At 45.7% G+C, this 71274-nt stretch overlaps 2 protein-coding genes across 2 annotated transcripts in view; both read left to right on the top strand.

Annotated features, from left to right (window-relative positions):
- The first annotated feature begins 2414 nt into the window (after positions 1–2414).
- ZNF592 (zinc finger protein 592) lies at positions 2415–32284 on the top strand. Its single transcript, XM_080914844.1, has 9 exons — positions 2415–2512; positions 15102–17343; positions 20983–21161; positions 25404–25580; positions 25857–26016; positions 26116–26403; positions 26619–26731; positions 27220–27355; positions 28546–32284. The coding sequence occupies exons 2-9, from the start codon at positions 15121–15123 to the stop codon at positions 29059–29061; spliced, it is 3792 nt and encodes a 1263-aa protein (XP_080770970.1). The 5' UTR covers positions 2415–2512; positions 15102–15120; the 3' UTR covers positions 29062–32284.
- A 10161-nt stretch (positions 32285–42445) lies between these two features.
- ALPK3 (alpha kinase 3) overlaps positions 42446–71274 on the top strand; it is a 47984-nt gene continuing 19155 nt past the window's right edge. The window contains 5 exon segments of the mRNA XM_080914384.1: positions 42446–42610; positions 48170–48208; positions 51878–51999; positions 62105–62222; positions 62789–64067. Of these exon segments, the coding sequence (XP_080770510.1) occupies positions 42468–42610; positions 48170–48208; positions 51878–51999; positions 62105–62222; positions 62789–64067 (1701 nt within the window). The 5' untranslated portion in view covers positions 42446–42467.

Consider the following 71274-nt stretch of genomic DNA (forward strand, 5'->3'; position numbering starts at 1 on the left):
CTCTCTCTCTCTCTCTCTTTCTCACATACACACAGACACACAGACACACTGAGTGAAATTAGAAATTAGATGAGGTAGTGGAGGATGGATGGTGGATAGATGGATGAGTGGATGAGAAGGCAAGCATAACATTTAGGAGACTGAGGCAAGAGGAATGGAGATCAGCCTGGACCATTAAAGAGAAACTGTCTTAAAGTAAAATATGAGAGCATCAGAGAAATCACTGATGAAAGATCTGATGGGGAGAACCGGCTGTGCACATGTCTGAGGAAGGAGTGATCAGCATGGAGAAAAAGCAAATGTAAACACCTTGCAGGTCAGAGTGCTTAAGACTACAGGAAGGTGTAAGTAAGACAGGGGCCCCTTAGAGACTGACACAATTGGTCTGAACTGGAGTCAGGAGTTCATCCAGGGTGAGAATTACTGATTAAAGGTTAGATAAGTCCTTTCTTTAGCACTGAATAGAGATCCACTGGTTAGTGTGAGCACACTGGATGGAGTGCCACTGGTTAGTATGAGCAGATGTGATGGAAGGCCTTAAGTCAGGGTCTTGTGATTTTGTCAGGGATTCTGGGAACCTTTCAGGTAACAAAAATTCTTTTTTTAAAAACTGATCTTATTGGATATATTTTATTTACATTTGAAAACAAAAATTCTTTTCACTTTGTATACTTGGTCTGATCTGATTGATTACCTCACCTTTGGACCTCTGTTTCTTTATTTGTAGAGTGACTTAAATGTAATGAGTTTCTGGAATCTCTGACAGGTTTTTGTGTTTCTGGTGTTGGGAAAAAAAAAAAAAAAAAACAAAAACAAACCCAAAACCCTCTAATCTAGAAAGATATACTAGAACAATGTTTTCTAGTCCTGCTTTTACAACACTAAGGTGTGTCATAATTATGACAAGAGCTATAGTCAATGTCTCAATACCAAACCAAAGGAAAATTTATGCCATGTTGGGAAGTGGGAAAATGACTATAAGCTTCAGAGCTTTTAGTCCAAGGGCATCTTGGTCTTGGAAACAGGGAGGAGGCTGAGAGCTGAGTGCTAGTTGTTCACTTACTGCTGAGTTTCTAGTAGGATGAGGGAAGAAGCTGTGATTGTGGTGACTTGGGAGAAACAGCCAGCCTGGGTCAGTAAAGCCTTGAGTCTGATAGCCCTTCTGCTGCAGTCAGATTGTTTATCCACACTAGAGACTCTCTGGTTAATAGGCCAGAGCCCCATGGCTGGAGGCACTAAGGCTCCCTTGTAGTGAATAACCAGGTACATTCAGAACATACCACTGACAATAGATCCAGCACCTACTTGTGCCTCTTCAGCTCTCAGCCTCTGGCTTCTGTCCCTATTTTGATGTTACACTTTCTTTAGTTCATGTTTTGTTTGTCTGAGACTGCATGTCTTTAATCCTAGCACTTGAGAGGTAGAGGTAGAGGGATCTCTTACCAGTTTGAGGCCAGCCTGGCTAAATTAGCAACTTCCAGGTCAGCCTGGAGGAAAGCAAAAACAAAACAAAACAAAAAAAAGAAATTAAAGAGACGTATCCTTTCACTTCCTCTTTTTCTCTCGTGGATTGACCTGATGTTATTTGTATTCTGATGTTAATTCTGCTTCCTCCAGAGGGGTTCTCTCCCCTCCCCCAAATGAGTATTCAACCACTTACTCAGGGGTTCTCTTGTGAACCTCTTCTCCATTTACCTATCAAAGAAAGGCTAAGAGCCTGTGATTGGGCAGTGGAGGAGAAAAGTGTAATGGGAGGTCTTAGGGATGGGGGCAGGTGGAGAGAGAAGATGGGAGGATAGAGGAAGTGGAGGAGGAAGATGGAACGAAACCGCGTGGCAAGGAGAAACTACAAGTAGCAAAGGGTCGTATAGCTGGGGAGTAAGTTTGTATAATGCTAGATCTGCCCAATGTAGATATACAGCTTATGCATATAATAACTAGATTGTGTGGTTTTTATACAGGCTTATTGGGGTTGAAAATTACTGTTACATTTTACCCCCTAGATAAATATGTCTTATTAAAAAGAAAACAATAAAACCAACAAGAGCAGCAAAACTCTTTAATAAGAAAACATGATTAAATTTGGTAGTGATTCAAGCTCTTAAATCTTTCAGGAAAGGTAATGGGATACAGGCAAGGACATAGGCAGCTACAGGCAGTTCTTGGTGGCAAGTAAGTTTTACACAAATTCCCCTAATGATTCTCACCACCATGCTAGGCTAGGAAGAGGGAAGCAAGTTTGGGGCTGGAAGTTTCATCTTTGTGGGACCACCTTTGAATTTAGAGGTTTTCCTCAGGCTTGTGTTTCTGCTGGGGTAGTTGTTACTAGTTTTCTTAAGTTCTTTCCTTTTTAACATTTATCTCCAAACCCATTTACAGAGCATTTTGTTTTTCTTCTTTCCATAGGTGGTGATTGGACTCTAGACCATGTGCGTAGGTAGTTTTCCCTTTCTCCGCAGCTCCACTTCCCCAGGAACGCTCACCACACCCTTGTTTTGAGAACCTCACTAAGGTATGATGTCTAGGTTGACCTGAGCTGGCCTTGAAGAGCTGAATTTGGCTACAAGAGCGGTTTTATTGTTTATGGTTTTGTTTGGTGGTAAATACTACAGCGTCTCCTATGTTAAATGTACAGTGTATTAAGTGACTTGCAGTCAGGCAGCCATCACCACTATCACCCAGCTCTGCTCCACCAGACAACGCTGCTGGTCCCTATGCTCTCGGCCACCCTCATTCTATTTCTCTCTGTGGGTTTGCCTGCTTTAGGGATGCCATGTAAATAGAATCACTCAATATTTGTCTTTCTGTATTGTCACTAATATCATGTCTTCAAGGTTTGTTCATATTGTGGTGTGCCTTAGTCTTGTCTTCCCCCACTCCTTTCCTCCCCCTTTCCTTTGTGCAGTGATATGAATAGAAACAAGACTGTCTTCATGCTAGGCAAGCATTCTCCCACTGAGTTAAGGCCCTAATGTCCATCCTTCTCAGTCGAATACCATCTATTTTTATATATTTGACATTTTTATTGACCAATTCATTCATTGATGGATGCTTGGGTTGCTCTACCATTGGAGATTGATTGTAAATGTGGCTTTGAATTAACACTAAATATTTTGAGACCTTGGAGGAAATTAATGTGTTTATTTTGAGGCAGGATCTTGCTGTCTAGCCTAAGCTAGCCTTGAACTTGACTTTCCTGCTTCAGCCTCTTGAATAATGAGGTTAAAAGTCTGCATTTTCATGCTTGGCTTATATGCTTAGAAATAGATTTCTGGGTCATTTGGTATATTTAAAAAATTTTTTTTTGAGGAATTTTCCATGGTGGCCATACCAGACCATTCATTCATTCATTCATTTATTCATTTATTCATTTAGTTTTTCAAGACAGTTTCTCTGCATAACCTGACTGTCCTGGAACTACCTCTGTAGATCAGGCTGGCCTCAAAGTCAGAGATCCTGCCTCTGCCTCCTAAGTGCTGGGATCAAAGGTGTGCACCACCACCCAGCAGAAATGCCATTTTATAGTCTTTATCTAGCAATGCACAAGGATTCCATTTTCATACATTCTCACCAAGAGTTGACCTGAGTTATTTTCTGTTTCTTATTATGCTACAATCTATCCTGATGGGTGTAATTTTCAGGCTTATCTAGTTTGACCCATGGAGTCTACTAGTCAAGGGACTATTTGCTTGAAACATAAGTGTTGTAGAAAATAATTTGATTAAAAACATCATTCAGTCAATGGCTAATCTTGTTTCATTTGTGCCCTTTCTGTTCTCATTCTCCTGTTTTTGAGGCAAATTCCATATGTCCTATTATTATATTTGTATGTGTTTCACTATATGTCTTTGAAAAAATAAGAAAGATAAGGGCTTTTCCCTCTTTTTGAGATAGGGTTTTACTATTTTACTAAAACTATTGGATTCAAGTAATCTAGCCTCAGTTTCCTTAGTAGCTGAGACCACAGGGTTCATGTCTAGGCATCCAGCTAACATAAGGACCCTTACTATTCCATTTTGTCTGATGATAGAAAGGTATGTAGTGATATACTATTGGACATATTTTCTGGTATATCCTTAGAGCAGTGGTTCTCAACCTTCCTAATACTGTGACCATTAAATATAGTTCCTCATGTTGTTGTGACCTCAACCATAAAATTTTTTTCATTGCTACTTCATAACTGTAATTTTGCTATTTTTATGAATCATAATATAAATATCTGATATACAGGATTTCACGTGTGAAAGGGGGTTCAACTCCCAAAGAGATTGGGACCCACAGGTTAAAACCCACTGCCTTAGAGCAAAAGGATCATTATAGTGAGCACACTGGTAAATACAGCCAACTGATGTTGGTGAGAAGCTCCCTTAGCTGGGGCGGATTTGGCTGATTTACTGCAGATGAAGGTTAGAGCAGAGGCTGAGTAGTAATAATGATAGACCATCTAGGTCTCTGGAGAGAAGAGATGACTGAGGGAGGGAAGGAGGGAGGGAAATCTATGATTGGTAGCACATGGAGCAGGGAGGGAATAAGGAAGGATGGGGAATGGAAGGGTACACTGAGTGCCTAGTTTTCTGGTCTGAATGGACAATGGTGTGAAGTGATATGCATTCAGTAGAGACACTTCTAATTTGGATTTTCATTGTCCTCTGGCAGTTTGCTGGGCAGTGTCAGTGAGCCACAGTTTCTGGTAGCTAGCCATGAGATCACATAGATGAACCACCCATATGGTACAATGCATTGTGTGGCCAATCTATGCTGCTTGGCGGTGCTGTTTTCCATCTTGTTTTCTGTTGCTGTAAGAGAAATACCATAGACAGAATCATGTATAGGCAGTAATTTATTTGGCTCATGGTTCTTGGGGCTGGGAATTCCAAAGTCAAAGAACCACATGACATCTCTTTTGGGAGCCTTTGTGCTATATAATATGAACTAGAAGTCATATATGTGAGACAAAGAACTGGCTGAACCTTATTTTCTATTAAAAACCATTCCTACCTTCATTTTTCCATTTATGAGAGCAGAACCCTTAAGGCCTAGTCTCCTCTCAAGAGCCCCACTCGAGACTATATGTATTCTCAGCCTTTAGGAGGTAGAAGCAAGAGGATTAGAAGTTCAAGGTAATTTTTGACTATATGAGAGCTTCTATCATTTCTGAACCCCAAAGGAAGAAAAATCAAGTCCTGCCCCTTAATACTATTACTTAAAACTATTACTATGGTCGTTACATTTCAATATGAGTTGTGAAGGAAACATTCAAACTGGATAAATAAGCTAGGAACCTTATATTTGTTTGTTTTTGAGACAGGGCTTCATGTAGTTCAAGCTGGACTTAAACTCCCAAGTATTTACTGCTTCCATCCCACGAGGAGTTATAGGCAGGCATCTCTACATCAGGCTTACATTAAAAACAAAGCAAGGGGCTGGAGAGATAGCTCAGCAGTTAAGAGCACTGACTGCTCTTCCAGAGGTCTTGAGCTCAATTCCCAAGCAACCATGTGGCAGCTCACAACCATCAGTAATGAGATCTGATGCCCTCTTCTGGTATATCTGAAGACAGTGACAGTGTACTGATAGTATAAAATTAAAACAATTTTTAATATTATTTAATTTGTTTGTACTTCCCATAGTGTGTGTATGAAGATGATGAGGAAAATTTTGGAGGAGTTGGTTCTTTTAACCATGGGTTCAGAGACTCAAGCTCAGGTTGTTAGGCTTGGCAGTCTTCACCCAAGAGACTGTCTTATCAACCCTTGGATTACATTTTTTATTTACATTTCCAACTTAAAATAAATGGGTTTCCTGTGGCATAATCCCATTGTAAGCTGAGGACCATCTGTGCGTGTGTCAGAAAGCAGCTGAGAAAAGCCCCTTCTTTCACTGGTGCCTACTCCTGTGCCATCCACAGTGATCCTCAAGGCTAGCTTGTTCCTGGAACATTTCAGCTTTGAGTCTTTGCAATTTTTGTTTGCTTATGGCTGATGAGATAAGCAAGGGACAGCTTCTGAACCACCAAACAGTGACACTAGAGATGGGGTCAGTGATCCGGTGGAATGGCTACTTTCTCCTCCCAGGAATGGAGATTTGGTTTCCATCAAGTTTGAGGTTTTTTGATTCCTGCTTAATTTTGAAGAGTTCTTACTACCAAGGCATGATGCTTTATAAAGTTCAGTGGGAGGGATTCCTTAAGGCAGTGTGTGAGCGAAGAGTACTGTCTCCTATTCTCTCAAGAGTCTGGATTCTGTTCTCACAAGTGGAGGCCCTGATAGTACTGAGATCTGTTTGCAAGTAAGGCAAGGTAAAATAAGTGCAGATTACAACGTATCAGATTTTATCTGCACCCCCAGGTTTATGACTTTGTTGCTTGCTTAGTTTCTGCTTCTCGGTTTCCTTTATAGTTTGTATAATTTTTACTCCCTCCACCTCTATTTTGTTTTGTTTTAAATTTTGATTATTTTTATATTATATGTATGGGTGTTTTGTCTGCATGTATGTATATCTTTATATCATATGTGTTGTCAGTAGACACCAGAATAAAGTGTTATATCCTCTGGAACTAGAGTTATAGACAGTTGTGAGTCTGGGTCAAATGGAAATCAAACCTGGGTCCTCTAGAAGAGAAGCCAATACTCTTAACCATTGAGCAGTCGCTTCAGTCCCTATTGTCTTTTTTTGTAACATAGCAGCTTTATTGTGGTAAAAGTCACATAGCATGCAGCACCTTTAAAATATATAAGTTAGTGGGGTTTTAGTCTTTTCATAGAGTTGTATCCCCTTATGATCAGGATCATCTTGTCTTCCTCTTGGGTACTAGCTCCTGGTCTTAGAGCTAGTCTTTCATCTCCATTGGCTTCTCACTGTTCTCACTCTCCGTTCTTTGGGATGATTCTAGGACTAGACCAGTAGGTGTTTTTCACTGATGAAATATTTAGGTTTAATCAGTTTCTGTAGGGATCTAGGATTCATAGACAAGGGGGACTCCAGGTAGATCCTTTCTTACCCACAAGGCCTATCATCTTACAGCCTTCTTTATGAGAGTTTCAGGGGCTAGGGTTGTAGAGAAGTGGTAAAGTGTGGTGGGTCACCTTCTAGTAAACACAGTAAGGTTTGTAAAAACAAGAAAATGGATATATGTTCTATATGTTCAGTGATCATAAGTGCTATGGAAAAAGGGCAGAATAAAGGGTTGGAGATTAGGGATGTATGGTGATCATGAAGAGCATCTACATAGATCAAAGATGGTTAGGACACAAGGAAGTGAGCCCAGAGACCTTGAACAAGAATCTTTCTTTTCTTGTCTTCATTGTCTTTTCATCTCAAATCTTGGTGAAGCCCAGACTGGCTTCCAACTCAGCCTCCTGAATTATGGAATTATTGGTATGCATCAAGTGGCCAAAGTTTTATAAATGAGAGAAAATAGGAAGTGTACAAGTTTTGAGGCAGGAGCATGGCCAGAATGTTTGTAGAATGGTAAGGAAATCTATAGGTGCTTTAGCAGACTTGGTATGAGAGAATCTTATGGGGAAAAACGTGCCAGTGAGATCCAGCAGGCTGTGCGGACTTCAAGAAAGACTGGATCGAAGTCAGATGAGACAAGATAGTGTTGGAGTAGGTTGAGAGAAGGGCCATCATCTGACTTACGTTTTCAAAGCAATATTTGGCTGTTATGTTGACCATGGCTATTATAGGCCAGGAAGAATCCAGGCCATGGTGGGAATCCAGGAAAGGTGATGCTGCTTGTAGTCAGAAATGGCCTGATTTGCCTGCATCTTAAAAGCATAGTGCATGGTATTTGCTTGTGGGTGGGAGGTATGAAGAAAAAAAATTGGCCTCAGCAGCTGCAAGGTTGGCAGTGTCATCTTCTGAGTAAGGATGTGTGTAAGAGAAAACCTAAAGTTTGCTGTTAGGTCTATTAGATGTTAGGTCTCTGTCAGACATCCAGTATAGTGCCAAGTCTAAAAGTGCCAATTAATAATTTAATGAGTTCCTACCAATGGCTTGTAAAGGCAGGAAAGCAAACCCATTACTGAACACAACAGTAATAATGGTAGAGAATTATGACATAAGAGGTAGTAAGTAAAGCAAAGAGAGCTAGGGTGACTTGTGTAAGAGCTCCATGTCCTCAGTGTGCCTTTAGTGTTGGTAAGAGCTCTAGAGTAGGTCCTGACCTTCATTCAGCTGTATGTCCCCTTAAACATAAGTCTGTGTAACCTGTGGATAAACTCCCCTGAGTCCTAGTTTTTTATGCATTAAGACTAGAACAATGTTCTAGAAACTAGGAAGCTTTGACCCAGACCTCTTGAGTCTGAATTGCTGTGCCTGGAGCCTGAGCATCTGTTTCAGTTGTGTGCATGTTGTTAATATTACTACTACTGTCATTGTCTTACATGTATTACATTTTATTTGTGTGTGTACGAGCACACATGCCGTGGTGCATGTGTGGAAGACATAGATCAACTTGTAGGAGTTGTTCCTTACCTTCCACTATGTGGGTTCTGATCCTTGAACTCTGGACCTTGAGCTTGGTGGTTGGTACCTTTACCTGCTCAGCTATTTTACTGGCCCTTGTTAAATTTATACTTAACAGGCAGAGCAGCAGCTGTTTACAGTGGCTTTAGAGGTCCTCTTCAATTCTTACGTCCTGTGTAATGCCCATGTCTGCCACAGAATTCTGTTTTGTCTGTGTCTATTGGAACACCCATTTCTTATCTACTAATCTAAGGTTGAGACTCCTTGGTTTTTTGTTTGTTTTTTGTTTTTAAAAATTGGTTGAGAAACAGGTGTCTCATGAATGAAACAGCCAGTCATTCAGAACATCTGTGATTTTGGCTCACTTAACCTATAAGCAAATCTAGATTATGTTCAGGAGAGTTATAACATGTATATGGAAGGATCTGTTTATCTACCTTAGGAGTCAGTACTTATATAGGAATTTATTAGATGCACATAAGAGCTGGGCAAATTTGAGTAGACCAGGCTAGCCTTGAACTCAAGAGATCCACCTGCCTCTGCCTTCTGAGTACTGGGATTAAAGACATGCTTCACCACAGCCTTGCTTAAATTTATTGTATTTATTTACTTTGTGTATGCATGCTTGAGCACTTAGTGTGCAGGTAGGGGTCAGAAGACAACTTGTGGGTATTGGTTCTGTGGGTCCTATCAGAGTTACCTTGGGGGACAAGGTTACATAGCTTCACTTAGGTGTGTCACTTGGGTATGTGCAACCAGGCATTGGGGGCCAGTAATTAGCATTACAGTACAAGCAAAAGACCAAGCCTCTATAAGAAATGCTTTTGTCTTTGTTTTTAATTTAACCTTTTGATGCAAAGGAAAGAAAAATTCTATGTGTTCAATGTCAAGTCTATTCTTAACTATTTAGAGCCTTTTTTTTTTCTTCTGGATTTAAATGTCTGTTTTAACACACACACACACACACACACACACACACACACACATAATGTATATATGGCTTTTTTGTGTGTATTGCTTGGGATTGAACCCAGGTCTTTATACATGCTAGGCATGTCCTCTTCTGTTCAGGTACTTAGCCCTGTGTATGTTTTACTTGTATAGAACTTGAATGTATTTTCTGACTATTGAGTCATCTTGTAGTTGGCTACACATTTTATTTTAAAAACAAAATACTGCTCTTTTCTGTTATTTGGATGAACAGACTTCCACTTTAGTTATATAGTTTTCTTGCTCCCAAATCTTTATTTCTCTAAATTGAAATGGTTACAATATCTGTCTTCCATTCTCTTGTTTTGTGTGTGTGCATGTACATGTTTGGCTGCAAGTGCCTTTACCCATTGAATCATTTTGGTGGCCCCTCACATGTGTTTTGTAGCTCTACTCTTATTTCTCAGGACCTTTTCCTGATCTGGTATGCCTTTGCCTACCCTCTCCCGCCCCCTTTCCCTTCCATGTCTGTTGGTACTGGAGATTGAATTAGGGCTTTGCACATGTTAGGCAAATGTTTTACCACTAAATAGCCCTTTTTCTGCTTTTTATTTTGAGATAACGCCTTACTAAGTTGCCTGGGCAATTGAACTTGCAATGAAAAACTGATGCTGTGTTTTAAGGGGCTATTTTAAACTGATAACTAGTTGTCTGGTTTCTATTTCTGTGATAAATACCATAACCAAAAGCAACTTGAAGAAAGGGTTTCTTTCATTGTATAGCTTATTAGTCTATCACAGAAGGAAGTCAGGGCAAGAGTTGATGCAGAGACCATAGAGGGATACTGCTTTCTGCCTTGCTTCTTATGGCTTGCTCAGCCTGCTTTCTTATGGCACCCAGGACATCAGCTCAGGGATGACGCCACCCACAGTGAGCCGGGCCCCCCTACATCAGTCATCAGTTGAGAAAATGCACCACAGGTTTGCCCATACACCAGGCTAGTGGGGGCATTTTTCTCAGTTGAGGTGCCCTTTTTTAATATTCAAGCTTGTGCCAAGTTGATGTAAAACTAATCAGTACATGAGATCTTTTTATTTATGAACAGCATTGTTTAAAGTCATTATTCTAAACATATAATGTGAGACCATGGTTCAAAATAATTTTAATGCTTTGGGTTTTTTCTTTTTTTATTGTTGTTTTCTAGGTTCATACTTTCTGAGATTTCAGTCTGATCAGTTTGCCTTGTGGCTTTGGGCCTGAGACAAAACAGCATAACATGATTGAGGAAACTTGTGGTAGAGTAACTGTCTGCTCTCATGGCCCCTGTGAAACAAAAAGAAGGGGCTGAGAACACAATATCCCTTTCAAAAGCATGCCTCTGGTCTGACTTCTTTCTCTTAAGCTGCATCAGCTTTCATTACAGCCATGGCTGGTAACCAAGCCTTCAAAACACCAATCCTTTGGAGATATTTAAGATCCAAAGTATAGCAGATAATCCATGGGTTGAGATGTATCATTCTAGGAAACCTATGAAAACATTAAACTTGATGCTAGAATTTGTCAGTGAGTTAGTATCTTTTTCTTTCTTTTTTAGTTACCTAGAAATGACAGTCACACCTATATGCACAGATAGATATATGGTGTACATTCAGTTAGAGTCTATGGTGTTCAGTTGCTGTTTTGGGGTAGGATTTTGTTAAAGGCCAGAAGTTTTACCTTCTAATTTTACTATAGTCATATAAAATTATGTATTATTTTTGCCTCTCAAAGAATTCTAATTGGACAGTTAGACTTGGTGAGACCCCATTCAAAATTAAGATGTTTTTTATTCCTTATTAAAGTATTTGGTAAAATTTCCTAGAAAAACTAGTAGATCCTAGAGGAAGTTGTAATTGTAGCTTTGCTTATGCATTGTTAAATAGCTCTTCTAACAGGTCATATAAATTATTACTTATGTGATTCTTACCACTTATTTTTACCACAACTCTACAATATGTGGAAATATCACTTTTTTATTTAAAGAAAAAAATTATTTTTGAGACATGGTTTCTCTATGTAGTCTTGGCTATCCTGGAACTCTGTAGACCATGCTGTCTTTGACTCAAAATCTGCCTGTCTCTGTTTCCAGAATTAAGGGATTAAGGGTGTACAACATCACTGCCCTGCTAAGAAAAAAAAAAATGTAAAGCAAGTTCTCATAGAGCTTGAATTCACATATAGCTGAGACTGGCCTTGAACCTCCTTCAGCCTCTACCTCCCAGAGTGCTGAGGTTGCAGGTATTTGCCACCACACCTATCTTTGTTTTGTTTTGTTTTGTTTTTCTTTAAAGATGAAGTCTCACTATGTAGCTCAGCCTAGCCTTCTGTCAATCCTCCTGCCTCAGCCTTCCCAAGAGGTGAGATTGCAGGTGTGCACCAGCATGCCTGCACCAGCTAACTGACTTTCTAGCAAATATATGTTATAACTGCTCATTCTCTGCAAACCAGTGACGAATTTCTGTGGGGGAACCGAGGTAGAAACTTAAGGGTTCTTTGGAAAGTCACTGTGTTGGATGGTGTTTTGCTGGAGCAAACATGAAAGACTAAGACAGACTTAAGAAAGCACTAAAGCAGACTGCTAAAAGGTTGTTCTACTAAAACTGTAAAAGGACATGTGATGAAAGATTCTTTGCTAACGACACACATATATTGATCCGCCTTACATAGTTGAGCTACATTTGTAGAAACACACCAACAAACTTCTGGTGGTGTGCTACAGTTTCTTACTGCTTCCTTGGTCTCAGGCTGATTGGCAGAGTCGAGGCAGCTGAGACAAGGCTCGTAGAGGACATGTGATGCTTGGAGGGAATATAAAAAGGATAGACAGTGATGTAGGCTGAGCTGCTTGGCTTGCTTACATAGCTGAACACTTGTTGCTCTCACATCTTCACTGATCTTTGCTTCCTCAGCGAAGGGAGGCACAGCCGGGAACTGTTCCCTCACTGCTGATGCTTGCTAACCCAACTCTACCAAACTGGACTGCTAATATTTCCATTAAGTGTTTATGAGTGGATCGAGCTGCTGCTACTGACCTATGAACTAAACTGCCAATTTTCAGACAACACAGATGGGAATTGCTCCAAAGAAGCATTTCTAAACAGGTTCACTCCCCCCATATCCTTTCTTTTCCACTAAGTTTAGTGGGTGGTGGGCTACAAGAGAAGTTAAAGTGTTTAAAAACCATCATTAAAAATAGCCATTAAAAAATTAAAGTTATGGAGAATCTTACTTATTCTGATGCAGTACCTCCTCATCAAACCCTGTCCTTTTCTGAAGGACACTGGGCTCCAGTAAATGTTTTAATATGCTTTCTCCTGCACTGCAGATGACCAATCTGTCCTTCCTTTCTTTGTCTTTCTCCCCTTAGGCATTGGAAGGCAGGAAGAAAGGGAGGGAGGGGGCATCTGAAGCAAAGGTCCTGAAGGCATTTATTCATATGCTGCCCTGCATGCACATCAGTTCACTTGGCTTTGGGATGCTGGTATCTGCCTGTTGTTTATGGACTCCAGCACCTAGTCCTGGAGACAAATATCTGTTCTGTTTAAAACTTTAATTTCATTCTAGTAAGGCAGTCTGCTGACCCTGTTTAAATAATTGCTATTTTACTTATCCATAACTGGATATTTTCTCAAGGGGAGGGAATATGCTTTTCTCATTTCCATGAGAACTCCTTGGCAGGAAGATATGCTTTGTGGAGGTTTGGAGTGTGGGTGGTTGTGATGTGAGAAAGCAAACCTGTAAACCTGTTGATATCAGGGGTGGTAAGAGATATATTTTCAACATGCCGCCTGCCTCCCTTGTGGTTCTAATCCTTCTCTTCTTTTTTTCCCTTTTAAATTTTATAAAAACATTTTATTAGTGCAACAGATATACACTAAATAACTAAAATAACTTGCTAGTAATTTCATTACCCTAAAGAGTTTTTTTCTTTCCGACAGATACTTAATATTATATATTGTTAGCATGTAATAATACTTTTGTATTAGTCTTTTTTTTAAAGTTATAAATAATTTGCTTCATTGCTGTATAGATTATCGACCATGTTTTTGTTGGCTAAATAGTCAAATATTTAACCATTCTCCCTAGGTATTAGTCTAGGCCTTGAGCCTAAGTAAGAAAGGATGACCTTGAGCTTCCAATCCTCCTGCTCCAGGCTCTGGAGTGCTAGGATTGTCAGTATTCTACGCATGTCTGTTTCACATGACCTCCCACTTGATGTGGTCCTGGAATCAGACTGACCAAGTCCTTCTGTAGATGCTAGCACCCAGATTGAAGGATCCTTCCCCTCAGTCTTGGGGTTAATTCTCTAAGACTATAGATGATATATTTTATCTCATGGTATTTTTTATTTTCATTGTCTTTATTGAGAAGGCTATAGAGATGGCTCAACAGTTAATGGCACTGTCCTTGCAAAAGATCTCAGTTGATTTCTATCATTCACATAGTAGCTCACAACCATTCATAATGGGATTTGTTTTCCTTACAACTTATTTTTTAAAAAAAAGAGATACATGTCCAGATTTTTAAAAGCATTTTGGCATAAAACTATATGAATATATTTTTGTCAGTACTTGATTTTTTTAAAGGTTTGATAGTATGCATTGAAATCTTACTAGTTACCATAAGCATAAAGTACATGTAAAACAAAACATAACATGGAAATAGTCAAAGTTTTCTTGGTGTGTATAGATTAAACATAATGATTTTTAAATACCAAAAATTGCACAAAGCTATATTCTTAGCTCTTGAGTTATTAATGGTTTAAGGTCTAGGTGTACCCCACTCTGAGTGGGTGCAAAACGGGATCTTATGTCCCCTTCTTACTTACAGAGGCACTAGGCTCATGCAGGGTGTGAAGATGTATATGTGAGCAAAACATTCATATACATAAAAATGTTTTAAGAGAGGTTTTAATAGAAGCAGCAGCAGTAGCTGGGTATGGTGGCCCACACTTTGATTCCATCATTTGAGAGGCAGAGGCAGGTGGATATTTGTGAGTTCAAGGCCAGCCTAGTTTACATACTGAGTTCCAGGACAGCCAGTGCTAGAGACAGACCCTGTCTCAAAAATCAGAAGAAATAGGAGAAGGAGGAAGAGGAGAGAAGGAAGAAGGAGAAGGAGAAGGAGGAAAGCACAGAGAGGAAGAGGAGGAGGGAGAAGAGAGAATGTATATGAATATGAGAATCCGTACATATATACTCAGTAAAGATCCTCAGAGACTCTTGGCAGCGGTTGCAGAGAACTCTAGGCACCATTCCCCCCCTGGTATTTGTGTGTATGAAATATATGGACCACATAGAAGGAAAACATATGCTAATAAGATATAGGTAGTGAGGGCAGAGATGATGGGGAGACCTGGGGGCATGGTCCTATTGGATAGAAGGGCATCTTATCCTCTCTTTCTTTTGGTTGTGGGGCCACCCAGGAATTAAGACCTTCCAAGCAAGCTTGTCACTACAAATAAGCTTCTCTTTTCAGTCTTTTCTACTTTTTAGTAGGCTAGAAACCTGAGGGTGAAACCCAGGTATGTGACTTCTTATAGTAGAAGGTAGGAGCCAGCAGCATTATGTATGCATTAAATAATGAGTGTTAAATACAGATGATGTAGGACAATTCAAAGAGGCCTTGGTGGTCATTGATTCTGTTCTTTGTTTTTCTTATAGCACTTGTCAGCATCCAGCCATGGGGGATATGAAAACCCCAGATTTTGATGATCTTCTGGCTGCCTTTGACATCCCAGATCCCACAAGTCTTGATGCAAAGGAAGCCATCCAAGCTCCTAGTGAGGAAAATGAGAGTCCCTTGAAGTCTTCAAGCATGTGTATGGATGAGAATGTGTCCTTGTCTCACTCAGGATCAGCCCCAGATGTGCCGGCCGTGAGTGTCATTGTCAAGAACACCAGCCGCCAAGAGTCATTTGAAGCAGAGAAAGACCACATTGCTCCTAGTCTCTTACATAATGGATTTCGGGGTTCAGACCTGCCCCCAGACTCCCACAACTGTGGGAAGTTTGATTCTACTTTTATAAATGGAGACAGCGCTAGGAGTTTCACGAGTAAGCTAGAGCCTTCCAAGTCCGAGCCATTACCCACCTTCAACCAGTTCAGCCCAATCTCTAGCCCAGAACCTGAGGATCCTGTCAAAGATAATGGATTTGGGATAAAGTCCAAGCACTCTGACAGTTATTTCCCACCTCCTCCTGGGACTGTGGGAGGCCCAGTCCTGGAAGCTCTGTCAAAGTTCCCAGTCCCAGAGCTACACATGTTTGATCACATTTGTAAGAAAGAACCCAAACCAGAGCCCTTGCCTTTAGAGAGCCAGCAGGAGCATGGACAGGGCGGGCAGAAGGTGGTGGAGCCTCACAAAGATCTGGATTCCAGTCGGTTCTTTGGGGAAGCTTTAGAGTTCAATAGTCACCCAAGCAACAGTATTGGAGAGCCCAAGAAGCTTGTTCCAGAGCTTAGTGCTTGCTCCTCTGTCCCCCCTAGGCAGCGTCTGAAGCCAGCCCATTCCAAGCTATCCTCTTGTGTTGCAGCATTGGTGGCCTTACAGGCCAAAAGGGTGGCCAGTGTCCCCAAGGAGGATCAGCCTGGTCACACAAAGGATTCCTCAGGGCCCACTAAAGAGGGTTCTAAAGGTAGCCCCAAAATGCCCAAGTCACCAAAGAGTCCCCGGAGCCCTCTAGAGGCCACTAGAAAAAGTATCAAGCCATCAGATAGCCCTCGGAGTATCTGCAGTGACAGCAGCAGCAAAGGGTCTCCTTCTGTGGCTGCCAGCTCCCCACCAGCAATTCCCAAAGTTAGAATCAAAACAATTAAGACATCATCAGGGGAAATCAAACGGACTGTTACAAGGATCCTGCCAGACCCTGATGATCCAAGTAAGTCCCCAGCTGAGTCACCTGCAGGGAGCACAATTGCTGAGGCTCCAAGTGAGGTGCCAGGGGATGAAGGCACAGTCATGCCTGTGGAAGAGCACTTTTCTGAGGCAGGCATAAATTCAGGGAGCCCCCAGAGTGACAGAAAAGGGGATGAGAATATGATAAAGACCAGTGACTCTTCATCTCCCTGCCGCATCTCTGGGGCCCGGGTCGCAAAAGGATCTGCCCTGAACTCACAGGCAAGCAAGAAGCAACAGAGCACAGCACTTCAGGCATCAACCCTGGCCCCTGCCAGTCTCTTGCCCAAAGCTGTGCACTTGGCCAACTTGAACTTGGTCCCCCACAGTGTTGCCGCATCTGTGACTGCCAAGTCCTCAGTACAGAGACGGAGCCAGCCTCAGGTCACGCAAATGACAGTGCCCCTGGTCCACCAGGTGAAAAAGGCCGCCCCTCTAATTGTGGAGGTCTTCAATAAGGTCCTTCACAGCTCTAACCCTGTGCCCCTCTATGCGCCAAATCTCAGCCCACCTGCAGACAGCAGAATCCATGTGCCGGCCAGTGGGTACTGCTGCCTGGAGTGTGGAGACGCGTTTGCCTTAGAGAAGAGCCTGAGCCAGCACTACAGCCGGCGGAGTGTCCACATTGAGGTGCTGTGCACACTGTGCTCTAAGACACTGCTCTTCTTCAACAAATGCAGCCTGCTTCGGCATGCCCGTGACCACAAGAGCAAGGGACTTGTTATGCAGTGTTCTCAGCTGCTTGTGAAGCCCATCTCTGCGGACCAGATGTTTGTGGCAGCTCCTGTGAACCCCACTGCACCAGCAACCCCAGCCGCTTCTTCCTCCCCCAAACCCAGCTCCACTTTGGACAATGCCAACCCTGTAATTCCAGCCTTGCCACTTTACCCAGACCCAGTGAGGCTCATCCGGTATGGAACCAAATGTCCTGAATGTCACAAGCAGATGCGAGATTATATGGTCCTGGCTACACATTTCCAGAGGACAACAGAGGAAACCGAGGGGCTAGTAAGTAGATCATCACATTGTTGGGTGTTAAGCCTCAGGCCTATATGGGGACTGGTTCCATGATGGGGACTGCAGAGAGACCATTAGTATGAGAGCAGAGGTAGAATCTTAGTCTTAGTGGAGGACATCTGGCTTAATGGTTAGCATCTTACTTGAATACAGAGTGCTTGGCTTCTTATTTGGAAAGATAATCCTACCCATACCCGTGGGGAAAGCCTGAAGATCCAACAAGTTTAGCCAGGGGATCATGGTATTTGCTTATAATTGTGGTACTTATAAGGCTAAAGCAGAAAGATCATGAATTTGAGACCAGACCAAGATTCTGTGTCTTGAGCAAGAAACTGTCTCTCTGGGCATGCCTCATGTTCTATTTCCACTCAGATTGGCAATTTGGTCCAAATTCAGGCTCCTTAGGGCTTAGGTGGGTGGTCTCTTTCTGTCCTCTTGCAGCTAGTAACATGGTTTTGTCAAGTGCGCAGAGAACCTGGGGATAGGGTTAGATGAACCACTGTGTTTGTCCCTTAGTATGTTGTCTAAGAATATTCTACCCCTCAGTAGACAGAGCTGTCAAGCAGAACCTCTCTGGAGATAGGGCCAGAGGCAAAGCTGAGGAGGAAAGGAGAGTGGGTAGGCATGTAGGCTCCATGCAGAGGTTTTATAGGTCTCTATCCTTCACCCATGTTCTCCCAACTCTAGACAAGGAGTTGAGCTTTTCTGCTTATTCTGATTCCTGGTTACAGTTGGTTGGATATGTGGTTTGTTTTTGTTTTTAAAGGTACTTGGTGCTTACCCTTTACTGCTTTATTGACATTGCTAGCAGATTCTGTAAGAAGGCAGCCTCAAGCTAGGTTAGTACAGTTACAATGGAAATACTTTGGAGCTAGAGTAAACAGAAAGGCCTTCAGATGTGTGTGTGTGTGAGAGAGAGAGAGAGAGAGAGAGAGAGAGAGAGAGAGAGAGAGAGAGAGAGAGAGAGAGAGAGAGAGGGAGAGATCTGTGTATGAGATTACAAAGAGCTTAAAATTTCTTACTTCCTTAAGACAGGGTCTTTTTGGTTTAGAAGCTCACTATTTTGTTTAGGTTGGCTGGCCAACAAACTTTCAGCATCTGCCCATTTTTACATTGGGGTTCTATTCATGCACAGCAATGCACATCATTTTTACATGGGTGCTGGAGTGGTCTATCTAATTCAGGTCTTTAATGCTTGCACAGCAAGTACTCTTACCCATTGAGTCATCTCTAGGATTCCTTGCATGACACAGCTAAACTTACTCCTTTACTTGGTTCCCTTAGTCAGGATATATTAGGTTGCTCCTCATTATAAAGACTAATTAGAGATTAGAGTGGTACCTCATTTGTTGTTCTTGTAGAGGACCCTGGTTTGATATAGCATCTACATGCTTACAAACACCCATAACTTTGATTTCAGAGGTTCTGACAACATCCTTCTCTGACCTTCAGAGGCACCAGATGTACACATTGTACACATATATACATATACATGCAGGCAGAACAATCACATATAAAAATAAAATAGTGTTTTTTAAAAGGAGACATGTGGCACATACCTTTAGTCCTAGCACTTGAGAGGCAGAGACAGTCCAGTCAGTCTGGTCTATCTGGGCTGGGCCCTTCCTTGCCAATCATTAATAAGAAAATTCCCTGTAGACTTGCCTACAGGCATCAGACGGCAATCTGATGGAGGTAGTTGATCAGTTGAAGTTCTTCTTCCCTGACAAGTCTAGCTTGTATCAGGTTGACAGAAGAACAGCCAGGAAGGATACAAAAATTACCCAAGAGAAAGTATCTTAGATTGGATTTTATTGCTGTGAAGAGACACCATGACCACAACAACTCAGGAAAAAAGCATTTAATGTATCTGGCTTACAGTTTCAGCTGTTTAATACATTATTATTATTATTATTATGGAGGGAACATGGCAAGAGGTAGGCAGACATGGTGTTGGAGATGTAGCTGAGAGCTACATCTGGATCTGCAGGTAGCAGGAAGAAAGAGCCATTGGAACTAGCTTGGGCTTTTGAAAACCCTAAAGCTCCCAGCCCCACCCCCAGTGACACACTTTCTCTAATAAGGCCATACCTCCTAATCCTTCTCAAGTAGAGCTACTCCCTGATGACCAAGCATTCAGATATATAAACCCCATGGGGCCATTCTTGCTCAAACCACCACAGTCACTATAGCCTCTTACCTTCACCTTTTCTGTTATATTTTTCTTGTGATGAGTGGAGTGGAGTGTAGTCAGCACCCTCTCCTAGGGGCTTCCATGTTCTTGTTTGTCCTAGTGTACTTGAGTTGGGCTAGGACTATTTTTCCTGAGTTTAGTCATTGAAGATCTTTGAGCATGGAGGTCTGGTGCCTGGATCTATGACATATTCCATATTGCTTTTTACCCAAATTCTAAAGTCGTATGTAGGGAGAAATCGACATAGGAACAGAGCTGGCACCTCTCACACTACATCTTCCTTGTGTTACTCTGTCCTTGTGGGAGCTACAGAAAAGTACAACCAGACATCATTATGTGAGAGACTGCTCTAGAAGGCTGTTGGGCTTCTCTAAGCCCAGTTTGAATCCTTTGTAGTATCTCCTGTTACTAAATGTGGCTTCTAGGGAGGGAGACTTGAGATCTGGAATAAGCCTTGATGGCCACTGGACTTGGGTTTCCATGACAATACCAGTATCAATACCAGGTAGGGTGCAGCTCCCTACCACAGTAGGAACAGCATGCTTGGATTTATGTCTTCCTCCTGGAAGTCTGCACCTGAAGCAAAACTGACTCCCCCTGAATTGACTGGGTATGGGTGGGGTGGGTGCTTTTCATTCTTTCCCTTGCATTCTAAGCCATTTAGTTGGGATAAAATGTCAGCCAAGAGGTCTATATCATCATCATCATCATCATCATCATCATCATCATCATCATCATCATCATCATCATCTCCTCTTTCTTTTCTTCCTCCTTTTTTTTTTTTTTTTTTGTTGAAACAGGGCCTCTCTACATAACTCTGGAACTCCCAGACCAGGCTGGCCTTGAACTCAGAGATACCTTCTCTCTGCCTCCCAAGTGCTAGGATTAAAGGCCGTTTCATGGTAGAATGTATCTTCTTGTTCTGAAGTTTTTACTTAACTATGCTATCATCACACCTAGTAAAATTAATGACATTTTTTAATATTGCCCAATACAAATCTATATTCAAACTCTCTTAATTACATTAAGAAGTCTTACGGTGGGCCTCTTATTTTTATTGTTTATCTTTATTTTGAAGCAATGTCTCATGGAGCTCTGGCTAGCCTCTAATTCACTCTGTAGCCTAGGCAGGCCTTGAATTCCTGATCTTCTTGCCTCTACCAAGTTTGAACTGTATCCTATTGGGAACATTTACATAAATCATATATAGCATTGATCTACTTTCTTTTCTTTTTTCTTTGTTATTGTTTGGTTTTGTTGAAACAGGTTATCAACAGTGTATAACGAAGACTGTCCTAGAATTTGTGGCAGTCCTGCCTTCATCTCCCAGGTTATGAGACCTTTGGCATTAACTACATGGCTGTTAACAGTCTATGACAGTATGCTTTCCACTCCACCCCACCTGTGTCATTTGCTTTCTTGGTGTTTTTTCCTAGACTTGCCAGGTATGCCAGATGCTGCTACCCAACCAGTGTAGTTTCTGTGCACACCAGCGGATCCATGCACACAAGTCCCCCTACTGCTGCCCGGAGTGTGGGGTCCTCTGTCGCTCTGCTTACTTCCAGACGCACGTAAAGGAGAACTGCCTGCACTATGCCCGAAAAGTGGGCTACAGGTGGGTGCTCCTAGCCGACTGTCCTGCTACTGCCCAGTGGCCGGTCCTTTCACTAGGCTGAAACTTGTTTCATACTGAGATTTTGTTTTTGAGAACTCACTGTGTTTTGGAGGAGGGGTGGTTGGGAGGTTGCTGGTGAGATGGCTCAATGTTACCCAATGATGAGCTATTGACCTAAGTGAAGCTATGACTTCACCCACATGCTACCAGGAGAGAAACAACTCCTGTACACCCATGTCATAGCGCATGTACTTTGCATATACAAATAGACACAGTCAATTAGTAATTCAATATAGAACCCAGTAGGGCAATGGGAAGATGGGTTACTGGATAAAGCATTTGTCACACAAGTGAGGACCTAAGTTTAAGTTTCAAGATCTCTATAAGATTGGGCATAGTAGCATGTGTTTTGTTTTGTTTTTTTTTTTTTAAGATTTATTTATTTATTATATCTGAGTACACTGTAGCTATCTTCAGACACACCAGAAGAGGACATCAGATCTCATTACAGATGGTTGTGAGCCACCATGTGGTTGCTGAGATTTGGACTAAGGACCTGGAAGAGCAGGCAGTGCTCTAACCACTGAGCCATCTCTCCAGCCCCAGTAGCATGTATTTGTAATTCTAGTGCTTTTGTGATGAGATGGGTGGGGATAGGAAAAGCCCTGGAAGCTTGTAGCAAGATAGTTTGGTATATATAACAGTGAACCACAAAGAAACCCTATCTAAGGTAGAAAGCAAGTTCTGACACCTAAGGTTGCTTTCCAATCTCCACACTCATACTTTTACATGATTACACTGTGACTGACATACATATACCTTCATACTGACACACAAATGCACACGCACACACACATACACACACACACACACACACACACATACACACACAACTAAATAGGACAAGCATGTTGGCTAATAGGCATGAGATTTAGTTGAGTTTGTAGAGTGCTTGCCTAGCATGCTTAGAAATCTCAGATTTGGTTTCTAACACCATAATAGGAGGTCGAGATAGAAAGATCAAGAGTTCAAGGCTAGCCTGAGCTACCAGAGACTTGCCTCAAAAAACAAATGAAAGCAATGCTGGCTGGTCGGTGGACAGACAGTTCTGTTTTATAGAGGAAAGGGAGGGCATGAGAGAGAATTAGTTTTTTAGATGCTAAATATTAAAGCCAATCATGGTAGCCTTAATCCCATTGCTCAAGGCAGAAGTACTTGGATCTCTGAGTTCAAGGCCAGCCTGGTCTGCAAAGGCTCCGGGGCAGCCAAGATTACACAGAGAAACCCTGTCTCAAAAAATCAAAGGAAAAAAAAGGTTAAATATTAAACCAAGAGTAATATTCTTGTAATCCTGGGAGTTCCAGACCAGCCCGGTCTACAGAGCGAATCCCAGGACTGCTAGGGCTACCCAGAGAAATCCTGTCTCAAAAAAACAGACAAGTGAACAAACAAAGAAAAAACAAAACAACAAAGAAATCCTTTTTAAAAAAAACAAAACAAAAGCTCCCAGAACCTTTTAAACTCTGACTTACGTTTATACAGCTAATCCTAAAATCAAATCCAATCTAATAGCAATTCATTCAATACCAAAATATTTAGGAAGATGTGTTTTCTTTTTTCTTCATCTTGGATTTTTGTTGTTTTGAGACAGGGTCATGTTATATGGCTCTGGGTGGCCTGGAACTTGCTATGTAGATCAGGTTGGCCTGGAACTTGCTATATAGATCAGGTTGGCCTTGAACTAAAAAAGATTTGCCTGAGTCTTCCTTTGCCTCTGTCTCTTCTTCCCAAATGCTGGGACTAAAAGTGTATACAGCCATGTGCAGCACCAAGATACTTTAATCTTTCCTCTCCTAAATTCTAGAGCTTGAACCCAAGGCTTCAGTGTTACTCAAGTACTCTACTGCAGAGATGCCTCAGTCTGTCTTTGACTTGTCCATTCTAGAGATTCTCAGTGGCACAGATGGGTTCCCAGCTTCAAGCTTACATTCTTTACCTATGCACCTAGCATTGTCCTCTTCTTTAAGTGAACACATAGGAGTAAATACGGATGCCAAACCCCAACTCTGTGCTTAACTTTCTAAGGTTCCGAAACACCGTTTTCCAAAGCAACTCTACCATTGTAAATTCCTACGTGCAGAGTATGAAGTTTTTATCTGTCTTTGCCAATATTTGTTACTAAGTCTCTTGTTAGATACATGATTTGTGGATATTTCTTCCCATTCTTTTGGTGAAAATACTATTTAATAATTTCTAAAAAAGATAACTATGCTCCGTTTTACTGAGTGCTTCTACAATGTTACAGTATTTAGTTTATATTTTTTTACTTTTTCTGACTTTTTTAAGGCAATGATAAAAATATTATACATTGCATATATGTATTATATAATTTTGTTATATAAATGTACATTTATATATATTAAATTTTATAGATATTAAAAATTTTTTAAAACTTTTTTTGATAATTTTATATGTGTGTATAAGTGTTTTAGTTAATCCTTTCCTCCCATTTTTAGTTTTTCTCTTTTTTTTTCCCTTTTCTTTTTTTCTGGAACTCACTCTGTAGACCAGGCTGTCCTCAAACTTGTCTAAGTGTTAGGGACAAAGGTATGCGCCATTACCACCTGGCCTTTTCTCCTATTTCTATCAGCCTCTGTATCCCATCCTTCCATCTCTTTTTCAGAGTTACATGACTTGGTTTTATCCTATGACCTATTTAGTTTAACCAGGATCAGGGTCATCTGTGTGAGCATTTGAATGGAACTGTCCATTGATTCTGTCTGGTAAAATCACCAATAGCCAGCTGAAGGCAATGACTTCCTCTCTTCCTGAATTTCTCAGTAACAAATAGTTCAGCAATGAGGGACATGCCCCACCCCCACCCCTCCCTCCATACCTGTGTAGAGGAGCCCATTTTTATGTAGACCCCAGCACCAGCACCTGACGCTGTGAGTTCCTGATGGCCATGGCTGTGTCTTGAACAGCAGATGGCATTTCACAGCTCTTTTCCATACATTTCAACTATTAGATTCTCTTTTAAAATTTGGTTTTATTATTTTTTAATTTATTATGGTTGTTTGTCTGCATGTATGTTTATGAACCATGAGTATTCCTGGTATCCACAGATGGCAGAAGAGGGTGTCAGATCCCCTGGAACTAGAGTTATGGATGGTAGTTAGTGTCATGTGGGTGCTGAGGACCAACCTTTGGAAAAGCAGCCAGTGCTCTGTAAGTGCTGAGTCATCTCTGGCCATGTTTTAGTCTTCCTGCCCTCTTCCACAAATGTATTAGAATTTTAAAACAATCTGTCCTTTAAAAAAAAAATTGGAATGTGATTAATGATGTCATAAAAAAGCAAGATTATACTATTTAAATAGTATATTATTTTTATTGCTAATAATTAAAAAGTAAAATAATCTACACTTATTTTCTTTAAAAATTTTATTTTCACAACATATAATTATAAGATTGTCCTTTTTCTTTTTTGGAATGTAGCTATAAGAATGGAAATACTTGCGTGCATGGTATATGTGTGTGGAGGCCTGTGTACAACTTTTGGGGCTTTGTAGTTTCCTGCCATTTGGGTTCTGAGAATCGAACTCATGTCAAGAGTTGGTAGCAAGAATCTAGACCTGCTGAGTCCTCTTGCTGGCACGGAACTGAATTTGTAATATAATTTTATTAACTTAAAATTTAACATCTTTCACACCTAGAGCTACACAGAGAAACACTGCCTCAAAAAACCACAAAATAAATAACTACAGTTTAACAGCCATATTACATTGCAGCTACAGAGCAGTTCTCGAGCACAGCGAGAGTGCTTGCTGGTCTCTCCAGGTTGACTGTTTGAATGGAGTGCTCACTGCAGTGTATGTCACACCCCTGTTACAGTGGTAAAAGTTCTCTACAACTTCCCTTTGAAATTCCCCTTGTACTTCTGTGTTTTCACCCTTCTAGCTGGTAACATTCTCCTTCCTCTCTGTTCCTATCAGCTTCTCTCTGGAGGTTTATAGGATGGCCAGTCTGGGGCCGTACCTCTACCAGGTATGAGCTTCAGCTCAAGGAGTCTTGTACATTCACTTTGTACAGATAGTAGCAAGCATAATATTAGGATGTGTGTGCAGAGGCTGCAGCCTATGGGCTGGAATGAGGGAGAAGAGCCTTGAGGTGACTCTCTTCTTGCTGCCATCCCTCTTCCAGCATCTCACCTGAGTCTAACTCACCCCCATCTTTGTTGTCCAGGTGCATCCACTGTGGTGTCATCCACCTGACTTTGGCCTTGCTGAAAAGCCACATCCAGGAGCGACACTGCCAGGTTTTCCACAAGTGTGCATTCTGCCCCATGGCCTTCAAGACTGCCAGTAGTACGATGGACCACAGTGCCACCCAGCACCCCACCCAGCCCCACAAACCCTCCCAGTGAGTGCAGCTGCAGGACCAGTAGGCCCTGTGGGGCAGAGAGGGTGGCCTGAATGTTGCAAGGGTGGTACAAGGATGGGTTGGGGAGCTGATGCTGTGGAGGGATGTGGAGTCTCTTGAGGACATCCCAAGGCAGGAAAAGATGAACACTGGCTCAGGCTAGCGGATCCCCAAACTTCACTCTGGTTCAGAGAGAGCAGAGACAGGAGAGAGGGGCTCTTTGATTCTGCCAGCAGCGCCCTGGTTACCTCATACCTCTGGGGCTTATTTTGTCAGGCTAATTTATAAATGCTCCTGTGAAGTGGTCTTCAATAAGAAGAGGCACATTCAACAACATTTTTACCAGAATGTCAGCAAGACACAAGCAAGTGTCTTCAAGTGCCCTGAGTGCCCACTCCTGTTTCTGCAGAAGCCAGAATTAATGCAGCATGTCAAGGTGAGGTACCTTGGGAAGAAGTGACGTGCCTCGGGCCAGGGGTGTGACTCTCTGCATCTTTTCCCTTGCCTAGTCAGTAATCCCTCTCCTGATCCCCAGAATACCCACGGTGTTCCCCGGAACGTGGAGGAGCTGTCAAGCCTCCAGTCTTCAACAGACACAGCTTCTAGCCGCCCTGGTTCTCGAGCTCCCACTGAACCCTCAGCTACAAACGTAGCCTCTAGAGGCAGCTCCCTGACTGCTGGTCGTTGGGGCCGGCCAGAAGCTCACCGCAGGGCTGAAGCAAGGCCCCGGATGAGGAACACTGGTTGGACCTGCCAGGAGTGCCAGGAGTGGGTTCCTGATCGGGAGAGTTATGTGTCCCACATGAAAAAGAGCCACGGTCGGGTAAGTGTAGCCACATGCCACTGTGCAGCACTGGAATTCTTGGGCTTTGTCTTGTGAAGCTGGGATCCTCTTATGTGATAACCTCTCAGGTTCCTGGTGCTTTGGGCAGGCTGGGTACTATAGATCTTAAGGTCTTGATGGTGTCCTATCTGGTCATATCATCTAAAACAAACTTAGGATCCTGATGCTTTGGGACTTGTTTTCTCTTTCCTTAGACACTGAGGCGGTACCCATGCCGGCAGTGTGAACAGTCTTTCCACAACCCTAGCAGCCTGCGAAAACACATTCGCAACAACCATGACACAGTAAAGAAGGTCTACACTTGTGGGTGAGTCTGGAAGGGGAGGGGAAAAGCCTGAAATTCACAAAGCTTTGCCTGTGGCATCACTGGAGCTCTTCTTGCTATGAGATCCAGAGTCTAAAGCAAGAAGACACCAGCTAAGTGAGAAATCTTGCAAGCCAGGAGCCAGCTTCCAGGGCAGCTCATTATTCATTCCTTTCGGTTTCCAGCCCTGGGTTTGTTTCACTGGGAACAATGAAACAAATGTCTGAGAGTAGAGATGGTGATGTGACAGATGACAGTGCTCTGGCCCTTCTTACTGACCACTGGCCTACCACTGGGCCCTCTGGATTGTGTTGGGTTGAGGGCTTAGTGTCAAGTGTATAAGCATCTAGCCTGCTATCTCTGCTCCCTTATCCATCTTTACTGGTTTGATTAATTGGTCTATCTACTCACTTAGTTTTCAGTCCTGGTATTTGTGAGAAACACTGGGGAACTCTGGGGTTTCACCTACCTCCTCAAACGTGCTCTTGCAGGTACTGCACCGAGGATAGCCCCAGCTTTCCTCGGCCCTCCCTCCTGGAGAGCCACATCAGCCTTATGCACGGTATCAGAAACCCTGATTTGAGCCAGACGTCCAAAGTCAGACATCCAAGTGGACATTCCCCTCAGGTGAGTGTGGGATCACTGCTATGAACTGGCTGCCCAGTGAGGCCTGGGTCTGGAAAGTTTAAAAGGGGCTTCAAGAGCCCAGTAGTAGTTGTGACCATGGAGCTAGCAGAGTGTACCCAATGTGGCCACTATTTTTGTGTGTCCCATTAGGACACTAAACATAAGAAGAAAACAGGAGCAAAGATCCATGGGGAACCCATCAGTCTTTTGCTGCTGTAACCTGACTTCTCCTTTCTCAAAATCCAGTGAGTCAGGCAAGCAGAGCTACCTTGTCAAGGAAGGATTATTACTTCTGCTGCACTAGCTATGGGAAGAATCCGATCTAAAACCCTCTCTGCTGGCCCCTTGCTTCCTTCCCTTGTTCCTGTTGCATGCCCCTTACCGATTCTGGTGAGCTTCTAGAGCAGCCTGATTGCCCTGTGCTGCAGATTCTCCCCCAGTGTGGCATAGGCCAAGTGCTCTGAGGAGGACTCAGTAGGTCTGGGAGCTACCTGGAGGTCATGGGCTATCTTGAAACTGTTGGCTATTCGTGGGATGGATAACTAGCAGAAGCTTTTGCACACAGAGTAGGTAGAATATCAATTGCTTTGTTTTCTTTCTTTTTTTTTTGATCAGCACCAATACATGAGAACATATACAATCTTCCTTCCCTTCAATGCTGCACATGCTCTTCGACACAGTTCTGCTCTAGGTTAGAAGAAAGAAGCTGCTGTGTTTGCTGACATGGGGACAAGTTTCAGCATACATTATTAAGTACAAAAGTGTAGGGTGAGAGAAGTGCACAGGAGCAATGACCTGTGGTCACTTGGCAGCATTCTTCTTGTAACTTTCTAAGCATGCATGAGATGTTTCTTGGAGGGATTATAAAACCCAGGAGCCCTAGTTTGTTCTCTTATTGGTAGGATAAAGACTATAGGCAAAAACAATTTTGAGAAGAAAGACTTTATTGCAACTTATAGTTTATAGCACCAAGCATGCACATGGTGTGCATACATACAAGCAGGTGAAACACTCACACATGAAAGAAAGTAGATAAATCTGTCCCTAGAACCCACAGTGGAGGGAGAAAAAAAAAAAAAAAAAAGACTCCCCAAAAGTTGTCTTCTGACTTCTGCCTGAGTCCCATGGTACTTGTTGAGCAGAAGGTGCAGGTGAGCTTGTCCTCATCTCTGCTTACACTTTTCTTTCAGGTGAACCATCTGAAAAGACCTCTCAGCAGAATGGCAGATGCTCCAGACACTAGCAATGGCACGACTGTTTCCTCCACCAAAAGGCACAAGTCCTTGTTCCAGTGTGCAAAGTGTACCTTCGCCACAGACTCAGAGCTTGAGTTCCAGAGCCACATACCTCAGCACCAGGTGGACAGCTCCACAGCCCAGTGTCCCCTCTGTGGCTTGTGCTACACATCTGCCAGCTCCCTCAACCGCCACCTGTTCATAGTCCACAAAGTGAGAGACCAGGAAGAGGGGGGAGAAGAAATTGTGGAGGTGAAGGTGGAAGCCACAGACTCAGAGGCATGCTCTGGAGAGGAGGTGGCCATGGAGAATAGAGAGAATGGGCTGGAAGAATGTGCCAGGGAGCCTTTGGTGGCTGACCAAAGGAGGTCACTAGGCCTGGCTGTGAATGAAGACAGTGCCCAAGACCCTCAGAATCAACCACAGGCCTCTCAGGACCAGAACAGCCATGCACTATCTCCTCAGGTGTGACCAGGGGCTTTGTAGCCATCAGTCGGGCTGTGGCACCCTCCACCTGCTGTGCAGACCGTGGGAAACAAACAGCTCTACCCCAGTGTTTGTGTGGCCACTGTGCTGTGGAGCAGTGTCTATTCTGAGCTGTGGGTTCCGGATGTCCCCTAGCCCCAGAAAATGTGGGGTCACCCAGAATTCCTCACAGCTCTGAATTTGCTTCTGTTATTTATGGCTTAATGCTGCTTCTTGATACCCCAGTTCTCATCCATATCCTTCCAGCCCCAGGCTACTTAGATAGTGCAGCCCCAATGCTGTCAACTCAGCTTCCAACCTCTCAGTAGCTGCGCTCTGGGCTCCCTACCTGCTGTCTTCATCTGGAGACACCTCGGAGCTCTCTTTCCTGCCTCAGACCCCAAGAAGGAAGGGAATGAAGGGTGCTGGCCATTCCTCTGGGAACTCTGCCCAGCCTGGCTTGGTGAGGTCCCTTGCTCACCCTTTCCTTCCTGTCTTCTTTCTGTGATTCTTTCCCCCAGACACATTCTGAGGACTTAACTCTGATCATGTCTCTGTGGGTGGGAGAAATGGCAGTACACTCCTGTTTGGACCTGAGAGAAGCATGAAGTATGGCCAAGGCAGGCAGGTGCCAAGAGCCACATCCTCTTTGGGGCTGGGGTGGGTCTTCCTTCTGCTGCTGTCCTGCAGTCCCTGACAGGTGGGGTGTCGGGCACACAGACATTGGGGTATTTGTATTTTTGTTCCTGTGCCATTAGAGATGCTGCTGCCGCAGGCAGGCCAGCCCTTCCTCCTCTCAGCTACACTCTTGTTGCTCAGACTATATTTCAATAAAAAATCTTCTTACCATGCAGGTAGGCTCTTGTATTCCTCTTCTGGTGAGCTAGCCCTTCCCTGCTCCACCTGAGACTCTTCCCAGACAGCCCTGACTACCCCATCTGAAGGAAAACAGCATGTTCTGCTGCCCATGGGAGCTCTAGGTTCTGGAGCCTATGCTTGGGAAACCAGGAGTTCTATACATCTTGGTTCTCTGGAGAGTTCTAAAGGAGCAGGGAGGGGGGTGGCAGTACTGGTCAGGAGCCACCTCCAAGGACTCTGGCTTGGCAGCATTAGCCTTAAGGTCTATTGATATTCTCTGGGCATCTTTCCATCAAAGAGTTTTCAACCCAAGAGATTCTTGGTGAGGGATGAAGAGAAGAAATTCTGGACATTCACACAACATTCAGAGACTGCTATTGCTACAGCAAATCCAGACTTGGTGGAATTGGGATTAGATGAGATTGGGCCTGTCCAAGCACAAGGGGCAAGTTGTAGGAAGGTGTTCTTGGACCCAACAGGCCTGGGCTAGGCCCTGTAGCACAGAGAAGGGGTGCTGGCTGAGTTCCTAGGCTTGATCTTTCAAGGGAGGCATGAATACCAATTAGGAATCAAGTTGGATAAATATGCATGACCTTTTCACAATTGAAGACTTTTTTTTTCTTGCTCTATCAAATGCCAAATTTTAGTGAAAGGCAATGGCAGTGGGAAAAGTTAGTGCTTACCTCAGTTCCAGAGAGGCTCTGCTGTACACACCACGTTAATGAGCATTCTTTCTGGAAGGCCTCCACTTCCCTGCTTTCCCAGCAGTGGAGGAAAACAAGCCCTGCTGAGTGGGTCCCAAGCCAGCCACTGTCTCTTTCCCAGTCCCTTCACACCCTGCTTTCTCTTCAGACCCCATCCAGTCTTCACCTCATACTAGTCTCCCCAGGGTTGGGAGCCTCTGCACCCCAGATCATTCATGAGAACAGGTTCTTAACGGGGTGAAAAGAGGGCTTCGAGCTGCATGGCTGCATTTCTCTCCACTTGGAAACCATGGGAGCTGAAACAAAGAAGGTGGAGAACGTAAGGGTGAAGCCAGTGGCCTCATCAGATCCAGCGTCTTGGAATAGTAGAATAGGACCTGCTATGGGAAGCCTGAACCATGGGCTGAGTTCTTGCTGCCCTTATCCATCATCCTCATGGGCTCCTCTCATTCAAAGCAGAATTAGGAATCCCCATCCAGCTCCTTCAAGGCTTTCATGAGGTCATTCATGAGTGTTCAAGCACTCTAATTTCCAGGCTATTGTGTGGATGGGGGGTTCTGTACTTGTGGACCAGGAGGCACAGGAGGGGTTCCGTTAGGAACTGGCCAGTTTACTTATCCATTATTCAGTGATAGTGGAAGATCACATTTCCAGCCCTGCTCATGTCCAGCATCTTGTTTAACTCTTACCAGGGACTTTTCACTTAATCCTCACAAGGATCTCAGCTACCCTCCTATTTTACAGAGGCAAAAAAAAAAAAGAAAGAAAAAAAAAAGGCCTTAGGTTAAATGACAGATATGTTGGGCTACCTGTGATGATGGTGCTGAGTCAAACCTTTGCTGCCTTAGTGACAGGGCTGCTCTGGCTGCTGCCAGCCTGTCAGCAGCGTGGACCCATCCAAAGCCCACCCTTCTAGTTTCCAAAAAGGCAGGGTGCCCCTTAATGTCAGATCCTCCAGTGCCTTGTCACCCCAAGGAGGGCCCTGTGTTTACACATGCGGTGTCCCTGACATTGGCTCTCACTGGGGTTTACATTCCATCTGAAGACCCATCATTTCTGGAGCACACTCTAGAAGAGGTTACCTAACTCCTGGGGAACACACGGTTCCCTCCGAGTCTCTCCTGATTGCTCGTGACAGTTTTTAGTGCACTAGTTGTCATCCGAGGACAGATCCTTCCCCTGCAGTGGATGCTCTCCCGACCAAGCTAGACTAGATTTGCTGCCCTCTAGAAACTACCATCTGGATACTAGGAGGCTTGACAAATGACTAGTATTTACTCCTTAACTGCTTTGTCTCTGTAAAATGATATGCTGAATTACCGTGGACTAATTGTTGTAAAGAATTTGCCTCTTATGTAAACAGTCTGGGTTTTAAAAGTTTAATGGTTGTGTTGTGGCCCATCCTAGAATTTCCACATTTTGCCTTGCCCCAGGCTGAGGAACTTTTGTCCTGTATGCCATTGTACATTCAACACCAGGTATTTTTAAAACCTTTTTTTTTTTTTTTTTTTTTTTTTTGGTTTGGAAAAATAGATACATACACATTTGACCACATAAGGCATTCAACAGTACAAATGAACATACAATAAAAAGTAAAGTTCTTGGTGGAGGTCAGCTTCCAGTGCCCTCGCCAGAATTCCTCATTGTTATCTCTATCTTGTGTATCCTTTCAGAGCAATTCTATGCATTTATGAGTTTATAAATATGTATATTTATATATCTATTTTTAATACAGACAGTAGCATTCTATACGTCATGTTCTGAAGCTTGCTTTTTTTCCCCACTTACGTAGTGTTATAGAGGTTGTTCAAAACTTAAGACACTGGATCAGTATAACTTTTTAGAACTTCTGGTTTTTGCATCCAGAGGTGATTTGCATCCAGGTGTATGGATGAGAGCATGAATGTGTGCATGAATGAATACATCGGACTCAACTACTAATATAACCACAGAGCTCTCGGGCTGGCCGAAACAAGATCAGACCTTCTAGATTCTAGAATATGTCCTTTGTCTTCTCCAAGACTGCCACTCACCTTCTTGAGCACACACACAGCAGCTTAAGCAGGGAGTTCCTCAAGTCCCTGTTTAAAATGCTTTTTTATTGTAAAGTGACAGACTACTAATAGAGAAATGTAAAACACATATTTATAACCCCATCCTTTTAGCAAGGCAGTTACCAACTTCTATCACCTTATAGTCCTTTGGTATATTCGTAATTAAATTTATAGTATAATTAGAATTATAGTCAAGGTTGTGAATGTCCTGGATTATTGGGCACACTAGACAAGTGTTCAATCACTGAGCTGCCTCCCAAACCTTTTGTTTTGTTTTGTTTTATTCTTTTTATTAAAACAGTCTTGTTTTGTAGCCCAGGTTGCCCCTAAATCCTGCCTCATCTTCCTGAATAATAAGATTATATGTAGGCATGTAGCGCCACACAGAGTTTTCTAATTTTCCTTGGGTGATCTCAGGAGCAGTGTAAGAAAATGGAGAAAAACAATAATTAAAAGTTAGAAATGCAGGGCTGGAGAGGTGGCTCAGCAGTTAAGAGCACTGACTGCTCTTCCAGAGGTCCTGAGTTCAATTCCCAGCAACCACATAGTGGCTCACAGCCATCTGTAATGGGATCTGATGCCCTTTTCTGGTGTGCCTGAAGATAGTGACAGTGTACTCACACACATACATACAATAAATAAATCTTTTTTTAAAAAAGGTCAAAAATGCACCTAGGTGGTGGTGACAGTGGTGGCCCATGCCTTTCGTCCGTCCCAGCAGAGGCAGGCAGCTCCTGAGGTCAGCCTGATCTACAGAGTTAGTTCCAAGACAACCAAGGCTATACAAAGAAACTCTGTCTTCAAAACCAAACAAAAACCCTCACAGATATGCTAGTTCTTGATTCCTGTTGTTTGATAGTATTTGGACTCAGGTTCTCTTACCTCCTGATGATGAGGTTGCTTTGTGTCTTTGGGTGTCTTGAACAGGCTTAATTCTACTCACCCCACTGATGCTTATGCCTGTGTAGAAATGACTGTCTAAAGACAAGAATTCTTACATTATTTTCTTTCTTACTTATTCATTTACTTTTGGGCTAAGATCTGTGCAAAATGGGAAAGATCTTTCCCTGCAAGTACATTTATTTATATTTCAATTTGTATCAGGGTTTTTGCTTTTACATTCTGAGTTCCTTTCTATTATTTTTGCCTTTTGTTGAGCCTTTCCAAATTGGACTTTCTGCCTATTGATAATTCTCAGGCATCTTTAAATCCCGTCATCTCAGCACTTTAGGGACCTGCATTCAGATGGATTCTTGGACTAGTTCATTGTATGGTGTATCAGCCTTTAAATGTGCTTTTATGAAGCTGGGAAGAATGGTACATACCTACAATCCTTGGGAGATAGATAGGGAGGCTCAGTTTCAAACCAGTCTGGGTTGCATAGTGAGTTTGAGGCCAGCCTGGAATCACATGGGACACTCTTAAATAAAAAAAGCCGGAGAGATGGCTCAGCGGGTAAGAGCACTGGCAGCGCTTATAGAGATCCTGAGTTCAATTCCCAGCAATCACACGGTGGCTCACAACCATCCAGTGCCCTCTTCTGGTGTGTCTGAAAACAGCTACAGTACACTCATAGATAAAAAAAAAAAAAAAAAATCTTTAAAAATGTGTGTGTATAAAGACAATTTTGATATCTAGCACAGGCTAGCCTGAAATTCATTATGTAGTCCAGGCTGGCTTTAAACTCATGAGGATCCCTCTGCCTCAGGGTTCCAAATGCCAAAATGACAGGTGTGAGCCACCACACCCCTGTAAATTTTTTTTTATTTTCAAATTTAAATTGTGTTAGGTGCAAGAATACTACAACCCGTGAAGAGATGATGGGAGTGAAAGAAAGTCGTAGAAGGCCAGGACGGCTGGTCCAGAGCAGACCAGTGGGGAGGAAGGCTGCATGTTCAAGCCCTGTCTGGGCTGGAAGCTGTGCTAGGATTGGGTGTGTGGCTGGGACATTTGCCTGGAGCTTCTGTGTTCAACCCCTAACGTTGGGGGGTGGATAATGGGTGGAATAGGAGACAGATAGGACAGGTGCTGGCTGGATTTGTTAGTGGTGTCACTTGCGTGGGCAGAAATGGTACCAGTTGTTACTGAGAGGCATTCAAAATTTCAGAAGAATGAGAAGATGTTTAGGGGACAGAGAGCTAAGGCCATTAAAGATTGCTTTGAAAAAGTTGTGGTAGCACAAACCTGTCATCCTGGCACCCAGGGCCCGAGGGAAGAAGGGTCAAGTTCTAGACCAGCTTGGCTAACTTAGAGGAATGAGAAGGCTCTATCTCAAAATGAGAATGAAGGGAAAGGCTGGGGAAATAGCTTAGTGGTACTGCACTTGCCCTGAGGTCAGTCCCAGTACAGGGGTAGGAAGAGCAAAAAGGAACATAACAGACTAGTTTGCCCTAAAAGGAAAAGCCAAGGTTGGGAGGCCTTTCTAGGCTCAGTTGAAGATAAGGTTTTCTGGGCTCAACTAACTGCTGCTGAGGACCCTATTCTCTGGAAGGTGCTTGGACGTGGGCCAGTGTGGAGTTCAGTCAGAGCATGAAGGCTACAGAGAACACCTAACTGGTAACCCTACTTTGGGGACCTAAACTCCCCTTCACTCAAACTGCAGTCAGAGAGCCTTCTTGTGAGCAGTCACCCTTTAGTTGGTGTCCACTTGCTCCAGTACAGCTGTGGCCACATCTCCAGTCCGTGGATGGGAACATGCCGGACTGGCTAGCTCATCCCATAAGGGCGGGACCGAGAGGCTCCACCCTCTTGGAACAAAGACTCTGCTGCCTGAGCTGAGGGCTACTTAAGCTCTTGGAGAAAGATCAGACCAGCGTTTGAGAGTACTGTGGCCCAGGCCTGCAATCCCACCTGCTCAGAGGCTGTAGCAGGAGGATGGAAAGTTCAAGGCCTGCAAGGCTCAAGAATGAGTTCAAGATAGGCTGTATAGCTTAGTAAGACCCTGTCTCAAGAAAGAATAAGAAACAGACTAGAGGGGCTGGAGAGCTGGCTCAGTGGTTAAGAGCACTGACTGCTCTTCCAGAGGTACAGAGTTCAATTCCCAGCAACCACATGGTGGCTCACAACCATCTGTAATGAGATCTGATGCCCTCTTCTGGTGTGTCTGAAGACAGCTACAGTGTACTCATATACATAAATAATAAATATTAAAAAGAAAAAGAAAAAAGAAAAGAAACAGGTCAGAGGTATAGCTCAGTGCAAGTATGCTTGCCTAAGCTATGTGGGGTGGCTATACACACACACATACACACACCCCTTCCTCTTTGTTCTCATTTGAAAGCCAAGTCCTCGCATGAGAATTCAACAAAACCCAGATCCCTGTTGTTCTTTCTATCCATGAGATTCTATTACCTCACACTGCAGGTTAGCTATCCTTCCTTCAAGCTGATCTGCAGTGGTGTGTGTGTGTGTGGGGGGCAACAAGTCAGTCTGGCACAATGAGCTTCTGGTTCATTTAGAGACCTTAGCTCTAAAAATAGTCATGGAAACCCCCGCCCCCCCACACCTCTACATGTCCCATGAGGCCAAGTATGCACCTCAGACCTTTAGAAAGCAAAAGAGCAAGGTGTGATGGTGCACACCTTTGAGGCCAGCCTAGTCTACATTGCAAAGTCCATGTTATTAGACAGCACAGAGTGAGGCCGTGTCTCAAGAACAAGGAAGCGATATCCCATAGGTGCTGTGTCTGCATATTTGTGGGCTTTCTGTAGTCCCAGAATTGAGCTGTCTTGGAATAGAGTTTAACTTGAATCAAGAAAAAATGAGAATGAGAGGGTGTGTGTGTGTGTGTGTGTGTGTGTGTGTGTGTGTGTGTGTGTGAGACAGGGTGATAAAGACAGCCTGTTCTTCCAAGCTGGTGTTATTGCCCAATAACCTCACTTTGTCCTTCGGATTTGTTACTTTAGTTTTCTGAGCCAGGCTCACCCTGAACTCTCAGCAGTTCTCTTACTTAGCCTTTTCCCTTTTGTTTTCTGTGGCAGGGACTCAGTGTACAGCTCAGACTGGGCCTTAGCCCATAGCAGTCATCCCAGTGCCTCCAAGGTGCTGGGATACAGGTATGAGTCACCATACCCAGCGTCTCCCCATCCCCCTGCTCTCCCCAGGCTTTGAAGGAACAATTGACCTTTGGATGTGAGGAAGGTGAAAGAGAGGGTAGAAACTTGATTTCTGTTTGTAATTATTGCTATTTACAAAAGTTTGTTGTATTGGAGGGCCACCCTACGACAACACTTCAGTACAGTTACAGATGGAAAAGGAGAGTTAGGAAGGGGTCACCACCATCTCAGCCACAGGAGCAGCTTGCTTTTTGCTGTATTTCTTTCTTAATTAATAAATGTATAATGTTATGCTTGTGAGTGTTTTGTCTGTGTGTATGTATGTGCATACATGCCTGGTGCTCAGAGAGGCTGTTAGATCCCCTGAAACTAGAGTTACAGATGGTTGTGAATCACCATGTGGGTGCTGGGAATCCAACCTGGGTCCTCTGCAAGAGTCAGCCTTATTGCCCAGTTGTTTCTCCAGTTCTCTTGCCAGATTTTGGAATTCCTCCTGAGGCAGGAGGTGCATCCCCATGGCTTTTGGCCCCTCCAGGTGTTAGTTTGTTACTTTTTTTTTTTTTTTTTTTTTTTTTTTTTTTTTGTTTTGGCTCCTTGTTTGTTTCTGCTTGAAAGCCTTGTGTTCCTGGTTCATCTCCTGGCAAAAGGTCTTGCTTCATCCATTTCTTGCTGCTGCACCTTCCCCAGATCCAGACTGGAAGCCTGGGCTTTTTGTTTTGTTTTTGTTTTTTGAGACATGGTCTCACATTTTAGTATCATTAAAACTCACTATGTAGCCCAGGCTGCACTTGGATTTATGCCAACCCCTAGCTTCGTTTGGCCTTTCACTTGGTGAGAAGACAGATGGGAATCATACCTCACCTCAGGGGGTCTTGTTTGAAGAGTTAGAGAAGAGAAAGAAAACGGTCCGTTTAGAAGAATGTGAATGGTTGGACAAGAAACTGGGTTCAGGTGGGGCACCATAAACAGTGGTCCTCCCTTGAGCAAGATGGAGTCCATACCCAGATTCTAGGTAAAGCACCTACAAGATCGACTTAAGAAGGTCAAGGGGCAAGGACCATAAGATTCCTGAATCAAGGGTCGGAGAGACAGCTCAGAGGTTAAGAGCACTCACTGGCTACTCTTCTAGAGGTCCTGAGTTCAATTCCCAGCAACCACATGGTGGCTCACAACCATCTGTCATGGGATCAGATGCCCTCTTCTGGTGTGTCTGAAGACAGTGTACTCACATACATAAAGTAAATAAATATTCTTTTTTAAAAAAAAGATTCCTGAATCAAGCAATGAAACACTGTGAACAAAAAGTAAGCCGAAGAGGAACGGGTTTATTCAGCTCACACTTCACAGCACTGTTCAACATTGAAGGGAGTCAGGACAGGAACTCAGACAGGGCAGAAACCTGGATGCAGGAGGTGATGCAGAGGCCATGGAAGGGTACTTCTTACTAGCTTTATTGCCACGGCCGACATCGCTTATTGCTTTCTTATAAAAGCCAGGACCACCAGCCCAGAGGTGGCCCCACCCACAATGGACTGGACCCTCCTTCGTCAATCACTAATTAGGAAAATGTCCTACAGGCTTATCCACAGCCAGATCTTATGGAGGCATTTTCTTCATTGAAGTCCCTCCTCTCAGATGACTTTTAGCTTGTGTCAAGTCGACATAAAACTACCCAGCACACAGGTGAAGTCACTGTCCACTGAACTTTGTGTTTCTGTGTATGTGGGGAGGGATGGGGTGGATAAAGAACAAAGGAAAGAGCAAGCAATCATAGGCACCAGGGGAGAGACACTTGTCCCTAAAGACAGGTGTAGGCCTGGGAGGGGGAAGGATAATGGGCTGGCACTTTAGAGGTAGAAGAATTCCTGGTGACAATGTTGGAGTGACAAGCATTTGATTGCATTGCTCAAGGGACGGGAGGGTGAAGGTCCCTGAGAGGAAAAGGCCAGTATACCTGCTGCCAGGATGCTGGCTGAGTCACCAGAGAGGATGACAGTGGGACCAGAGCCTGACCTACACAGCGCTCAAAGTACGTGACCATTAGTATTTTGTTTTAGAGTTTTGGTATTTTTTTTTCTTTTAAAAAGATTTGTTTATTTTTATTTTTTGTGTGGATGTTTGCCTGCCATATATTTATATTTATGTACATCACATGTGTATACCGTGAAAGTGTACCACTTATGTGCACCATGTGTGTGTGCACCATGTGTGTGGGCACCATGTATGTGCCTGGTGCTGGTAGAAAACATAACATCAGATCTCTGAAACGAGAGTTACAGGGGTTGTAAGCCACCATGTGAGTGCTAGGAACTGAAGGCTGTCCGTCTAGAGTAGCAAGTGTTTTTCACTGTTGAGCCCCCTTCTCTTTTCTTTTTAAGACAGTGTTTCATGTAACCCAGGTTGGCCTCAAACTTGATATGTAGCTGAGGATGCCTGTGAGCTCCCAGTCCTCTTGCCACCTCTTCCAGAATGCTGAGATTGCAGGCCTCCATGTCTGTTCCATGCCAGCAAAATACACATACATGTGAGTGTGCATGTGTACACACACACACATACACACACACACACACACACACACACGCACGAGCTCGAGCACAAAAGTGCACACACCCATAACCATGTAAAATCTAACAAAACCTCCTTGTATTCTGAATGAGCAACCGTAAGCTCAAGGATCATAAATAAAATGCTCATTCCCCTTCACAGAATAAGAACTAAAGTAAAAAGAGCCCAAGGTCATACGACTGGTCTGGGAAGTTGCGTGAGTCTCTGGATTACTAAGCTAGTCCACACTGGCAGCACTTTACATGCTTTCTCTTCAGTTGTTGGGCTATAAACCAGAGAGAAAAGATATTCCCTATCTCTCTATCCCTGAGCTCTTTGACACCCCATCCTTAGCTTTACCCCATCATCAGAGACTTATAGGTAAAAAGACTGAGTAAATCGTCAGATCACAGAAGCTGGGAAAATTCTAGACAAGAAGGAAAAGGAGCATGAGAAACATAAGTTTTAACTAAACCAACCAACCAACCAAACAAACAAACAACTAACCAATCAACCAACCAATCAACCAACCAAACAACCAACCAACCAAGCAAGCAACCAACCAACCAATCAACCAACCAATCAACCAACCAACCAATCAACCAACCAACCAACCAACCAACTAACCAACCAACCAACCAACCAATCAACCAAACAATCAACCAATCAATCAAACAACCAACCAACCAACCAACCAAACAAACAACAAACAAACTAACTAACTAAAGGGGTGGTAAGATTTTTGCCTTTCTAGGCTAAAGAGATGGCTCAGGGCTTAAAAACTGATTGATGTTCAAAAGGACCTGGGTGCCATCCCAAGCACCTACATGGTGGCTAGCAACCATCTATAACTCCACTTCCAGGGTATCCAATGTCCCTTTCTGACCTTCGTGGGTGCTGCATTCACACAGTACACAGACATACAGGCATATTATGTATATACATCAATATACATAAAATAAAAATAACTAAATTTCCCTCAAATTTCAAAGATTTTTGCCTTTTGCATGGAGAGGACTTTAGAAGTTTAGAAAGTGTAGAGAAACAGTGACTCATACTGAAACAGTTTAGGCTAGTCCCACGGTGTGCTGAACCAGGCCGCTAGGCTCTGTCTCGTGTCTGGTGACTGACTGCCTCTCTGTTTCCTTTACACTTGAGTGGCATGCATGTCTCCTGTGTTTATATACATGCCTTCCTCTAGCTGGAATAATGTTTCCCTCCATAGTCTACTTGGTGAGCACCTGTTTTTTAAAATCATGTTCAAGCCCTACTTCCTTCCTGACCAAATCCCCAGACTGAACTAATCACTCCATTTCTTTATGCCTGTGTGCCCCTCTCTCTGGTTCTGCCCCTCTCTCTGGTTCTGCCCCTTGCTTGTTGCCCCTTGCAGTGTCTTATGTGCTAATAATCTATCTAGTTATATTGTAAGTCCTTTGTGGCCTGAGATCATGTGACCATAGTTGGCAAATATTTAAAGGTTGGTACTGTGGCTGGAGGGATTCTAACACATGCATCTCTAGAGACCCGAGAACAAAGATGAATGGGGTCATGTGCTCACAGCACAGCTCCTCCAACCAAGACTCAGGGACCATTGTTGAAGAGGGAGGGAAAGATTCTAGAAACAAGAAGTTTCTGTAACATTGTTCTCCTAAAAATGTCAGGTATTATACACATGAAGTCTCACCAGCATGGCTGCCTAAACAAGACCAGAACATGGATGATACAAGTAAACGTGCTGTCATGGAACAGGGAAAGCTCACAGGACCTCAAACCTAGACAAAGACTATTGGCAATTAAGAAATGCCGAGAGTCAGAAAAAGTCTTCTCTAGGAAAGAGCATACCAATTGGTTATCCAGTACCAAATAGTCAGCCTGAAATATACACACAAGTAACATTGTACAGACTGAGCAGGTTGTATTTATGTATTTAGGAATACATACGTGTGTGTGTGTGTGTGTGTGTGTGTGTGTGGCAACAATTAAAGAAATATTTATAACAACAATTAAAGAAAAAGAGGCCATGAATTTGAAATAGAGCAAGCAGGAGAGCAAGGGAGAATTTAGAGTCAGGAAAGAAAAGAAAATATAGGGAAACTTAATGTTCATTTAAAACAATAAAGTTCCTGCTGCAAAGCAGATCCGATGAACCGAGTTGCATCCCCAGGCCCTTTGTGGTGGAAAGATGGGAGAAACTCTCATAAGCTGTCTTGTTGTCCAGGACTATTTTCCAAACCAAACTGACAGCATCTTCAAAAGCTATGTCTGTTTACAGAAGATCATCTCAGCTGGGCTCATTGACGGTGGACTTTCCTTCAGAAAAGAAGAGGCAAAGAGGGTCGTGGGACCCTCACCCAAGTAGTCAGCCAGTCCCCGCAGCTGCCTGAATGTATTTTTATTTTTAAAGACTGTCTTGGTAAGTCAGGAATGAAGGCACACACCCGTAGTCCCAGCACTTGCTTGAAGCCAGGACTGAGAAAGAGAATAAATAAATATTTTAGTGAAGACCTTTAATTGGCACAGGCTGGGTCTGTGGCCAGGGACAGATAAACCCACTGTGGTCACTTCCCCCAAAAAATAAGCGCCAGGTTTAAACTGTGCTTAGCAGCTTGCTCTGGAAATGCTGAAGGATAGAATTGTTTTTTCTAAGCATTAGGACTTGGCCCATTTCTGACCTTAGGAAATGGAGCCTGGAGGGGTGGAAGGGGTTGGATTATTCTCGAAGCCTTTGATGAGTCACTAATATATGCTAGATACTGGTAAGGGTTTGGGGGAGACACAGAATGTGCACCCAGGAATCTTGGGCTCCTTTGGGTAGAGGGAAGTCACTGACTGAGGTGACAGAATATGTCTAAGTAGTGGCCCAAGAACCACTGGCTGGTGGCCCCTTTCAGGGTCTATCTTAAGCTCGTCTTTTCTACGAACTCTTCGCTACCGTCTTTCTACGTGTTTCTCTGAAAACTGGAAGCCGCCCAGAAGAAAGTTGTAGGGAGGCCGGGGCTCCAGGAACTCTTTCTTTCTGTCTCATGGTCGGCATTCTCAGCGTTTCTCTGCAGGCCCCCCTGGCTCTCTGGTCAGGCCGAGTAGCTGCGCTAGACCGGGGGAGGGACAGCAGCAGGTGACAGCAGCCCCGGGTTATAAATAGGGGCTCGCGTCAGCATCGGGCAGGAGCCGGGGCTGGAGGCAGGGGCTGCGGTGCCATGGGGTCGCGGAGGGCCGTGGGCCGGGGCTGGGGCCTGGGTGGTCGAGCAGGAGCCGGCGGAGATGGCGAGGACGATGGGCCGGTGTGGACTCCCGGCCCAGCCAGTCGCAGCTACCTGCTCAGCGTGCGGCCGGAGGCTAGGTGAGTCGCCCAGGGCCCTGGGTTGCCCCAGGCTGCTCTATCCCTTGGGTGGTGGCCTGGTGTGTCCAGGATTTCTAAAGCGCCCGGAAATCTGGAGGTCTGGGTAAAGCCTGTGCCCTCAAACTTTTTTAACCCCAAGGCCCTGAGGACTGGGGACAGAACCCGGCCAGAAGGGACCCTCATGGTACCCTTTTGGCCCCTTGAGGGCTTGAGGGCCCGAGGGCCTTAAATGTGTGACCCTGAGAGGAGAAAGCCCCCGTTTGGGGTGATTTTACCGGGGTCTGAAGACTTTCCTTATCTCCCTCACCCACACCAAGCTACTCCCAGGGCTGAATTCCACAGCTAGTGATAAGGAGATCCAGGGTGTCTGAAATTCCTCAGGCTTCAAAGGAGGGGAAGCTGCTGGTGGGTGGGTGTGGGGGAGCCAGTAGGGGCTGTTTAGCTTAGAGTCAGAGATCAGCCTTGTGATAACTGAAGTTCCTCCCCTGGGCCTAGGGCTTTGGCCTTCCAGAGCTGTGTTGTGTCTGGTTGAGAGGAAGGGGTGCCAGGAGGTAGCTGTTGGCCCTGTCTGGGGAATCAGGGAGGGATCTAGGGCTTGAAGTTAATTACTCTGCCCAGTGGGGGTTGAAATGCCACAGGAGGGGTGGGACTGATGAACCCTTTATTGGGCCCCTTGCAGTGACAGCAGTTTGAAGGCATTGTTTCGGGGGGCTATGTTATTCCTAGTTGGAAAGAACGCACAGACAATAAGCAAGCTTTCCAAGACACTCTTAAGTTGCAGACACCCAAGAACAAGTACACTATCCTGGAGACAGAAACTTCCTGCCCTTGTGGGCAGCTCAGCTTCCCTCTTGAGCCCATTTTCCAAAAGGAAATGTAACAGGGTGGGCCTTGGAGTAGGCTAAGGCTCAGCACCAGATTTTGGCTGTTGTAACATGTTTCTCTCTGACATTACCTACAGACTTCTGCTCCCCCAGTAAAAAAAAAAAAAAGAAAAAAGAAAAAAAAGAAAAAAAGAGAAAAAAAAAAAAAAAAAAGAAAAGAAAAGAAAAGAAAAGAAAAAGAAAAAAGGAGCACAGGACAGTTAGGAAAAGTCCTGGGCACTTCCTCCTGGACCGACTGAGTCCTATTGACCTTGGAGTTGGAAAAGTTCAAATGTAACCGGAACCTGTTTCTGCATAGAACCCGGCAAATGGCGTCACATGTTTGGGGCAGGACTGAGGGCTAGTACTGTGACTAAGTCAGACTCAACCAGGCTCCTGGGTTGCTGGGGGTTGTGGTGGGGGCACCATTTCCTCAATTGTTGGCCCTGTGGAACACTGCAAGAAAACGTGGAATTTATTGTAGTCCTTAAGTGAGGCTGCCTGCCTAGTGAGAACCCTCAAGCTCACTTGTCACTGTGACTTATCTGGGCACTGCTTCATTCAGTATCTGGCCTTTGTCAATAGCAGTGAACAAGAAGAGGAAGCAGGATTCTTCTTGGAGATGTTGCAGTGGAGGAAGGAAACAAAGGATGGTTTGAAAGCCAGGCAGAGGGGACTGGGTTCTGGGCTGTTAGGAACAAGACTGGAGGCTTGGACCAGGGGCCGTTTCCTGGCTGAGCTTGTGTTAGACATTTTTATAGTGTGCCAGCCAGAGGGTGGGAAGTAAGAGAAGTTTGTCTGGCTTGAGTCCTTAATGGTGATGTTGTTAGAAGGCTGCTCTCATTGGGTATCTGAAGGCCCCGGACAGGAGCAGTGGGAGAGGGTTTTCTAGTCTCGGACTTGGGACCGTTTCCTCTGTATTTTTCCACCTCCTGCCAACTGGCTACAGACCCCAATGGGTCCTGACAAGAGCAGCCAGATTTGCTTGGCTTCTCGAAGAGCCTATGGCCTAAAAGGATTGTGAAGTGGGCTGAGCTCAGGCTGGGGGAGGGACAGTTCCCCCAACCATGGAAAGGTCTGACCTGTGTTGGAGGGGGGAACTGCAGTCTGCTGCCCCTCAGATGACTGCCTGCCCATGGGGGTGGAGAGACCCAAGAACAAAGAAGAAGAGGGGTCCCTTGAGGACTTCACTAGCTCTGCCCAGCCCCATCCCAGGGTCCTGACTGAGAGACCATTTCTGCCTGCCCTCCTCCATTTTGGATCGAATATATTCTGGGTCTGCCATTTTTCGTAGATCTGCGGAGATCTTTATGGTTTTGTTGTTGCTGTTGCTGTTTGTTTGTTTGTTTGTTTAAGGGACAGGGTTTCTCTGTGTAGCTCTGGCTGTCCCGGAGCTCACTCTGCAGACTAGGCTGGCCTCGAACTCAGAAAACTGCCTGCCTCTGTACCCCAAGTGCTTATATTACAGGCGTATGTCACCACTACCTGGCTTGCTCTTAAGGGTCCTTCCCATGGGCTCTGAGACTGGGCTTTCCCTCAGGACTGTGGGCAATTGCCATGTGGCTGAGGCTCCAGAGTCTATATGTGTCCCAGACTTTCTGCCTGCCCCATGGTCCTTGGAGGGGCTTCTAGTCTTATCTCAGTACTTTAAAGAATTGAAGCTGAGAATAAGCAATAATGACTGACCAGCTTATGTGTGACACTCAAAAGTTGTCAAGTCCCTGACCTCTTGTTTCACGAAGACCCTAATCTTTTGGCCTCATAGGAACAGAAGGGCTGTGGCATTACTTCCCACCACTTTGAAACAGCCTCTGCCGTTCCTCTTGGGTAAGGCAGGTTGTCTAAGATGTTAGGGAAACAAAGGCATTGGGCCAGAACTTTCTGGAAATCTTTTATGTCCCAGCATAGCAGGATGGGAGACACCCCCCCTTCAGCTTCCATGCCTGTTCCCATTCTTCTAGGCCTATTCTTTCTTAGCCCCAAATACCTATTCTGCAACAGAAGCATGACGAGAACTCTAAAACCCTTCAGCTCCAATGCTGGCTGTCTCTGATGCTCCCTGGCCCACCCCACCCTCCACAAACCCAGAAACTTCACTCTCCAGATCTGCCTTCTGATGACCAGGTGCCTGGTTAACATGTAAGGTCAAGGGCCTGCACAATGGCTCAGCAGCTAAGAGGACTTACTTCGTTTTCCAGAGAACACCAGATTTGGTTCCCAAGATTCAGGTTGGGCCTCTCACAACTGTCTGTACCTACACTCCAAGGGGTCTGACGCCATCTTCTGGCCTCTGATGGCCTCTGCACACATTTGGGCATCCTCCCCACCCACCCACACAACTAAAAAGAACATGAATCAGGCTAGAGTGATAGCTCAGCACTTAGGAGCGCATGCTGCTCTTTCCGAGGACCTGGTCTCGGTTCCCAGCCCCCACACTTGCTGGCTCACAACCACCTGTAACTCCAGCTCTAGGGGATCTGATGCCTCTGTTCTTGTAGGGGCACCTGCACTTGCAACATACGCAATTTAAAAATAATAAAAACAGACCAAACAGTGGTGGCACATGCCTCCAGCACCCAGAAGACAGAGGCAGGTGACCTCTGTGAGTTCGAAGCCAGCCTGGTCTACAGAGATAGTTCCAGGATAGCCAGGGCTACACAGAGAAACCCTGTCTTGAAAATCCTAAATTAATTAATTAAATATGTTTTTAAAAAAATCTTTAAAAACAAAACAAAACAAAATAAACCTTAACAAGCATGCAAGGCGAGGGTTGGCTGACAGGGCCAGGAAGCAAAGCTGCAGGAAGAGGACTCACTGTCTCTGCTCAGTCTCTTGCCCACGTGGAGGTGGGACCTGCCATTTTCCGTTGTAAATTAGAAAACTGGCCCAACGCCTTGCCTTCCTAGGGAGGAGGTCCAGGCTCAAGGGGAAATCTCTCAGTTCCAAGGAGAGGGACAAAGGTAGTTTGTGGTCAGGGAAGGTTAGAGTTGGCCAGTACCTCGGAACTAAGGGAGATTGTACCCACACAGATTTTTAAGGTTCCAAATAAAGGCGCCTGTGGTGTGTGTGCCCTTTCCCTGACTCTTCTGGAACAGCAGTTCCCTCTCGGGTGTGGGGGGGGGGGCTGGGGAGGACCTATCCTGTTTGAAAATGCTGTTTCTTTTCTCCTCCTAACTCCTTCTCTCATAAAAACAATCACGATTTCCCATTGTATGGGTCACACTATGTTTTGTAGCTTCTCTAGCTGAAAAAAGACTTAGTTTGGACAAGAGTTAACTGAGCAGAAGGAAGGCAAGAAATGGTAGCCTTGGGTGTGGCCTTGCCAGTTAAGGATGGGTTTGGCTGGAGTAGAACCTGGATGTTGGAAGGGACTGTAAGAAGGGCCAGGGGAGGATTTTACTTGTCGTCGAGTCTGGACATACTTTCAGTGGGCTACTGTGGCATTTCCTACAGAGTAGTGTGTGAAGCCAGCTATGATGATGTATGCCCGTAATCCCAGGACTCAGGAGGCTGAGGCAGAAGGATCACTGGGAATTCAAAAACAGCTCTGGCTTTGCAGTAGGTTTGAAGCCAGCCTGGGTTTCATGAGACCTCATTACCCCAAACCAACCAGCCAAGCAAACGGAATAGCAAAAATAAAACAAACCCAAACAGTAACCTTATGAGGGAATTATTGATGATGAGGGCCGTTAAGTGGAGCTGTCTAGATTTAGATCCGAGCACTGTAACAAGGAGAGAGTTTTAGAAAAGGAGAAAGAAGTGTTGCTTGGATTTGTGGGACAGGAGAAAGAAGAGTTCAAGATGGAGAGTCTGGAGCTTAGGGATTTGGAAGAATGTGGAGCATCCAAAACAGCCCCACGTGCAATGGAGGAGAAGAGTATGGGTCATTGAGAGATAGGGTCATGGGCTCTCCTGAGTGCCAGTGAGCAGACTTAGGGTGCTATAAAGAGTGAAGGGGTGAGCATGGGTGCGGTGGCTCTTGCCATCTCCCAAAGACCTGGGATCTACTGGAGGAAGAGGTCAAAGATGGCTCACACCAAAGGGCTGATGCCCTACTTCCTCGTGAGTCCTCTTCCCCAGTGGAGGATGTGGGCTCTTGTCTGTGCCCCCGGTGTCTAAGCAGGATGGGATGCTGGATGGAGGGAGCTGGGTGACTAGCTCCTGCTGAATTAACTGCTTGGTGTCCCTCCTCTTCGCTCTCCCAGCTGGTTTGCCTTGCTCTTTAACCAGACTTTAACATATTTATGGTGGATGTTCTTCAAGACACCCATCTGTGCCGGATTTCCAGAAACGCTGCTGCTCTTTCTCAAAGGCAAGAATCGAAGCCACAGCTACCCGAAGGCTGGCATGCTGTGGATGGGTGGGGGATAGACATAGGCGTCCCTCTGGGGAAAGAGACTCCCGTCTGATGTACACCTTTCTTTCAAAGCACAGCCCCCAGGGGCCTCCACCCTGCCTAACAGATTTCCTGGACTCTGCTGAATTTAATGAGCTCTCAGCCTTAGATAGATTGGTGTCCAACGGTGAGGACACTCGCTGCTAACAGGAGCCGCCAACTAAGACAGCTGGTCCCTTTTAATAGAAAGGCCTCTGGGTCTCAGATGGTGGCTGATTAATACTTTGTGACTGTTGTTGATTTTGCCTCCTCCTCTCCTTGCTTTTGGGCCTAACGATTCCATTTACTGTTTTCGCTTAGCTTATCAAGCAGACGGTTGTCTCACTCCAGCTCTGGAAGGTAAACACACACTGCATCACATTCTCCGACTGCTCTTGAGAGGCCTCGAGGGGCCACTGGATGACTGCTCGGTACACTAACCAGCTGCATGGGGTGAAGGGAGGTCTGGATGGTGATGGGGAGGGCGTAAGAAGGTACTCACATGGGCAGGGTTGCACAGGGACCAGAGTTGATGCTTGCATGGGCCTGGAACTCAGGAATGAAGACACGGGCAGGAAGTGCTGAGATGAAACGGACACCGAGGGGATGGAGCAGGCAGCCACCAGTCACAGGAGCCCCGAGCCTAGCTTTGGATACCTTATTCATCTTCCTGTGCTAGTGGCCCTAGCCTTTACATGTTAACCCTGCCACCGTCTCTTCCTTTACATTTTTCTTTTCACTGACCCCTCCCCACCCTCAGCGACCCAGAACTCTGTAAGGTCAGAGACAACCTTACTGTCCTGAGCCCAAGCAAGTCAGTGGTCAAAGTTTGCTGGCTGAAAAGCTGCTCTTTCACCTGCCGGACGGGACAGCTCTCCAGCCCCGGCTGAGCTGAATATCAGCACCAGAGCGGGACCATTTCCTGGCTGCTTCTCACCAGTTGGGCCCCATCCCCAGAGTGGGAGATTTGGGAGAGTTAGCTATGTTTTTTTTTTTTTTTTTTTTTTTTTTCACGCAGAGAAAGATTCCTGACTAACCAACTGGTTTCCGAATAATTCCTCACATCTTCAGACATGATTAGTTAGTTCTTAGCTAATGTTTGGTCCTTGATGGGATAAAGACAGAGGGAACTTTGGTGGGGAAGGAAGAGAGGATAGCTCACATGGTTCAGAATGATGTGTGGAAGTGTGTGGGGGCAGGGTGGGTATTCACAGGAAGGCAAGTAGCACATACCAGGCAGGGTTAGGCTCCTTTGAACATCATGGAAAACAACGATTCTGGGATCCTTTCAAGAGACATATTATGATCCTATTACCAAGCCATGGAACTGGAAGAATTTGGAAGTGTCATGGCTGTAAAGACTGTTACTAGATGTGTGCGGATTTCCTGGTTTCTCAGGCGCCTGGACAGGTAACAGCTGGAGTCTTGTTCACAACACGGTAAGGACAGGGACAGAAAGTTGTGGCAGCCAGAAGCTGCTTGCTGGTCAACAGAACAGAACAATATAAGGCAGCTTTCCCCTGAGCCAGCCTGGTCTACATACAAAGTTCCAGGCATCCATAGCTACATACTGAGACCCTGTTCTCAACAACCAAACAAAAGCCCCAGAGAGTAAAACAAAGTGGAAAGACTCCTCAGCAGGTCAAGACTCTCACTTAGCTTTCAAGCCTGGTGATCAATTTCTAGAACTCAGGTAAAGGTGAGGAAAAGAGAACCACAGTTGTCCTCCGACTGCTACATATGTGCTGTGGCCCACTTGGGCCCCATACCGTCACACAATCTCATATTCCTCCCCCCCCCCTTACACACACACACTCACTCACTCTTGCTCTCTCTCAGACAAAGTAAATACTTCAGATGACGAGCAAAAAACAAAGCAAAACCCAAACAAAAGCAACTTATTTAATGTAATAAGAATTTACAGGAGTTGGGCTCTATTTAGCTTAGAATTTTCTAGAAAGTTCTCCAAAATCAGAAATTGCTATAAGTGTGACAACAACAAGAAACACCTTCAAAACAGGTGCAGCAGTGCATGTGTTTGATCCCAAGACTTGAGAGGCAGAGGTAGGTGAGTTCTCTGTGAGTTTGATGCCAGCCTCGTCTACAGAGTGGGTTTCAGGACAGCCAGGACCACATGGAGAGATCTTGTCTTAAAGGAGGAGGAGGAAGAGGATGAAGAAGAAGAGGAAGTGGAAGAGGGAGAAGGGGAAGGAGAAGAAGAAGAAGGAGAGGAGGAAGTGGAAGAAGGAGAAGGGGAAGAGGGAGAGAGAGAAGGAGAAGGAGAAGGAGAAGGAGAAGAAGAAGAAGAAGAAGAAGAAGAAGAAGAAGAAGAGGCAGCAAAAGAAAGAAAAAAAGAAGTGGAAGAAAGAAAAAAGAACACTTGAAACATTTTTAGGGTTGTAAATCACAGGTACTTGAAGACTGAGGCTTTATATTAACCTACTCTCTCTAAAAAAAAGAACAAAAACCATTTCCAGATGTTACATCCTGAGTGATGAGGGAGTTGATAGTCTAGATACAAAGAGGTTCACTATTTCTGAATGACTTACAAGGGAAAGAAAGGTGCAGATTCTCCGTGAGAAGATGCTGCCAAATGCAATTTGTAAGCCTGGCCCAGTCCTCAGGTATATGAGAGGGAGATCTCCATCCTGGGTGGACCTTGAAGGGAGGACTCCTGTTAACTCTCCAAATGTCTAGGGTCCTGCATCCTTAGACACCATTGATGCAGAAGTCTCACTTGATTCAAAACACTTCCTGAGATGCAAACTTTCTGAAGTGCAGTATAATGCTTAGAGAAAAGATGCTTTGAGCATGGTGCCTTCTCTCCGCAGAGTATGTAGGGTCGCCCACTGTCTGCTTGTGTTCCCTTCACCTCTCACTCTGTACCTGGTGGAGAGTCGTGGGCAAGTAAATCTGACTGTGGGAGTCCACCCCTTCCTCTGAGACCCAGAGAAAGGCAGCTTGGAGTGATTTGTCTTTCTCCACGGTTCCCTCTGCTTCTGTTGGTGTTTCCCCCTCACAGTTCCAACTGCTGCTCACCAAGAGTGTGTGCCTGGGAAGGGGAGGAGGGCAGGGCACAGCTTGTGCACCACACCACCTGGCTATGTGGTTAAGCTTCACGCCTGGGAATGCATTGTCTTTGCTGGCCCATGGAAGGGTTTGGTGCCGAGGTCTTTTTCCTGTGCTCAGAAAGGAGTGGATTGTAAGCCCTGAGGATTGTTGGTGAGTCTGGGGTATACACAATAAGCCCACAGATACAGCTGAGGTCTACAGGAAAGACTGGACCACAGGGAACCAAGAGTTCTGGCTTGTTCAGGAGTCAGTCTGTGACTTTGCAGCCCTGCAGTTGCCAGGTTTGTTTTCAATTCAGAATGTGGTGTCCGTAGACAGAGCGGAGGACCCACACCTGGCTTGCTAGTACCAGCCCATAGCTCTGTATGGCACCAAAATTCATTTGATAGTCCATAAAGTAGCGTCTCCTTCAAGGCCAAGGCTCTGGAATTGCCAGCTCCTTCTTCATCTGCCGTGGCCTGTGCTCACAAGTGCTGGCACTTTTCTTCTGAGTCTGAGCTCTAGGATAGGGTTCCATGCCTTCGGGACTCTGAATCCTCGAGAGCTAGCTGGCCTTTCCCCATTGGTGTGCCTGAGCTATGCTACGGCTCCATCTCCGAGGCCTGACCTGTCTACACGTATGTATGCCTACATGTATGTCTCTCCTACACAGTAGCTTCCCAGGAGGTGAAAATGGATTATGAAGCCAGCTCCCCACCATCCCCCAGGAAGGGGCTGATGGGCAAGTATAGGATTATACTCCGGTATGCTTAGGAGCCTGGCCTTTTGTCAGCTACCTGTTCTAATAGCCTGGGGCCAAGAATCTATTCAGCCCCTCAGTACCCACCCCAACCTGGCCAGGAAGGTTTGCTCAGATATACCCAGGAACTTGGACCACAGGTGACTGACAAACATGGTAAGACTTGCACTGGGCGTGGCTTATAGGAAGGGCTCTAAATGGTGTTTTGCTTCTCCTAGGAGCACCTTCTGCTCCATCATTGCTCAGCTTACAGAGGAGACCCAGCCACTGTTTGAGACCACACTCAAGTCCCGTGCTGTGTCCGAAGACAGCGATGTCAGGTTCACCTGCATTGTCACAGGTAAGGATGCTATTGATATGATCTCTATCAGGGTTCCTACAAAGAGCAGGGTCTCAGGAGGCTAGAACAGTGGTAGAGGGTAGGTATTCAACCAGTTGACTTTAGCATTTTTTTTCCTTTCTTTCTCATTTTATATCTCTGTGTGGGCTGGTGTCTCTTTTTCTTCTGGAACCACATGTATGTGTGTGTGTGTTTTGTCTTTCTTCTTTAAAACCTGTGTTTATGGCTGAAATTGTGGTTCAGTTGGTCAGTTGGTAGAATGCTACCTAGCATACATGAAGCCCTGGCTTTTATCCCTTTTATCCTCAGCACCCCACAACCCTTACACGACCTGTGACCCCAGCATGTGAATGGACGAGAAGACCAGAAGTTTAAGGTCATTCTTAGCTGCATAATGAGTTTGAGGTAGGCCTAGGCTACATGAGACCCTGTTTCAAAAAGCAGAAAACAAAGACAATGAACCCCCACATTATGGGTTCTTCCCCTTAAAGTATACCTAGAGAATGGATAACTGGTCTTTGAAGGCATCCTTTAAACACTCACTGAATAGTTGAACCATTTGTGACTCAGGAGTATCCAGCCCAAGAGGAAGTAGTGTATAGTTGCCCCAACTGTGGACCCTGGAGACAGGCTACCTGTCTTGGAATCCTCAGTCCACCCATTCCCAGTATATGGTGCTATGCAGGTTGCTGCCCCTTCACTGCATTATGAGGCTGAGAGAGTTAATGTCTGCCTAACCATCCGAATAGCACTTAGCACCCTGCAGGTGCTTAGCTCCTATTTGGAAGCAAGACCACAAATGTGTGCTTTCCACATCAGGAAGCCCTGTGGTCACCTCGGGAGACAGGGCTATGAGTGTTGGGACACAGGCTCCAGGGTTCTTTCCTTCCCACCTCCCAGCACAGCTGCCCTCTGCTCCATCCTGATGCCTCAAGGCCTCACCTTCGTCTACACAGTCACCATTTCAAAGGGCCCAGACTTAGGTGCTTCTAAGAACACACTGTTTTATTTTATTTTATTTATTTTATTTTATTTTTTTTTTGTCAGTTAGTCAAAGGCTTGGACACTCCCTGATCCTGAAGGGACTTGGTTAGCCTGGCCAGGTAAACAGCTTCTTTGGGATTGCTTTTCTGTTGGGTAGTTGTCCCAATGACCAGGACACCGACAGCAAATCTGCTAGAGAGACACCAGCTTCCCTGTATTCTTTACATGACATGGTGTGTTGCAACTGAATTTTTCTAAACCTCTGCAAAGTTCTATTTTTAGTTAAGCTTTGCCGATGAGGAAGCTAGAAGAGGCTAGGTGAGCCACCAAGGGGTGAGGAGCTGGTTGCATTTCCCTTATGCACTCACTGCCTGAGTCTCTGTGGCCCTGCCTCTGGCTGAGTCCCTATGGCCCTGCCTTCAGCTGCATCTCCCGCACTGCAGCACCAATGGTCTTAGAAAATAACTTTACCCTATGATTTTTCATGTGCCATTTGATGTAGAATGTTCTTAATTATCTTTGAAAAAAATCAGGAGCCGGGGATATAGTTCAGTTGGTAGAGCCCTTGCATAGCATGTACAAGATTGTGGATTTGCCCTCTAGCAGTATATAAACCTGTGGAGGGGCATTTCTGGGATTCCCACACTCTGCAGGTGGAGGCAGGAGGATCATATATTTACGGTCATCCTTTGTAACACAGCCAGTTTGAAGCCATCTTGAGATGCATGAAACCTTGTCTCCAAGAAAATTAAACTTTATTTTATTCAATTAATACATGTATGTAGGTGAAGGTTTCAAATTATACTAAAAGACATTTATCAAAGTCCAGCAGTTTGTCCCTTCCACTGCTCTGGGATTGTAGGGATGAGCTATCCTGTCTGGTTTGCTGTTGCTGCTGCTCCTTGAGACAGGTTCTCACTATGTATCTCCTGCTGGCCGCACGGGGATCTGCCTGTCTCTGTCTTCCAAGTTATTATTATTGTTATCAATAGTAATTAGCAATTATTAATCCTTCCTGAGTGCTGAGATTAAAGGCACACCTCTCCACTCTCAGAAGTTTTCCTTTTGCTTTAAGACAGGGTCTTAATGCATAGCCTAGATTGGACTCCAGCTGCAGAACTTGGTCCAGCTTCTGAGTGCTGGGCTTATAGGTGTGCACACACCACCAGGCCCAACATGTGTTTTTAAAGGCATCTTCCCCTCCACCCCTAACCACCAGTCCTGTGCCCTGTGGGGGTTTTCTGGCTAGTTCTCCGTTGCTGACACTTCCGACTCAGGCTTGGCGCTGTGGGCTTCACTTTCTATGTGCCTGTGTACTTCCTGTTTACAGCGTTTTGGGACTTTACAAAGTCCCATTTCTCTTGTTGCCTGTTCTCCCACATCCCTCCCCTGTCTCTCTGCCTCTCTGTGTGTGTCTGTCTCTCTCTTTGTCCCTTTGTCTCTCTGTCTCTCTCTACCTCTCTCTGTCTCTCTGTGTCTGCCTCTCTCTGTGTCTGTCTGTGTCTCATGTAACTCCCTCTCCTCTTTTTGCATGGTTGTTCTGCTACCTAGAGGTCACTGGTGCTTTGCCTGGCTGATGCCTTCTCCTAGCCTGTCCGTGGGCTGGCCTCGGCACTTCCAGGAGAGTCCCAGCTTCCTCCTCCGTGGCTCAGTTACTTTGCCACATTTCTTTCTCCAGGTCGTGAGATCTGTAAGGACCTGGTGTACGTGAGACTTGCTGGCTCCTCTCTGGAGCTGCCACAGTGCTTGCTTACCACATGACCTCCCTGACCCCTGGCCATGTTGATGACAAAATTAGTATCTTTTCCATTTGGCTCATCTCTGCAGTGTTGCAGTAAATATTAAAAGGGTGGGGCAGCGGCAGTATCTGCAGTGGGGACCTGTATGAGGAGCCTCAGGAAGAGCAGGCGTTGGGTGTCTTGGCTTCTCAGAATCAATGTGGACTTGCCAGACACAAGCTTGGTGTACAGAATCTTGGAACAGTTTATTGAATGCTCCTAATCTCCCTATGGGAGTAAGCCTTTTCCACCTCAAGCTCAACTCAAGGAGCAATTGAAGAATTATTATTATGTGTGTATGATATGTATGTGATGTGTGTATGTGTATAATATGTGTATGGTATGGTGTATATGCATGGATGTGTGTGCATGTGTGTGTGATATGTGGTATGTATGTTTATGTGTATTGTCTTAGTCAAGGTTTCTATTCCTGCACAAAACATCATGACCAAGAAGCAAGTTGGAAAGGAAAGGGAGGAAAGGAAAGTCATTGATTAACTGACCAAAAAAAAAAAAAAAAAAAAAAACCGTAAACAAAACTGCGTGTTCTTGGAAGCACCTAAGTCTGGACCCTTTGAAATGGTGACTGGGTAGACGAAGGTGAGGCCTTGAGGCATCAGGATGGAGCAGAGGGCAGCTGTGCTGGGAGGTGGGAAGGGAAGAACCCTGGAGCCTGTGTCCCAACACTCATAGCCCTGTCTTCCATATTGCTTCCATATCACTGTTCATTACCAAAGGAAGTCAGGACTGGAACTCAAGCAGGTCAGGAAGCAGGAGCTGATGCAGAGGCCATGGAGGGATGTTGCTTACTGGCTTGCTTTCCCTGGCTTGCTCAGCCTGCTTTCCTATAGAACCCAGGTCTACCAGCCCAGGAATGGCACCACCCACAATGGGCTGGGCCAGGGATGGCTCCACCCACAATGGGCGGGGCCCTCCCCCCTTGATCACTAATTGAGAAAATGCCTTACAGCTGGATCTCATGGAGGCATTTCCTCAACTGAGGCTCCTTTGTGATAATTCTAGCTTGTGTCAAGTTGACACAAAATCAGCCAGTACATGTATGTGTGTGATATGTATATGTATGATGTGTTATGTGTGTGTGTGCATGTGTGTTATGTGTGTGTGTGCATGGGGGCGTACTTATGGAAGCACTTGTGTAGAGATCAAAAGTCAACTTTCAGGAGTCAGTTTTCTCCTTCCATCCTGGATTCTAGGGTTTGAGCTTAGGTAATTAGGCTCATATGGCAAGTGTTTTAAAACCCCGGAACCCAAAGGTATAATTATTTTTAAATTGCATTGTATTTGCGAGTGTGTGTGTGTGTGTGTGTGTGTGTGTGCGTGCGTGTGTGCACGCGCGCGTGCGAGTTTGTGTAATCGTCAGAGAATAACTTAGGAGTTGGTTCTGTCCTTCCATTATGTGTCCCAGGGATGGGACTCCTGTTGGCAGGCAGGGTAGAAAGCACTTTTATCAGCAAAGGCATCTCATGGGCCTCAGGAGCAATGGTTTTGTTTTTGTTTGTTTTAATCCCTGCTCTTGATGGCTGCCATGGTCCCCTGCTGAGGCGCACCTACCAACTGTTCTTCTGCAGTTGTCAGGGCTCCAGGCAACCACAGTATCCACATCTTCAGTCTTTGTTCCCTCCCACATGGATCCCAAGTCTCAGCTCATTCAGTTTTCCGTAGCAGATTAGAAAGAGGTCGAGTTGGTATCACCTCAATAAGGGGGAAAGGGAAAGGGGAGGGTGCCAAGGACTGGGGAGACAGTGTTAGACAACTCTCAGTCTCAGTGCGGAGGTGTTCCTGGCAGGTCAGTGGCTGAGACTGGCCTCTGTGTGAGGCTGTTGCTGTCCCCGCTTGTGTTAGTGGAGGCAGGGTGACCACGTCATTCTCTCTTCCTCTCTGGAAGAAGCACTCCTTCCCTCAACGAAGGTTGGATGTGTCATCTCTGGGACCTTGCCAGGTTGAGGATGAGGCTTTCCTGCTGGTTGGAACCTTGTCCTGGCGAGGAAGATTCAGCTGTAGCAAGGGAGCAGGGAACTGGCTGTTCCAGGAGGGAAACCCCTACGGACCTGGAGCAGGAACACAAGACCTGCAGCTTTATTTTTACTCACGGTGGGAGAATAGAGACAGTGGGCCTACGGCTGGGCAATCTGACTCCTGGCTCCTGCAGGCCTGTTTAGGCTGGAATGCTACTGTCTGAGACTGCCCAGTGTGGTGGCCTTCCTCCTCTACTCGCCTCAGCTCAAGGGTACATTCTATGTTGGGGTATGTATGTGCATGTATGTGCATGTATGTGCTTATTCACATGTTGAAGTGAAAAAGAAAGCATCAGAGATAGGTAGATTGAAGCCAGGGACCTCATTTCAAGAAAGAAAGGAAGGAAGGAAGGAAGGAAGGAAGGAAGGAAGGAGGGAAGGAAGAATGAATGAATCTTATTTTGGGGAAATAAGTCTAATATGACAACTTTTAGGAGCAAAATGTTAGACACTGACCCCAGAATCCTCATTGGAAAGAATGCTGGAGAAAGAAAATTTCTGTGTCATGTGCCAGCCACGTGCCAGCCACGTGGCCTTGGGTAGTAACCCGTGGGCTTGCTCTCCTCCTGCGTAAAGTAGGAATCACACGATCACTTTATAGCAGAGAGGGATTTGAGTTCAGGCTCTTCTCTTTCCTCACTAGGGGACTTTTACAGAAGTCTTAATTCATGAGCCTTGGTTTCCTTACTTTAAAAAGGCTTTAAATTGGTTTTATGTATCTATGCACCTATGCATACATACCTCTGTGCATCTATGTAGAGCGTGTGTGCACCAGTGCCCCAGGAGGCCTGAAGAGGGCATCAGAGTATCTGAAACTAGAATTCCAGGTGGTTGTGCTCAGCCATGTGGGGTCTGGGAACTAAACTCCGGTCCTCAGCAAGAGCAGCTTGAGCTCTAAGCCTCCCACGCTGGTTTCCGTTGTTTTGTACTGGGGATTGTTCCATCCTTAGGAGCATTCTGAGGGTAGATGAGACACGAATGAAGACTGTGTTTCTCTCAGCTTAGATTCTGGCACACAGTTAAGTCTTCCTCAACAAATGTGAGCAACTTTTGCTCCGAGGAACCAGGAAAAATTCTATATCTGAAAGTTCTCTTTAAACTCCTGTTTGTCTGACTCTGAGTTTCTTCATATTGGGAGTGGCTGGGAAGAGACTGAGGGTGTCCAAGTTGTGTTCCCTAGGTGAGCCTGTTGGCTGTGAAACAGACCGTAGGCTGTGAGGGGGCAGGGGGAAGCTGCTGGCTCAGGCTCTACTTTGAACTGTCCCAGACAGAGCTGTGTGTGTGTGTTTGCGTGTATAACATGTGTAGAAGTATGTGTGGAGCTGAGTTAAAGACCTAGCTCTCTCTGCCTTTTGTATTTATATAATATAGTTCACATTATCCAGGAAATAACCAGCATGTTCCCCAAATAAGCTTGTTTTCAAAGCCATTCTTGCTCTGAGGCCCAGCGCTGACTGCTTGATTCCCACTATTGGCAGACTCACAGGGAGTTCCTGTGGGGTGAGGCTGCAACTGTGTAGGCCATTCAGTGTTCTTCTCCTTGCCCCATGCCTTTATTCCACTGGACTGGAGGCTGAGGATGTCCTGGGCAGGTCATGAGGCAGAAGACTCCAAGGGCCTGGAGGGTGAGATCATCCCACAAGATGGTGAGGGCACCTGCGCTGGCCCGGGCCACATGCACAGTGATGTAACCGAGGGCTTTAGTGCACAGTGGAAACACAGGGCTCGGTTTACAGCCAGCACAGCCCGGTTTGTTCCTGGCTGAGCCAGCTGTAGCCCTGCCTCCCCTGCTCCCCTCTGATGTTTGAGCTCCCCAGCTTGCCCTTTGCTCTTCCTTATATGCCTTGGCTGGGGCTCCCGTGTCAGGCTTCCCTCCCCAACCACCTTGCGTTTGTCACCTGTTCTCTTACTCCTTTCTTGCTCATCTGACGGGCAGTAATGGAGTAACTGCAGTGCAGGCACTGGTGCAGGTGACAGACACTGCAGTGAGCTTCTGCTCGTGTGGGTCTGGGCTCTAGTAGGAGGGATGGCCAAGGAACTAAGCTATTATAGTGTCATAATTAGTGGCGAGAAGGGAAGGTGCAGGTGACTGGAGGTATGAACCCATGGCTTCAGTGTTACTCGATCCAAGACCGAGTCTCCAGCCAAAGAGCTGACTTCCTTCTCTGGACCATAGACTCTGCAGACTGTTGATGTAGTCATCAGTAAATATTTACTTATTGTGGATTGCATTACCAGGCACTATTCTAGGAACTGGGGACTCAGCGGTGAAGAACACAGATGAGTCCCCGCCGTCACGAAGCTCTGACAGACAGGACTCACAAATGACTAGGCTCAGTGTGTTGCATGGCAGTGTGTTCTGGGAAGAAAGAAACAAGAAGAGGGGTAGCAAGGCTGAGGGGAGAGAGCCACGGGCTCACACAGGGCGCTGGAAGGCCTTTGAGGAGTTAGGAAGCAGAACTGTGCAGGATGTGGTCTCCTGTGCTGTGTTAGGGTGAGCCGGCAAGACTGAGGCCGGGGTGCAGCCCGAAAAGGGGAGAGGGCGCCGAGACCAGGCCACTACAGTGATAGGGTGCAGATGATGTGTGCCTGTGTGAGGCGGGCTCCTGGGTGCTCTGAGTGTGGGTGACAGTAGACTGAGAGGGGAGTGTCACTCTGCTTGTTGTGATTTTAGTTGGAGAGGCCAAGGCAGAGGAAGGAGGCCATTGAGGAAGGTCTCTTTGGGACCCAAATGGGGGATGAGAGGTGATGGGGACTAGGCTGGGACAGGAAATGGTCAGATTCTGGATCTGTTCCCAAGGGAGAGCCTGTAGGTCTGTCTGTCAGAACGGGTGTGAGGAGAAGAAAGGAAAAAGGAGGGCTCAGTGCTTTAGCCTGAACCACGCTGCGGGGATGGATTGCCCACTTACTGAGCTGTGTGTGAATTGGCTTGGGATAAGGAGTCTGTTGTCTGTTGCCTGTTAGGCCTTCAAGTGCAGGTGTAAAGTCAATATGAAGTCAATGTACAGGTCAGGAGCGGAGAGGAGAGGGCTGACCCAGAGATCACATCAGCAGGGTCCTTGCTGCCCCTCGATAAGCTAGAGCCAATCTGGAACGTGAGCAGTCAGGCCTAAGAACCGGCCATTGATTTAGCAATGCACAGTCACAGGTGACCTTGATGAACACTTCTGGTGCAGCAGAGGAAACAGGAGCAGGGCTACAAGACAGAAAAAAAGCTCCACAAATGGTTTCACAGGCTCAGGTGCAGCGGTGCACAGTGTATCCCACGCAGAGGCAGGCAGGTCTCTGAGCTCAAGGCCAGCCTGGTCTACATGGTTCCAGGACAGTAAGGCCTACATAGAAAGACCCTGTCTCAAAAATAATAGTAAGAGGCCAAGTGATGGTGGTATAGGCCTTTAATCCCAGCACTCTGTAGGCAGAGGCAGGTGGATCCCTGTGAGTTTGAAGTCAGCCTGCTCTACAAAGTGGAGTTCTAAGACAGCCAGGGCTACACAGAGAAGCACAGCTTCAAAGAAACCAACAAATAAACAAACAAACGAATGAATAAATAAAACATCTCTCTTCTTTGCTCTTTATCTTATTTTTCTTTATATTTTCCTCTGAGACAGGGTAGCCTCTCATTCTGTAGCCAAGGCTAGCCTGAAACTGTAGTTGTGAACCACCATGCCAGGTTTAGAACCAGGATTTGAAAGGATTTTTGGAAACCCATTGACTTCCATCAGTTTCTTTACCCATCTCTCCCTGTGAGCAAGCATTAGCTCCTTCTTAGGTTGTGTGTCAGAACAGGGCCGTCCTACCTACCCTTCAGAACTATATTTCCAGGTATGGAGGAATGGCTCAGTCAATAAAGTGCTTGCTATCCAAGCATGAAGACCCAAGTCTGGTCTCCAGTGCCCGTGTAAAAAGCTGGAGGGGGTGGGAGGAAGAGGCAGAGATAGAAGACCTCAGGCCCCAATCCAGTGAGAGGATCTACAAAAGAAATAGGGCGGGGAGTTTGAGTGTCAATGAGTGTGAGAAGGGTTAGAGGAAGACAAACGTTCACCTCTGGGCTCCACATGTATGCACACCTACTGTCACACACATGTATGCATACATGCACACACATGAACACGTGTACATGCATACCCACAGACATATAAAAATAAAATTACATTTCTAGACACAGTGATTGGATTAGATTAGCTGCCTCCGTGTATATTAATGGGCCAATCAGCTGTGTCCGGGAAAGCAAGAGGCACGTCATTATGTAGTTAGGAGCTCTGCTACATGTGTAGTCAGTGAGGAAGGGACTGGTAGATGCTTTGGCTAGCCTCATTACGCATGGGTGGGTGTGAATGGATGGATAGGTGGGTCAAAAATGAGTGGATGGCTTGGTGGTGGTACCTGCTTTTAATCCCAGCACTTTAAAGGCAGAGTCAGATGGATCTCTGTGTGTTCAAGGACAGCCTGGTCTACAGAGTGAGTGAGTTCCAGAACAGCCAGGGCCACACAGAGAAACCTGTCTCAAACAAAAAAGTGGATAGATGGATGGATAGATAGATGGATGGATGGATGGATGGATGGATGGATAGATGGATGGATGGATGGATGGATAGATGGATGGATAGATGGATGGATGGATGGATAGATAGATGGATAGATGGATGGATGGATAGATGGATGGATAGATGGATGGATGGATAGATGGATGGATAGATGGATGGATGGATAGATGGATGGATAGATGGATGGATGGATAGATGGATGGATAGATGGATGGATAGATGGATGGATGGATAGATGGATGGATAGATGGATGGATGGATGAATGGATGGATGGATAGATGGATGGATAGATGGATAGATGGATGGATGGATGGATGGATGGATAGATGGATGGATGGATAGATGGATGGATGGATGGATGGATGCATGGATGGATGCATGGATAGATGGGTGTTTTAGTTACATTGTCAAAGGATGTAGCTTAGGGACTTGGAATGAACAAAGGGGTCACAGCAATGATGTGGGGTTTGCAGAGGAGGCCTATGAGGCAGAGTCCTTTCTATACTTGAGGGTACTAAATGGACCACTATCGAAAGAAGCTTGTTATTCACAGTTAGCAATTGCTGGTAATTCCTTACCCCTTTCTACGAGAAAGCTAAGAAGTCTCTTCCCCCTGGTTCTCTTCCTTCCTGTCAGAAGGGGAAATGCTTTCCGCTTCCACAGATCCTACCTTCTGAAGCTGAGCTGTGGCAGGGTTGGTACCTCCAAGGGCTGGGCAATGGAAGTCACCCACCATTGTTCAATCTCTTGCTTCCTTGCCAGGATACCCAGAGCCAGAGGTGACTTGGTACAAGGATGACATAGAGTTGGACCGTTACTGTGGCTTGCCAAAATACGAGATCACTCATCACGGCAACCGGCACACCCTGCAACTGTACAGGTGAGGGAGGGGCCTGCATGGCTCTCTGCCCTCCTGAGGGCCCTGCGCTGGACCCTGCCATCAGACATGGAGTCACCTGGGTGGAAATGCCCAGGCACTGTCTGGAGTTAGAGGGCAGGGCTCTGCTGCTGAGTTGATCTACCCAGGGAACTGTGCTTTCTGCCAGTGTCTGGGATCTCCCCAGGCCAGGGCAGATGTGCTTCTGACAGCCACAAGTGAGCAACCAGAGGAGGCCCTGACCCTCAGAAACCTTCTCCATGAGGTCAGCAGCCAGGAAAAGCAACAGTGCCGTCATTACTACTCTGGGGCTGTGTTGGTCACCTGCTTCTGAAGGGAGCTCTTCTGGGCCCCGAGTCTAATCCCTCCTGGGACAGCATGACCTTGGTCAGCTGCCACCCTCTTGTGGGCCTCGGTTTCCTCCATTGTAATTGAGGAAATCCATGATGCCTAAGGTAGGGCAGGACTTGGATTGGGAGGGAGCCTGTGGTTAATGCTGTAGGGAGGAGGGCTCTCACCTCCGGGGGAGGAGGGTTGGGGAAGATGGCGCCTCATGCTCCTACCTCTAGGTGTCGGGAAGAAGATGCTGCCATCTACCAGGCCTCTGCCAGGAACACCAAGGGCATCGTGTCCTGCTCAGGGGTCCTAGAGGTGGGCACTATGACGGAGTACAAGATTCACCAGCGCTGGTTCGCCAAGTTGAAGCGTAAGGCTGCAGCCAAGATGAGGGAGATTGAGCAGAGCTGGAAGCACGGGAAAGAGGCTTCCGAGGAGGCTGACACACTTCGCAAGATCAGCCCTGACCGCTTCCAAAGGAAGCGCCGACTGAGTGGAGCTGAAGAGGCTGTCCTCTCAGCGCCGCTCAGAGAAATGGAGGAAGGGTCCTCAGCAGCTTGGCAGGAAGGAGAGACCGAGCCTGCTCAGCACCCAGGGTTGGGGCTGATCAACAGTTTTGCTCCTGGAGAGGCACCTACCAATGGGGAACCTGCCCCAGAGAACGGGGAAGATGGAGAGCATGGCTTGCTGACTTATATCTGCGAGGTCATGGAACTGGGGCCTCAGAACACCCCTCCAAAGGATTCTGGGGCTAAGAAGAAAAGGAAGGATGAGGAATCTAAACCAGGAGAGCAGAAGCCAGAGTTAGAAAAGGCAGAAGGGAACCAGTGCTCTTCAGAAAATGGCCTCCCCAGCTCAGACAAACCCAATGCCAGTAGAAGGGAGAAGAAGTCCACGGATAAGCAGCCAGCTCAGACCCAGCCCAGAGGCAGGCTAGCACGGGGACCTGGGCCTTCTGGGATAGAAAGCACCAGGAAGACAGCCTCTGTCCTCGGCATTCAAGACAAGGTCCAGGATGTCCCAGGCCCAGCCCCAGCCCTGGCCCCGGCCCCTGTCCCAGTCCCTGCACCCACCCCTGTTCCAAGCCTCAGCTCAGAGCAGGTGTATTTCTCCCTAAAGGACATGTTCATGGAGAGCACTCGGGCAGGCAGGTCCCAGGAAGAGGAAAAGCCTCTACCTCCAAGTACCAGAGTAGCTGGAGAAAGTCCCTCAGGGAAGGTACCTGTCAAGGCTAGGGGGGAGAAGGTACCTTTGGTCTCTGGCCAGCCCACGTCTTCCATGGTCCCCCCGCCCATTAAGCCTTTGAACAGGAAGAGATTTGCCCCTCCTAAATCCAAAGTGGAGTCAACTACCACCTCTTCCTCAAATCAGTCTCCAGAATCTGTGGCCCAGAGCTTAGGGAAGGCCCTACCTCCAGCCTCTGCCCAGGTCCCGACACCCCCTGCCCGACGGAGACACAGCACCCGAGATAGCCCCTTGCAAGGACAAACAAGCCACAAGACTCCAGGAGAGGTAAGTGTGGATATTGAGTGCTTAGAGGCTGCTCTGGGAAACTGACCTCATGGAAACTCTCGCTGTAGGGGCTTGGCAGCTAGTGAGTGGTGGGCTATTTATAGATGGGGTGGGGAGGGGATGAAGTGCCAGCCAGGAGCAAGGGGCCACAGGCATGGCCATATTCCAGACAGGAGCATCCAGGCAGCAGATCCTGACTGAGAGAATAGAGAGATTCCTGGCTGAGGGAAGAGGGGGAAGAAACTGTTCTCTGGGAGGAAGAGGGATAAGGAGCCATGCGGAAGCCTCGGTGCTTCATGAGGGAGATGGGAATTCTGCAGTATGTAGCAGAATTCATGATGCTGGCTAGAAGACTTAAACATATTGTATGTTAGCAGGGCAGTGGGGTGCACACCTTTAATCCCAGCACTTTGGGGGGCAGCGGCAGGTGGAAGTTCCTGGACAGCTAGGGCTACACAGAAAACCCCTGTCTTGAAAAACTAGAAAAAAGAAAAAGCACGGTGCATTATAATCCGAGCACTTGGGAGACGTAGGCTGGGAGACTGAGTCAAAGCCTAGAACACATAGCAAGACCTTGTTTCAGAACAAAATCACTCCCAGGACCCTCAAAATGAACGTCCAAGAAGTACTGGTTTACTCTGGTTTTACTTAAGGTTTTGAGATATGGCGGATTTATGTACCTGGCTGATAGCCCTTAGTGAGGTGTGGTCTTAGGCTAGTAGTAATAGTCGAAAGAGTAATCCATACCCACTCGGCAGGCACGGTAGGTACATGTAACTCAGCGTGGTAGCATAGGATGTACTACATCGGCAGGAGGGGAAAGCTGGGAACAGGATCCTGCCCTTTCTAGGGAGCAGGTAGCCAAGAGGAAAATGTGTATTGTGTGTGGGAGGTCAAGGCAAATGGGGTCAGCAGTGCGGAGCTTCAGGATCAGGGTGCAGAGGTGGCTAGGGTGCTCCAGGGCGGAGGTGGGGGAGATTTCCCTAGGGTTAAAGTTCTACCTTTAGTCAGTGTTAGCATGTTAGCATTTCTTCTAGGCTCTGCCTAACAGTTACTTGGCAATAGCCAGGTGGGCCTGACTTGCTATAAAAAGGACTATGTGGCCTCTCCCTCTCTGACTCTTTTTTCTCTCTGACCCTTTCTCCTTCTCTGTCCTTCCTTTTTCTCCTTCCCCTTCTCCACAGCCCCTTCTTTTTCTCCTGCTCCCTTTCTCTCTCTTCCTCTGTCTCCCCTCTTTCTCTGCCTCTACTCCCTTCTCAATCCCCCTTTCCCATTCCTTCAAATAAACTCTGTTCTATACTGGAATAGAGTTCTATTCTATTCTATGGCTGCTCAGCATGGGCCTGCTAAGGCACCCCCTCCTGCCACACCATACCACACTCTTCAAAACATATCCTTGGCTGTACACAATATATTATTGGTCAGGGAGAAGAAAGACAGTGTTCTAATGTGTGGGGGTGTGATAAAATAAATGGGGCACATTTATAGTAAGAATATCTTACTGTTTACCAGAAATTCCAATTTCATTGTGCTCTGTATTTCTGCTAGGTGTAGTGGTGACAGCCTCTGAACTTGGGCAGAAGGTAAACTGAGACTGTTTCTCAGAGACAAGGAGCCTGGACCTGGCCCTCTCCATGAGCTGAGGGTTTCCATGGGAAGGAGGGTTTCACAGGCAAACAGGCAGGACAGATGGAGGGAAACACGGGGGGCCATTGATTCAAGCAACTTAGGGAAAAATGGGGAGGCTGGTGTTTGGTAGACAGTGGAGGTGGACTTTCCCTCAGAGAGAGGGACTTCAAGAGGGAAGAAAGATCCCTGGGCTCAGGGGTAACTGGGCTGTGGTTTTATTTCAGTGAGTGCGGAGGTTAGGCTGTGGGAAGAGAGGGCTTTGGAGTGGGGCAAATCTCAAACACCTCACACCACACTCTGCATCAGTTCACTGCTTTCCTACCTTGATTTCAGTTTCTGGTGACATCAGCTCCCCAGTGGCTCAAGGAAAGCTTGCTAGGGCTACTCTATGTTCCCAACAGCCACAGGCTGCACAACAGCCTTCCAGAGAAATGGCCTCTGGAGGCCCCAAGAGAGCTCATTTAGGAAGTGATCAATCAGACTAGCTGCCAAGTGTGTGTGGACCTGGCTTCTCTGCCCTTAACGGCGAGAACCCCACACCCAGGTGCCTGTATCCTCCTGGCAGGCCTTGGAGCGGATGTGCCAGCTCACCCCTCCCTTGGGTGGGGACACTGCAGGCAGAATAGGCACCTCAGAAGCCGAGTCTGGTTCTACTTCTGCTAGAACCCTGTCTGGCTTTTATTTTATGCCTATATTTTTTGGTAAGCTTTAAAAAAATTAAAATCCATTTTAATGTGTGAAAAATCCATTTAAGATGTAGATAGACATGTATTTTATTTGTGTGCATATACATGAATGCGTGTGTGTAATGTTTGTGTGTGTGATGGGCTTGTCACCAAGTGCGTGTGGAGGTGAGGGGATAACTTACAGGAGTTGATTCTCTCCTGCTGTGTGGGCCCTGGGGAGGGAACACCAGATTCCTGAACTGGAGTTATGGACAGATCTGAGTCACCACACAATTCTGAAACCCAAGTCCAGGTCTTCTGCAAGAGTAGCAAGTTTGCTAGGTGTGGTGTTGCACACCTTTGGTTTCGGTACTTGGGAGACAGAGGCAGGTAGAGCTCTGTGAGCCAGAGCTACAAAGAGAGACCCTGTCTCAAAAAACTAAAGCAAAGCAGTATTTTTAATCGTTGAGTTGTCTCTCTAGCTCTTTATTTCTATTTACCACTACTACTATTATCATTGTGTGTGTGTGTGTGTGTGTGTGTGTGTGTGTGTGTGTTTGTGTAGTACAGAGGACAACTCCAGGAGTTGGTTTTCTCCTCTCACTGTGGGAAAAAGGAATTGAACTCAGGGCATCAAGCTTGCATACCAGGCTCTTTTTTCTGCTTAGCCGTCTTGCTGTCCTAATGTAGTTTTCTTTTTTTCTTTTTCTTTTTTTAAGATTGATTTATTTATTTCATGTATGTGATCTCACTGTCGCTGTCTTCAGACACACAGAGGAGGGCTTCAGATTCCATTACAGATGGTTGTGAGCCACCATGTGGTTGCTGGCAATTGAACTCAGGACCTCTGGAAGAGCAGCCAGTGCTCTTAACCACTGAGCCATCTCTCCAGCCCCTAATGTAGTTTTCTATACTCTGTGTGTGTGTGTGTGCGTGTGTGTGTGTGTAATTATTTTATGAGCATTTCTCCCTGGTTTAAAACAATCCCACGTGATTAAGTGTCAAATGCCATAGTAAGAACATCTTAAGCCCTTCCTCCACCTGCCTGGACCTTTGCAGGCAGTAGCACAGGCATGAGAGACCCAAGCACGTCTCCCCCTCTTTAAAACTTAAAAAATATTTGTATGTATGAGTGTTTTGCCTGAGCATCCCCTAGAACTGGGATAATAGTGGCTGTGGGCCACCATGAAGATGCTGGGAACTGAACCTGGGTCCTCAGCAAGAGTAGCCAGTGCTCTTAACTGAGAAGCCATCTCTCTGGTCCTCTGAGCTTACCTCCTGATAAACTCCATAGGTTCCAAGAAATGGTCATCCTAAGGGGCACGAACTCCTGCCTCACGTTGGGGCTGTATCTTCCGGGGTATGCAGGACAGGATCTACTGAGCAGCGGTGGAGCTGGGGAGATTTCTGCACAATTTCCACACTGGCCCTGGCGATGAGCGCAAAGACGATTCAGTGGGTGATAACTGCCAGGTTCTGAGGCCGAGCCGGAGAGCTGCCCTCTCAGGTTTCAATGGGAGAGACATCTGAGAAGAGGCCAGACTTGTTTAGTGTCCTGGGTTTCTAACTAGTGGTACAGTATTAGAGGAAAATATTGAATACAATCATTTGAAATGGAAAACAATGCCCATTACATCTTCAGATACAGAGAAACCAGATGCAAGGAAGGAGGGCACTGTTTTAGGAAGAGCAAACAGGACAAAGCTAGGGTGACAGGTAAGGTGGCTGGATGAGGGCTGCAGAGCTGGCCTGGCCCTGCCACCATGCTCACAAAGCCACTGAGCACCAGGAGCTTCCCCATGCTTCCTCCCCTCCTGTGTCTTATATTCCGTGCTCTGTCCCCCTACAGCATTAAGGTTTGGATGAGGCAAAGGAGGAGAGAACTGGGTACTAGCTTCCCTTAGTGCTGGGCTAGGTAGTTCAGACCGACCTCACGCTTCAGCAGAGCCAGACGATCAGAGCAAAATATGACAAATGTCTTCCTGAAAGCTTCGGAAAGCTAACCAAGTGGGAAGTGAGTGGGTCAGGTTCTGGGAAGGGACTGAAATCAAGAGTGCTGAGCCCTGAGGCTCCAGAGGGGGCTCAGCAGGTAAACGGGCTTTGCTGTGTAGGTGTGAGGAGCTGAGCTGGCTCTGCAGTGCACATTCTTGCCTGTGTTCACAGTACTGAGGAGGTGGAGACAGGACTCCCGGAGCCTCGACCACTCTAATTTGCTGCCATTCTCTTGTCTCAGCTTTCCAAATGCTGGGTGGGATTGTGTGAATACTTATGATGCCTGTTTTTTTTCTTTTTCCTTTTCAAATTATTTCGTAGAAGTATTTCATATATAATATTTAGCACCGGTCTAAGATACGTAGCAAAACTAAAATATTTTCTGAGTTCAAAAAGGTAAAAGGGTAAGGTCAGAAAACTCAACAAAGAACTAATTGTGATAAATAATGGCATAGAGAAGCTAGGATGTGACTCAGCTGGTAGAAGCCCTGTCCTGCTCAGTACACAGGAAGGCCTGGGTAGGATTCTCAGTACCACATAAACTTGGTATGGTGGCTAATGCCTGAAATCCTAGCACTCTGCAGGTAGAACCAGGAGGATCAGAAGTTCAAGGCCATCCTTGACTTCATAGAGAGTTCTAGGCCAGCTTAGGAGGTGTAAGACACCATCTCAAAAAAGAAAAGAAAATCCTAATGCCCCTAGAAAGGCCTTGAAAAATGGACTGGGATGGAAGCTACAAAAGTGAATACAAAGGCACCGCTGTGAGGTCAGCAGTCTCACCGGAAACACTGACGTAGAAGTCTCTGAGAGCAGCTTTCTCCTGAGCCCCGTCTCACTCCCCAGCCTGACATACAGACTGTGTCTCCCTGTGCTAACTTTTCAGGTTCTAGTGCCCCGGCCAATCACACTGACCACCGTGCCAGTACTGAGACCTCTAGGTCATGCTACTGGGGAGTGAGGTCTTGGCTGGGGGCCCATGTCAAGTGTATAACCTCTGACCTGTTAGCGTCTGCACGTTTGGCTGTCTTACTGGCTAGATCTGGCTGCCAACTGAAAACATGGCCCTCTAGGTCATACTTGAGGTCTCTCTTGTTACCATGGTGGCAGAGGCCAGATGTCTAGAACCCTGAGTAGGGAGACCCGTGGTTCTGAGACCATGACTCGAAGCTCTGACGAGGGTTTTTGTTAGTTTCCCTTTGAGGCTCTTCTTTGTCCAAGGCAAGGCTCCTAGGTGAAATGATATAGCAGAGCTAGGAATAAAATTCCAGAGACCTAGGGACCTAGAATGTTCTGCAGAGATCATGAAGAGGAAGTGGCTTGGAGAATGACCAATGAGACTCACAATTAACCTGTCTTCACAAATGCTACACATTTCAAAACTTGTTTGAGAGTGGATGTAGCTGGGACCATCATTGAGGTATCAGGCCGGCCACACGCATAGGACAGATCCAAATACTACAGGAAAGGCCTTGAAAATGGGCAACACATAAACTCCAACATCAGAAGCCTGAATGGAACTTGCAGCTTGAACACAACCAAGAAGGTAGCTTCCTAAGTCAGAAATATCAGCATTTGGAGGCTAGTGAGATGGCTCAGCAGTTAAGAGTTCTTCCGGAGGACCCAGATTTGGTTTCCAGCACCCAGCTCACAACTGCCTTTAACTCCCACTCCAGGATCCAGGGTCACATCTATCACATATCTCATCTCCAGCTTCTAGAAACTTCCCCTCCTCCTAGCCATTGTGCCTTGTGTGTTCATATCAGAGGATTCTAATACCTAGGTCCATGTTTGTTTGTTTGTTTGAGACAGAGTCTCACTGTGTATCTCTGAATGTCCTGGAACTCATTATATAGACCAAGCTGACCTAAAACTCAGAGATATCAGGACCCGGAGAGGGATGGCTCAGCAATTAAGAACACTGACTGCTCTTCCAGAGGACTCTGGTTCAAATCCCAGCACCCCATGTGGCAGCTCCCAACTATCTGTAACTCCAGGATCTGACACCCTCACTCAGACATACATAATACACATTAACAAACAAACACCAAAAGACAGAAATCTGCCTGCCTCTGCTTCCCGAATGCTGGGATCAAAGACCTGCACCTGATAAATAGCATGCATACATAGACATTATAAGTGAGTAAATATAAAATACATCCTGGCTGGGCATGGGGAATTTGAGGTTAGCCTGGTCTACATGTGAGTTCAAAGCCATTTTGGGCTAAGTAGTACTATGATTTAAAAAGAAAAAAGCAAGTAGAGACAAGATTATTCCGTCACCAACCCCTGCAGTGTGGCCATCTTCCAGGTGTTTAGGAGAAATGAAGAGTAAAAAGAAAATTTAACGTTCAACCGGGGATTAAATCATTGGATGAGACTTACAGAAATATATACACAAGAGAGCTTAATTTCAGTCATTATTTTCAGATAAGCTCCAGTCATTAGATTCAGATAACTAAGTTAAGTTTGGGCCGATAGCCCCTGCAGACAAGTGCTGTGCAAGCTGCCGCTGCAAACCTCTCAGGTTGCTAGGAGCATGCTCCCGTCACACTGTCTCAGTGATGCTGGGCCAGAGGTCTCTGATGCTTGTGTGCTCAGAACGAGGCTGGGCTTTCTGCACATGCAGCAAACGGAAGCAAGAGGTAGACGTGGCACGGTTGGCTCTTAGGAAAGCACAAGATAAAATCAATCACTTTGTTATTTTAAATGATAAAAAGAAAAAGAAAGTTTAAAACTCACCATGATCTACGAAGAGACAGATTTACAAGAAGCTGGGAGACAACCAGGAGCTTCTCTTCCTCTCCCTTTTTTTTTTAACTGGAGAAAGGAATGTTTGCTGGGGAAAAATACTAGTTCCAACAGCTCCATCACTTTCCCCAAAAAGACTGAAGGAAGAGGAGGAAGTCTAGAGTATACTCCAA

The sequence above is a fragment of the Micromys minutus genome (genome assembly GCF_963924665.1).
Source record: "Micromys minutus genome assembly, chromosome: 3".
Classification (NCBI taxonomy): domain Eukaryota; kingdom Metazoa; phylum Chordata; class Mammalia; order Rodentia; family Muridae; genus Micromys; species Micromys minutus.

Excerpts from the sequence above, each read along its gene's own strand:
- ZNF592 (XM_080914844.1), top strand. The coding sequence starts at position 15,121 with ATGGGGGATATGAAAACCCCAGATTTTGATGATCTTCTGGCTGCCTTT. Across the intron at positions 26,017-26,115 it reads AATTAATGCAGCATGTCAAG|AATACCCACGGTGTTCCCCG; the intron begins GTGAGGTACCTT and ends CCTGATCCCCAG. Across the intron at positions 26,732-27,219 it reads AAGAAGGTCTACACTTGTGG|GTACTGCACCGAGGATAGCC; the intron begins GTGAGTCTGGAA and ends GTGCTCTTGCAG.